The 72,089-nt window shown below is 40.7% G+C and overlaps 5 protein-coding genes across 7 annotated transcripts; all 5 read left to right on the top strand.

Moving 5' to 3' along the window:
- Window positions 1–799: 799 nt before the first annotated feature.
- On the top strand, window positions 800–14,215 carry LOC131226192 (probable protein phosphatase 2C 42). 3 transcript variants are annotated; one of them, XM_058221947.1, is made up of 5 exons: window positions 873–1,104; window positions 1,135–1,336; window positions 2,308–2,675; window positions 11,442–11,678; window positions 13,501–14,215. In XM_058221947.1, exons 1-5 carry the CDS (start codon window positions 1,039–1,041, stop codon window positions 13,711–13,713), a joined length of 1,086 nt encoding a protein of 361 aa, XP_058077930.1. In that variant the 5' UTR covers window positions 873–1,038; the 3' UTR covers window positions 13,714–14,215. The 3 variants fall into 3 exon arrangements, with proteins under 3 accessions (XP_058077932.1, XP_058077931.1, XP_058077930.1); XM_058221949.1 differs by having other exon boundaries at window positions 800–1,336; XM_058221948.1 differs by having other exon boundaries at window positions 870–1,336; window positions 13,991–14,215.
- A 2,567-nt stretch (window positions 14,216–16,782) lies between these two features.
- LOC131226190 (uncharacterized) lies at window positions 16,783–48,791 on the top strand. Its single transcript, XM_058221944.1, has 16 exons — window positions 16,783–17,132; window positions 28,906–29,100; window positions 32,839–32,913; window positions 33,044–33,211; window positions 33,501–33,664; window positions 34,322–34,546; window positions 35,149–35,275; window positions 36,619–36,807; window positions 37,620–37,706; window positions 37,871–38,028; window positions 43,334–43,453; window positions 45,207–45,432; window positions 46,068–46,127; window positions 46,380–46,553; window positions 47,653–47,762; window positions 48,470–48,791. The coding sequence occupies exons 1-16, from the start codon at window positions 16,947–16,949 to the stop codon at window positions 48,633–48,635; spliced, it is 2,430 nt and encodes an 809-aa protein (XP_058077927.1). The 5' UTR covers window positions 16,783–16,946; the 3' UTR covers window positions 48,636–48,791.
- Window positions 48,792–49,538: 747 nt separating this feature from the next.
- Window positions 49,539–52,691, top strand: LOC131226191 (pentatricopeptide repeat-containing protein At5g66520-like). Its single transcript, XM_058221945.1, has one exon. The coding sequence runs from the start codon at window positions 49,962–49,964 to the stop codon at window positions 51,966–51,968; it is 2,007 nt and encodes a 668-aa protein (XP_058077928.1). The 5' UTR covers window positions 49,539–49,961; the 3' UTR covers window positions 51,969–52,691.
- A 5,272-nt stretch (window positions 52,692–57,963) lies between these two features.
- On the top strand, window positions 57,964–58,643 carry LOC131225520 (calcium-binding protein CP1-like). The gene has a single exon (XM_058221054.1). The coding sequence runs from the start codon at window positions 58,014–58,016 to the stop codon at window positions 58,494–58,496; it is 483 nt and encodes a 160-aa protein (XP_058077037.1). The 5' UTR covers window positions 57,964–58,013; the 3' UTR covers window positions 58,497–58,643.
- A 5,871-nt stretch (window positions 58,644–64,514) lies between these two features.
- Window positions 64,515–65,197, top strand: LOC131225998 (calcium-binding protein CP1-like; the record flags this gene model as incomplete). The annotated part of the gene is made up of 1 exon (XM_058221629.1): window positions 64,515–65,197. A coding segment is annotated over one exon (489 nt), but the record flags the coding sequence as incomplete, so codon positions are not given.
- Between the last annotated feature and the right edge of the window lie 6,892 nt (window positions 65,198–72,089).

Below are 72,089 nucleotides of genomic sequence, written 5' to 3'. Positions count from 1 at the left end.
GTTGTACGAACAGTTCAAATGAGATCAAAGTTACGTGGGACCCTCAATGTTGTATTTATCATATCCACACCGTTTATTTATTTTTCTAGATCATTTTAGGGAATGAAATAAAAATAAATCATATCCAAATCTCATTTGGATCACACCACAAATAGATGTGGGGATAGTGATTTTTACCCTAAGCCCAACCGTAGCGTTTATTTTCCATCAAATCTGCTCATAAGGTTACAAAGACCTGAATGAAGAGGAAGAGCGAATATCATATTGGTCCAAAATTTCTGTGACCCCGAGAGGGTTTCAATGGTAGAAATTCAATCCCCTACTACCTTTTGCAGTATGGTCCACTTGATATGTAGATCTGTCTTATTTTTCTATTCAAGACTTAAGACGGGATCGTCGAATAGATGGGCGGTTTGGATATAACACATGCCCCGTAACGAGACTCACAAAACTTGCAGACGTCAGTACATCAGCTATATCGCTGGTGTGTGGTACACCAGCCAATTCGCTTCCGATCAGATGAGGCACGCATGTACATAGAATTTAAATCCTTTCTCAAACTTTCTTAACCGTTGATTTGTTTTATTTAGGAATGGCCCACTTTATGATCGAAAAAGATATAGCATCCACATCGTTGGGATCAGCTCAGTAGCTTATCTGGTATTTTTCACACGTGCCTCTTGTTTACATGTGTGAGCGTGGGTCCCGCGTATCGGAGTTTCCGTCATCCGGCGGACTACGAAACTAGTCCTCTTCCACGAAAATTCTGTCGTTTGGTAGACATCGAAAGCTCCACCCAACTCTCTCTCTCTCGAAAGAGAGAGAAAGAACGAAAGTCACACCACCACCCCCTTCTGTCCCTTCTCCACCCAACACCTTAGCCTGCGCGACCCGACCCTTCCCTGGCTTAACCTACGCACACCCCCCAAAAAACCCCTTTTCATTTCGGAGAGTACAAGGCATTTCGTCCCTCACCGAGGAATTCCTAGGGTTAGGGTTAGGGTTAGGATTAGGGTTAGGGTTCCTGAGAGATGTGGGATGCTCGGAGCTTTGATGAAATTCATCTCCCTCTGCTTGAAGCCCTTCTCTGGGAATGCTTCTGCCGCTGCTGCTGATGGAGGGAGAGAGAGAAAGGACGGTTTGCTTTGGTTCCGGGACATTGGCCGCTCTGCCTGCGGCGATTTCTCCATGGCCGTCATCCAGGCCAATCAGGTGCTTGAAGACCAAAGCCAGATCGAATCTGGACCGTTTGGGACGTTCATTGGCGTCTATGATGGGCATGGCGGGCCCGAGGCAGCTCGGTATGTCTGCGACCGCCTGTTCCGGAATTTCCATGGTGAGCGATTGGACTTCTAATTCTCTCTGTTGCTTGATCCTTGCGATTTTTAAGTTTCAGTGGAAATTAGATTGAATTTGATCTTGAAACGTGTAACCCTCAGAAATTGCTTTTCGTAATTGCTATTTCTGATTTTAGTGTTTTTAGCAGTAATAGAGGATTTTGAGCTTTGTTTTGTTAGTGAATAATTTCTGGTTTAGTTTAGTTTTTAACTGAATTCAAGCTGGGTATTGTAAATTCATTGGCAATTGCAAATTGCTTATTCAACACATGGTGCCATTGGCCATTTATGTGGTTGTCCCCATCTTTAATTGGCCATCATAGAAAATCTCACTGATTGGGCGATCTTAGACCTGGGTATTGGTTGTGTAAAAGAGCGATTGCAACAGCCAGTATCAATGAGAAAAATGTTTGGATGAGTAGGATTTTTTAATCTGTGGAGATTTTCAGACAGGCCCATGTATCTTAGGATACCCAATAAATGGTCTTGATATCAGGATTACTATCACATGTGTGTCCTGTGTAGTGCAACACTGGGGAATCAGGGTCTTACTGTCGTTCTATGCACAAGTTAGGGAGCTACTTTCACTAATTTTCCCGGTAAAATTCATATATGCCTCTGTGGTTTTTAACTCAGAAACTTTTTTTCTTCCTTCCTTTTTTCTTTTTCTTTTGTTTCACTTATTGGAATGGAACTTTAGTCACGAATGCCATTCTTCATAGAAGCCGAGAAATGGTTGATTCTAAGTCTCACATCCATGCTTAGTGTGGATATCGGGACCATTCAATTCTTTTATGCCAATTTTACCTTTTTTGCGTACCCATTATTTGGTTATGGTCATGTTTCTTCACTTGTCTTTTTCTTGTTTCCGACTGCTGTACCCTAGTGGCATTGTGTTTTGGGCTTGTTTCTTCGAGTCCAAGAAGAATTGCAATCTATTTTCAGAGTTCTCATACATTGCTTTCTCCAGAGATTTCATCTGAGGCACAGAATGTAACATCTGAAACCATTCGGAGAGCCTTTCAAGAAACTGAGGAAGGGTTTACTGCCCTCGTTTCTGAGCTGTGGACAACTCGACCACAAATGGCAACTGTTGGATCGTGCTGTCTTGTTGGGGTTGTCTGTCAGCAAACCCTATATGTTGCCAATGTGGGAGATTCTCGTGTCGTGTTGGGAAAAAAAGTTGGAAACACGGGAGGAGTTGCTGCCATACAACTATCTACTGAACACAACGCTAACTTGGAGGCCGTGAGGCATGAGCTTCAGGAATTACATCCAAACGACCCTCAAATTGTTGTTCTTAAACATGGTGTTTGGAGAGTAAAAGGCATCATTCAGGTTAACGTCAGGCCATTTTATATTTTCTTTTTCATTGATTCAACCATGCGTTTCCTGCTGCATTTCCTAGTATATGACCTACTTTAGCCCTGCTATTTCTGACTCAATTGCTTATATCAAATTCATATTGATTCTGTTGACAGTGCAAAAAACAATGCATCCATCTGCAACATAAGTGTAGCAATTGACTGCTAGAAGAGATGGTTAACGCAAAACTTCCTTTAGTGTACTTCTTTTCTGATGCCTTGTCATAACCTAATGAGAATGCACTTCATGCATTGGTAGGCTTGTTCAAGTGTATTTTTCACCTGATTTCAGCATGCACTTTATAAACAGTGTAACTGGGTGTGTTAACATATTCTTCTTGGCATGTTGTAATTGTATCCATTCTACTAGAGTTATTCAATCATAAGATACTCGTCCATTATGCAATAAGTTTATATCATTTCTCGTTTTGATAATTGAATGAAAATATTAATCGTTTCTCATTTGGATAATTGAATGAGATTTTGTACATTTTGGGTGGAATCTCGTTTGAAATGCAACATGGCGTTAGATGGAGCAATTGATACGCACGATTTGGTCATGCAATTGGTTGCTCAAATAAACCTCCCTCACTCCATTAGATCCATTTGGCTCTTCGTTTTCAGAATTGAAAAAAGTCATGGTAGAATGGCCTTGAAGTCAACATCAAGGGTTCTTGAACTGTATAGGCTGTCCAAAATCCACTCTCTTGAGGACCTACTTGTGATGGGCCACCCATTGCTGTTGGCATTTCTAGGGGCACATCTATGGCCTCCCGTATCATCAGCACACCAGCAAATCCATTGTTTTGGAGCCAGTAGTGCCCTATGACTGCTGAAGGACCAGGCAGCCATAGTTTGGTAGCAAACTGCAAACCACAAAATGCATTGTGGTAGGAACGCCTTCTTCAAAAGTGTCATGATTACACCTTTTGCAGTAGATGTTTGTGCCGCATTATTTTTTAATGTATTGCTTTTCCAAACTAATCCTAAATTCCTCCGTGATGACAATTTTTCTAGTCAAATATAAAGAGTAAGTGACACCTTTGTTAGATAACATATGAACATGTGACACAACACAACTAACCACTTGCTCTAAAAGCTCAGACAAGTAACAAATCAATCCCTTTATCTTCTCGAGATAGCTTAGGCCCCACTTCCCATGGGCTAGGTCCTTAGTCAAACATCATATGGGTCTTGCATCACACGAGTCACCCACCCCACTTGTCCTTGGCCAAACATCACATGGGTCTTTCCTCACACGAGTCACTCGCTCAGTGTGAAAATGCCTCTGCATTAATCAGCCCCGGTGAGGAGTCTCAAACACGAGACCTCCCGCTCTGATACCGCTTGATGCAGGACAACTAATCACTTCCTTTAAAAGCTTGAATTAATAGAGCATGACGAATCAATCCCTTTATCTCATAGCCCAAGCCCCACTTCAACCGAATGCCCCTTGTGTGCCCCACATCAGATGGGTCTCGCCTCACATGAGTCACCTGCCTCACATAGGCTGCCCACCCCGAGTATGATGCCACATCCCACATCCCACAGCCCACCCCACTCGAGCTTAGTGTGAAAATGCCCCTGCATTAACATGCCTAATAACAACTGAAAAAGGCTGCTTATCTTTAATGTTAATGATGATGTATGTTTCCGTGGGGCCAAACATCTTCCTAAAACTCAAGCATCTTCCACATTCGTCAGTCCACCTCCACTAAGCACTAGTGGAGGGCTGTCAACAAATTAGGAAAAAAGTCAACCCTCAACTCTAACCATTGTCAACTCCAAAGAGTGGCAATCATCTCAACCTAATGTCCAGAAAAATACTTCCTAATTGAGTCTTTGTCATCTCACACCATTCTACTAAGGACACCGGTGGGGCTTAAATTGCAGAGATAAGGGGGATTCCTAGTCATAGGGATGAGAGCCATATATGAGCCATTAAAAGTGTCAAATGTGCTACCATTCCATGGTATTGGCTATCGTTAGATCCGTAGAGAGCCAGTAGTGTTGCTGACTCCCTTGCTACAAAAGAGGTCCTTAGATCTTCTCTTTGAACAGGGGACTCTTGATCCAATTGCCTTGATGGTATCTTTGTTTCTTTCCACTCAGTGGGCTTTCTAATATACATTATATATATGTATATGTTATATTGTTACTGATAAAAAAAAAGCTTGCACAAGCCACACTTCTTTTTATTTTTCTTTATTCTTTTTTGGTTAAGCCCCATAAAATTGGTTTTTTCTGTTTTGTTTTGTTTTGTTTTGTTTTTGCATCTCTAAAAATCTGTTTAGAAGAAAGAAGAACCAGGAAACCCTGTGGTCTTATTTCAACGAAGAATAAAGAAAATGTGCCTCATTACCTCCTCAGAGAGGAGCGCTCCAAATGAGGATTCCGACTCCATGGTGAGGCAGGGAAAACCACCTATTGTTTTCAATCATGGCTGTTTCCCCACTGGGTTGTTCAAACTTTCTAAAGTAGCAGCAACCTGCTTGCATTTAAATCTGAACATTGCAAGTTCATCAATCGTCGGTTGCAGCCTTCATTTCCCAATCCTTACAGATTCTACTGGTCACCATATAAAAGAAGGTTGAGAAAGAACCATAGTCAGCAGCGTGAAGAGCCAGTCAAGAGCGATTGGGATGATTACATATTTTCAACTGGACAAGGGAAGTCTGATTCCTTTAGTTTTCTAAATGTTGAATCTATGATTTTTATATATATATATATATATATATATATATATATATATATATATATATATATATATATATGTTCACTTTGGATCATTTTACTTTTTAACTTTCCATTCTTCTCTTGCATATATCTTTGAACATTCTTTATATGTGGATTCTACTTTTATCTATAATTGTTGTATGCACCCATTCCCAACACAATTTCTTTGGAGTTAGTGATACCAATCTAGGGGAAGCCGGATATAGGATAGATTTCTAGACATGGTTATTAAATATCCGAATTCGAGTAAACCGTGGCAGTATTGGTGGAGGAAGACATTAGTCATACTGTGGATCACTCTCTGAAACCATACTAACTCTCTGAAACCATACTAGGTTGGAATGAGGAGGGGCAAGTTGTACTAGGTTAAGTCTCTGGTGTGTCACACTTCAAAATTGCTATTAAAATCATGTTCTGGAGAGCGTGCATTTTCTTTTTGTGCAAATTTAGAATTGAATGGCTTGTGAACATATGCAGATGTCATAGGTCTGATTGATGAGATGAGGGGCTAAACACAAAGCTAGAATTATGGTGGGGTGCTTTAGAATATATAGGTTTTAAAACCAGTTGCACTAAACAAAACATACTGAATGCAATTTAGTAATAATAGGAGTGGAAACGGGGAATTAGTTAAAATTGCTGACTAGGAAGTATAATTATTATTATTATTATTATTATTTTTGATATTTTAGATATCTTGGGTCGTTAATTCATGAAAGCAGAGAAATTGAGAAGGATGTTGTTTATAGAATTAGAGCTGGGTGGATGAGGTGGAGATATGTTAAATATGCCGTTGGAGTTTTATCTAATTGCCCATGGTTTTAAATATTGGCTATGATACGATCGTATCGGCTACCCCTGATGCACAATGCAAGGGCAAACCAGTCCCTTATGGAAAAAATGACTATATTGTCCAATACAAGTTGATATGCCCTTTATCGGTGCCGGTATAGGGCTGTTATGGCCAATATAGACTTGTATGGCTATGAACTATGAAGGCCCCATTTTGAAATTTTAATATTCAAAATTCTCTCATTTTTCCATTTCTCTATCCATTTCAACCATGAAGGAAGCTTAGAAACTAATTTTAGGCTAGACCTAGGCCCATGCTAAGAATCAAAACAACACATGATTTGAGTGGGATTTCATAAACCGAAGTGGAATGGACCATGCTGGGAAATTTCGGAAGGAGTAAACCATTAATTTTTTCCCGCTCGTTTTATCTTCTTTTTGTTGTATTCATATGTGATGGGCTGTGATACACCAAGTCATGCTTGATTTGTGTTCGATTAGGACCTATTTAGTTGTCTTTCAACAAGTCAAGCTAACAGGCAACATTCTTATCAAAGAATGTTGTAATACACCATTAAATATACATGCACACACACCAAAAAGAAAAGAAAAAGGATAGATTATGATGTTTTAAAATATCCCTATTCTTCCAATATTTTTCAAGATTTTTGTGGCCAGCTTTATCCAATATGGGCTTGATACTCCTTGTATTGTATCATTTTAGGCCCGGTTGCCTATACAATCTAATTGAAGGGGAAATTTTGTAGGATGGCTATAAGAGCATCCGTGCTTTATGTGACATAATGTTGGGCAGTCAAGGAACAATATGTTCATAGGATGAGCGCAGCTAAAACGGGGATGTTGAGATGGATGAACGGCAAGATGAGAAAGGGTACACTTATAATTGAATGCATTTGAACTTGGGAGTAGCACAAGAGGTTTGCTAGCCAAACTCGGCAAGGTATCAAAAAATTGCTACTCGGGAGCTATAGGCAACATGTGTCCGGGTGGGACTCGCAGGTCAAAGTAAATTCACATTGATCCACATGAACACAATTGGCCAATGTAACTGTATGAGTTAATGTTTGCCTGTAGAATTTGACACGTTGCAGACAAGAGGGGATAAATGAGGGGGGAGAATGAAGAGAGGTACTAGAAGAGAGAAGAAGAAGAGGAAAAGGACTGAGAGCAGGAGAAGAAGAAGAAAGACAGTATGCTATATGAGTTTTATTTATTTATTATAAATTCTGTACATCCGAGCCATGGAAAGAGTGGGCCCCACAATGAAATGTCCTGTGTAAAAAATTCAGGCCAGTCAACTCATCAGATGGGTCACACTACAAAAAACAATGACGACCAACAGTCTGCTTTGATGTGCATTTTTGGCTAGCTTAATGGTTGATTGTCCTGATTTTCAGTAAGATGACCTTCGTGATTGGGCTCAACTCTTGAATAACTCAGATGTACTACATGGGTCACACATGACATGAGTGGAAAAACACGCATGCATGATGGGTCCCCACTGACGAAACACTCCCTCTATTATTTTATTATTTTTCGCCTTGTAACTTCTGATTGTTCTTGTGTGGTATTTGCGGATGTCTGAGACATTCAAACAGTGGGCCCCACCTTGCAATTGACCTGTGTAAAAAATCAGGCCATTCCATTAATCAGGTAAGCCCCAATCCTCAAAGGAAGTGAATGCTGAGTGTCTGATTTGGCATACATTTTCGGCCAATCCAATGGTCTGATTGGTGTTGATTTTTCAGATAGGTGACCTTCATGGTGGGCCCAACTTTTGAATGGTTCAGATGTCCTACACTGGTCAAATGCTTTGTTTAGCGTTTAACTATTTCTCTTATCATGCAGTCTTTTTTTTTTTTCCCCTTCCTTTTTTATGTTGTATTTTATGGACATCCAAGGCATTTAAACGGTGGGCTTCACCATTATCAAGATTACCTGTGTAAAAAATCAGGTGGTCTAACTTGACGAGCATTTTGTCTGATATAATGGCTTCATCATGCTAATTTTCAGGTGGAAGGCCTATATGATTGGACCCAACCTTTGAACAGTTTAGATGCCGCACCAGGGCCACATAGGAGTTGGGAAATACGTGTGGCTGAACTAATGTTTAAACCACCTTTGCCAAGTCATAGTCCCAAAATCAGATTGGTTAAACTGTCCTAACCATTGATTCGTGAACAATTATTTGTTTAGGCAGGACCCTTCGAATTCGATACTTTTCATTTTAACCATCCAATGAATGTATTGTCCAGCAATCCTATATTCAGATAATCACATAATCTTAATGTTTGGGTAATGTTTCTAAGTAATTCATGAGTGTTTTTATCATTCATTACACTCTGCTAGGCTATCAGAGTTGAGCAATGCTCCAGTGCTCTCAGAGCATAGTGCTTCTAGTTGCATCAGTTTAGTTGGACATCCAGTCGATCGAATCCGAATTGTCCATTAAGTCCAAAACACATTTAACGGGGTACCGAGCAAAAATGCGCTCACAAATAGATGGATTAAATGGTTGATTGGACCCCTATTTTTGCATAATGGTCTCAAGTCTCTCGACCTTTCATATTAAAGGCCATTGGTCAAATGATCAATATTTGTCAGATTGACATGATATTTGAATGCCAGCCTATGAAATATTTGCTGGACCCAAAGAGCAGTCTAGTTCAATTTATTGGACTGTCCAATTGTCCCAATGCTACGAGGTGCACTATAGCTTACAGAGTTACGGTGCTCCAAGAGCACTGGAGCATTTCTCATCAAAGTTTTTTTTTTTCCTCTGGTACTCATCAACGTTTTTCTCATTGGAATAATGCGTAGAGCCTTTGTTTTAGTGGGATCCACCATGCATGTCTTTTCCTTCTCTTGTGTGGCCATTACAGGACATCTGAGCCATTCAAAACATTGGGCCCTATCATGTAGACCTTCTGCCTCAAAAATCAGCACGATGAAGCCATCACATTAGGCAAAATGTATGTCAAATCAAAACATCAGCCATCACTTCTTTCACAAAGGGTTGTTCATCTGATGAGTGGACTAGCCTGATTTTTTACGTAGGAAATCTTGATAATGGTGGGGCCCACTGTTTGAATGGCTTGGATGTCCAAAAAATACAACATCAAAAAAGAAAGAGAGAAAAAAACTGCAGGATAAGTGACTATTAAATACTAAACAGAGAGTTTGGCCGGTGGAGAGCCATCATGCACACGTGTATTCCCACCTGTGTTTGACCAGTATAGGACATCTGCACCATTCAAGAGTTGGGCCTACCATGAAGGTCATCTGTCTGAAAAATTAGCGCTGGACAGGCCATTAGATGGGCTGGAAATGTATACTAACCATCGTGCTGGTCAAAAATGCATGTTGAAGTAGATCGTTGGCCGTCACTATTTTTCATATTGTGACCCACCCGATGAGTGGGCTGGCCTGTTTTTTTTTTTTTTTTTACATGGGGCATTTTCATAGTGGGGCCTACTCTTTCCATGGCTTGGATGTACACATACACAAAAAAAGAAGAAAACTCATAGATTGTACTCTCTTTTTTCCTGCTCTCATTCATTTTCCCATCTTCGCTTTCCTTTCCCCTCTCATTCATTTTCCCATCTTCGCTTTCCTTTCCCCTCTCATTTCTCTTCTCTCATCTGCAACGGGTCAAATCCTGCAGCCGAATGTCAATTCAAACAGTGATGTTAGTGGGCTTTGTGCATGTATAACTCGATTTGAATTTGGTTGACCTGTAGGTCTCGCCCAGATACCAAGATACGTGTCGTCCATAGCATTTGAGTAGCAACCTTTTGCTACTACGCTATGGCTAGTAAACCTTGTAGTACCAATAGGTTATGAGGGAAAGTAGACTCACATGATCTGGCCATGTTCAATGGATACCAAGAACCGCACCGGTGAGGACTGAGTAAGATAGTTTAAGTTGAAAGCTTTAAAATGGCAAGGGGTAGGCCTAAAAGGACATGGATGGAGATAGTAGGAAATTTTTCAATGACATACGGTTTAACTGAGAATTTGGTCCTTGATAGAGTGGTGTGGTGGAAAATGATTCGTGTAGCCGATCCCAATTAGTTAGTATAACTGTATAAGGCTTACATTAGACGACGATGACGATAATTTTGTTCTGTTTTCAATTCAATTTTATCTACATGTTTATGCTATTTCATGTGTTCCTTCAACTTGTTAGAACTAAGCAGTCACAAAATGCCAATTAATTGACAAAGATTTGATTGAGAGTAATCTAATAGTGATTTGGCTGCATTTAACTTTTCAAATTTTTTCTTTGCTATGGACGCATGTGTTACTGTTGGAGAGAGGTGCAAGGCATCATGTCTTGGAATACCAACATCCTGACTACACTGTCGTTTTTACTGAATGAACAAGAATCCATAGATCGTCTAAAATATATTCTCAAATGATCAATATTTGTCAGATTGACATGATATTTGAATGCCAGCCTATGAAATATTTGCTGGACCCAAAGAGCAGTCTAGTTCAATTTATTGGACCATCCAATTGTCCCAATGCTACGAGGTGCACTATAACTTACAGAGTTACAGTGCTCCAAGAGCACTGGAGCATTTCTCATCAAAGTTTTTTTTTTTCCTCTGGTGCACATCAACCTTTTTCTCATTGGAATAATGCGTAGAGCCTTTGTTTTAGTGGGATCCACCATGCATGTCTTTTCCTTCTCTTGTGTGGCCATTACAGGACATCTGAGGCATTCAAAACATTGGGCCCTATCATGTAGGCCTTCTGCCTCAAAAATCAGCACGATGAAGCCATCACATTAGGCAAAATGTATGTCAAATCAAAACATCAGCCATCACTTCTTTCAGAAACTGTTGGTCACAAAAATTGTCCATTCATATAGAAAATAAGAATCCATAGATCGTCTAATGTGGTTCACAAAATGATGGAAAACTGATGGGAACTACATTTGTCATGATGTATTGCTGCCATTCTAAAGAGATATCTTGAAGGAATAATTTTTCTTGCGCATGCTAACTTGAAGCATGAGTTATCCTCAATATTGCAGCTTGACTATCATTTGGCATAGGATTTTATCAGCTATTCTATTGTGTAGTTAATTGAGTAACTTCAGTTCAAAGAACAAATTGAATTTGTGTCCCTGGCACTTCATTGACATTGAAGTTGTTTATCAGCTCTTTTACTGTATTCAATGCAGGTTTCTAGATCCATAGGTGATGTATATATGAAACACGCCCGGTTCAACAGGGAACCGATCAATGCGAAATTCAGACTTCCAGAACCAATGAACATGCCAATCTTGACTGCCAATCCATCTATTATCTCTCTCCCTCTTCAACCAAATGATTCTTTTCTCATATTTGCCTCCGATGGTCTATGGGAGCACTTAAGCAATGAAAAAGCAGTGGAGATTGTTCACAACCATCCACAAGCAGTAAGATCTTGTCATTTGTCGTTTTACTGCATGCTGCTTTTATTCTGTACACTTGTTTTTCATGTTTGGGAATTTGTGCTCATTTAGTCTTGAAACTGCTAACTCGCTCTTTTTCAAAGATATCATCATGCAATTGTTTTCGAATCATGGTAGTGGCCCTGCATTTTGATCAGACCATCATATGCTGACTTCATCAACCTGAAGTAGTGCTTTTTGCCATGTTAACTGTCAATCAGTATCTGGTTGCTGATAGAGCTGTATTCTCCATTTTTTTAGTACCGTTCACAGTTGACGTTCCTTATGCAATGATCATCTGGTTAAGTAGTTGAAGATTAATGAAACTTATTCCTAAAGCAGTTGTAGCCTTGTAACACCTGATCATGTTATTTTACAAGTGGCTGTCATGTTTCTTCCACTAAACCTTTTAATAGTATTGGGTATCATGTAGAGCTATATGAAAAGTGTAGACATACTAGTATTCATAGTTTCTGTGAAGTAGCAGAAGTAATGCTTCTGTTGCTGCATCCATGGGGCAAATATATTCTCATATGCTTAGACACTTAAGAGGACAAGCATGGATGCCATTTAACAACATATGGGAATGACAAAAACATCAACGGAAGATCTCCCAAATGCTTCCTTGACTGGAGAAGCTGAAAATGCAAAACCTTTATCAAGCTGTCTGAGCCACATTATTGCCCAACTGTTGGCCTCGTTATGATGTTGGGATTAAGCATATTTTGAAATAGAATTTCCATGATCTTGTGGAACTACGAAAGGTTACAGGAATTCTCCTTGCTACTACCTCCTGTAATGCTGTTTGCGGTTGATGACTAGGAGGTTTTGAAGAGGGTGGGAGTTGGAAGTAATGATCTCCTCCCAAATAACAGACTATCAATCCACATGTCTATAGAATTTTTGCTTTTGACCCACGAAGTGGAACCTTCTTGGCAGCCCCACCTGCCTGTTTGGAACAACACATTGAATTCACTGCCCCTGCCAGGTCAGGCAATCAGCGGGAAGGACGACGTTGGTACGTTGCCCTCGCTGATAACCTCCACAACAAAATGTTTAGGCAGAAGCATCACGTTTCCTAAAAGATCTTAGATGTGTATGCATGATTTACTATTATGAACTTGTTAACGTTTTTCAACTAGGAGAGAGCTTAACTTGTCCCTTCGAATTCTGATTGGTTGGTTCTCAATTGATTTCTTGAATTCATATCTAACAGATTCATCCACAGCTCTTATGCAATCAGAAATGGGATGCGAGTGATCTCATATGCTGATTTTTGCAGCTTGCTTGTTGCATTATGAATGCATTGATTGTATGAGCACATCATTTGTAATAATGATGTTGACCCAAGTCACCAATGTATCTGTCTTTAAGAGGTGTTCGGACATGCATTTCTTTCGAAAGGCAAGAGTTCTATATCAGCAACTTCCCTACTGCAGGTGGAGTTTGTACATGTGGAGCCCATGGTTAACTGGTCTGCCGTCCTGGTTAGCTATTTATCCAGTCCAACGAGATGTTTTCAACTGGGTTTTTGTTTTCGAAAATTAAAAAAATTCCCTTTAGGCACTCTTCAGAGGTTGAACCAATGATATCCTCTCAAGTTTATGCTACTGGCATCCTTTTGCACTATTAATCTCTTATTTTATTGCATTTTGTCTTTACACTTCATATCCACATCATGGGTTGGACTGTTATGGACTGACCCACCCACAGAAATGGGTCAGGCTCCTGTCCTGATTTTAAAACATTGGTCTTATGCCACCCCTTGGTATGCTTTGGGCTTACAATCTTGTATTGATTCGCTCAGGGAAGTGCCAAAAGGCTCATCAAGGCTGCTCTCCAAGAAGCAGCTAGGAAACGAGAAATGCGATACTCAGATCTCAAAAGGATCGACAAGAAGGTCCGACGGCACTTCCACGACGATATTACAGTCATTGTTTTATTCCTAAATCACGACCTTATCTCCAGAGGCTCGATGCAAGGCGCTCCCATATCCATTCGAAGTGCTTTGGAACACTGACGATACACGAAACTGCCTGTTTTATTTCCCCCTGATTACTGCCAACAGCAGAAGACTGTGGATCCAATCCCCTCGAGGGATATTGCGATGATCCTCGAGGATTATTAGAGAGCAGCTTCTCGCAAGCAGTTGCTGCACTGCCCAGAGATTGATCTGTACAATGGTTACAGCAAACTTGTCAGAAGACGGTTCAAGTACAGTGCTCCTTTAATGCCCTGATAAATACTCATTTGAAACTCGTGTTATTATCTTTGTTTCTGAATTGCAATATTACCAGATTCATTCTGCATTCTGGTGAGAGGGGGCGTGGACGAGGAAAGCAAAGACTCCAAAATCGGTAAAATAGGAAGGAAATGAAGAATCTGTTCTCATGATCAAGGAGTGAAAAACCGCAGCTTATGGATCAGGTGTTGCCATGTAATCCTAAACAATCACCAGGCTGTAGTCGATTTATTGAACTAAGTTATCTTTTTAGTGGAATTGAGCAAGTGGTTTGCTGTCATGCTATGCCGAGTCATTTCTGGTTCTTTTATGTTCTTGTTTTCATTTATTTTCAAACTGCTGTTTCCTCTCTCTCTCTCTCTCTCTCTCTCCTATCGAGTTTGGAGTTCGCAAGTTAACCAATAAACTGATCATAACGAGCTCATCTTTCAAGGAATTCAATGTTGTTTTTTATTTGCTCCACAACGCTGCTTCTGATGAGTATTTCCGGTCTGTTTGATCTCCTGGATGGACCTGCGTTGCTTGCTTCACATCCACTTGCGCCTAAGATTTACAACAGCAAGGTACTCTGTGCTCAGTGGCATTTTGGTGCTACTGCACTGGGGATAGATATATCTCATTTTTGCGGGGTCTGATATGCTGTGCTTGTTTGACATATTGAATTGAATTGCAATAACTAGTTCAACAAAGCAAATTGTAAATTTCCACCGGAGTATTCAGATCAGGTAAGTTGTCCTATAATTGCAGTGCTTAATGCTCAGTTCAAATACCAAGAACAATACTGGTGACCTTCATTTTGTGGGTGGGTTTTGGCTCTAGGCACCCTTTGCATGGTAGCTGCGACCATGAAATATGGCATTATCTTGTGATCGCAGTCTGGTGGGACGTCAAGAAATCTAGCCATGTGGCTAATGGATTTTTGGGGCCTTTTGGTTCAACTTTTCTCAGTTGATATTGCATGGGGATCATGGATGTGTTTCCAGCTAGCCAGAATGCACAAATAGACAATTATATAAAATCAGGGCTATCAATTGGCCTAGCAAACCCATTGGTCCCTCAGGCCAATCCTTCTTGGGCTGGGTCTAGTTTTAATTTAGGTCATGCTCTGCAATGATCACCCTATTTTCCGGGCCTGCTCATCGTTGAGCTGTACACTTGAAATATGCATGTGGACCATGTGATTTTTTTCTCTCCCTTTTTTAGACACCCAGGACCACTGGGCACTTAATACCATGACCTTAGTTGATACACAGACACCCAGGACCACTTGGCACTCAATCCCATGACCTTAGTTGATACACAGTTTCTCTACCATTAAGCCATGGAGCTGGACCCATGGTATCTATATGAATTGGTGTGTTTGGTAACCTGCAATTGGAATCCATTTTAATCCAAAATACCAAATTGTATTGGACAAATGTATTTGGAAGAGATTGAAAGATGACTTTGACTTGCGAATCATTGATAATCAGAATTCATGTGGAATGCAATTAGAAAAAAGGTGTTAGTGTATTTGATGTGAATTTGCTACACTCCTTCCAAACACATTCACTATCCCCTGTTCACATTGATTCACGCTGCCAAACAACCCCCTACACCCCCTCATGGCATGCTTGTTTTCTTCATTAAAAAAGAAAAAAAGAAAATGGCAGAGGAAATAGGCCTTCACATAGACGGTTGAGAAACTATAGCAGCTGTTCCCACTCAATTGAATAGAGGCCCAGCGTGGTGGTTGGCCCCACATTGTCAGAATTGAAACCCTAGTATAACGTCTACGCTCAGGTGCAGACTTGGATTTTTTATTTTTATTTCGTTTATAGAAGTGGGTCCTTTGGTTCTGCGATCCAGACCGTTGGTCTCTTGCGACACACCTTGGACGGACCAGGGCAAGAAATCTCCTCCACACCATAGTCCAGACCCTTGATTTTGTGACCTGCAGATAGACGATCGATATGAGAACTACGACAACGTTTCGCATTCATCTTAAAAAGGAACCAAAGGTAAGTGGCTAGGATCTTTCAATCTGGAACCGTCCACTCTTGGCCCATCAGTTCAATGGTACGGATCACCGATCACCTAAAAATGCGCCTTGCACTTGTCCGTAGTGAAGACCCAAGCGTACGCGACCCCGGATCCAGCCAGGTGGGGGCCCTGACCGTGGGGTCCACCTTGAGTAATGTGTTGTATATCCACGCCGTCAGTTCGTTTTGTTAGCTCATTTTAACGGATGGTTGGAAAATTGACGCAGATGAAATTCCCAGGTGAACCACACGACTGGAAAGAATGGTGATTGAGCGGCCACCATTAAAAACTTCCTAGGGTCAACCGTAATGTTTATTTGCCATCTAACCTATTAACGTATTGCTAAGGTCAGACGGACCAGAATGAAGGAAAACACAACTAGCAGCTTCATTTAAAAACTTCCGTGGCCCAAGAAATTTTTAATGGTGGGATTTGAATCCCTACTTTGTGGTCCACCTGAGATTCATAACTGCTTTATTTTTGGGAAAAATACCTTAAAATAATCTGGAAAACTGATGGAGGGCACGGATATACAACACCTACATCTAGGTAGGCCCCACGGTCAGTGCTGCACCCACCTGTCTGGATCCGTGGTCGCACCTAATCCGCATCTAGTATACCGTAGACGGTCGAGTACGCCACTTAGCTGGTCATTCACCGCTGTTCACTTTGGTGTGGGCCCACCTGAGATTTGCATTTGCTTCATTTTTCGCTGATGCCCTAAAATGAGTTGGCAAAACGGATGGACGGCGTAGATTTACAACGTATACATCGAGGTGGGCCCACATCGATGGATCCAGGGTCGCAGCCAAGACGCGTCCCAGGGTCGAGACTGTATGAGTCTGAACTGAAAGAGCGTCTCTCCTCTTCTCGGGTCTGCTATCAGGAGCTCCCAGCCTCTCTTCTCTATCTGTTTATGGCTTAGATCTCTCTCAAGCCTGCCGTAGCTCGCGTGACACGGATTTCCCCTCACTTCATTTCTCAGAGCAATGAAATCCTTCTCCCGCTTCTCTCTCTTCGCTCTCTCTCTCCTCCTTCTCTTCCCTCGTCCTGAATCGGCCCCACAACCTTTCCATCGGGATCCCGGTCACCCGCAGTGGCACCACAGCGCCTTCCAAGATGTCAAAGAGACCATCCGCACCGATGTCCGCCACATGCTTCATTCTCGCGCCGAGGTATGTTCGACTTTCTCCAATTCCATTATTGTCTCAAAATTCCAATTCCAGCTGCTTATATAGCTGCAAGTGACTTGGATTCCGATGATTAAGGGCATGTTTGGATGCTCAATTGAACTGAATTGCAGTTGCACTTGTTTCTAATCGTGGTTTCACATTGGTCATTTACTTTTTATTGGATTGAGTTGTTGCAATTCAAATTGCCTGAACACCCATGAACAACCAAACGCAGGCTAAAGGTGTGGTTGGATGGATGGTCGAATTGAAAATTGTGGTTTTTAGTTTCACAAAGTGGAAATAACCAAAAGGAATGTTTAGATACGAAAATTGTATTGATTATGCGCTGATTACTTCCGTCTTTACTGTAGAAAGTTGGAATCCAAATTTTGGAGTCCTTTTTGGATAGCAAGTGGAAATCCCAAATTCATTAGACAACGGTCATCTGGTTTCTTGCTTAGAGAATCTTGACTGTGGATAAGGCTAATCCGTCTATCCAAACAGTGACTGCTTATCAAGGGAATCCGGTTTCTCTTCCCTTTGGATTCCATGTATCCAAACATGCCTGAATTGTAATCTTGGAGTTGGGTCCAGATTGCAACTACGTTAGTTTCGAGTTGGAAATGAAAGAAATTCAATTGCAATTTGAGGGCAATAGGGGAAGCCATTCAAATGATTGAGGCTGGGTGATGCAGGACAATTAACCACTTGCTCTAAAAGCTCTAATTGTTAGAGCATGACAAATCAATCCCTTTATCTCATAGCCCAGGCCCCACATCTCATGGGTTAGGACCTCGGCCGAACCCCCCTCATGGGTCCTAAATCACATGGGTACCGCCTCACACGAGCCACCCGCCTCACACGGGCCGCCCATCTCAAGTGTGCCCTTGCATCTTACAAGCAACCCCACTCGAGCCAGGTGTGAAAATGCTAGGGGTCTTCAAAATCTGTCTTCGGGTTTTCAAAATTCTTATGTCTTTATCCAACGCAAATCTCCCAAGTCGCCAAAAGTTTGTGGGGAAATGCTGGGTCTTGGGGTCCCTGGGGATGCGTCAGGGGAGGCCATCTCGAGGGATATGAGGAAGGGAAGAGAGGTCAGGATTGTGTCCCAATGCAAGTCCTCAATTGGAATGATATGGATCTTGGGAATCAATTAAAGCGGCTCCAAGTCAGGGAGTTTTGTAGGAAGTCTAGAGTAGAGGTGATAGTTATCTATGATACCAAACTCTAGCATATTGATCAGGGTATGGTTGAGTCGATTTTTGGGTGTAAAGGGTTTTAAATGGGAGGCTTTGAATGCGGTTGGCTCTGTTGGCGATATTCTTCTCCTTTGGAATCCTACTATGAGGCTAGGGGGAATAGTTGGTGCGGGTAGGTGTGTACATGAACCGAGCTAGCTCAGTTAGCTCGCTCGACTCGACTCGAAAAAGCTCAATTCGACTTGGTTCGAAGCTGAGTTCGAGCCGAGTCGAGCTGATTTTTTGAGCTCGAAAATGAGTTCGAGCCGAGTTCGAGCAGGCCCCAGCTCAACTCGACTTAGCTCGAATCCAACTCGAATCGAACCAGTTCGGTGACTCGGTTACTTTGCCATTGATGTTGCTCACCAACTGTTTGATAAAATGACTCAACAAAATGTGGCTGGTGGCAAGGAAGGTATGTACATGAAACAAATACCCTTTTTCTCTTTGTTTTTCTTAGTTTTTATGTTGCTTAGAAGGTGTTTGATAAAATACCTGTAAAACCATTGCCTCTGTTTGTAAAACTGTGGGATTTTGAAGTTGCAGTTCAGGTGTTTGTGAAAATGCCTGAATGGCGAACTCGGCTCGAACTTCTCCCGAGCTGCTAACGGAACCGAGCCGAGCTGGCCAGTCAGGCTCGAGGACCGAGCGGAGCCGAGTTCGAGCTGGGGTCAGCCAGTGGCCGAGCCAAGTCGAGCCGAGGCCAGCTCGACTCAGTTCGACTCGATGTACACCCCTAGGTGCGGGCGGTTCTCGGTATCGATCATCTTCAAAGATATAGTGCCATCTTTCTGATGGATATGTTCAGTGGTCTATGGGCTGAATCAGCCATCGCTTCGGCCCCTGTTCTGGGAGGAATTGTCCATTGTCTGGGATAGGTGGTAGCTTTTGTGGTGCATGGGAAGGGATTTCAATGTCATCCATTTTACCCACGAAAAATACAAGGGGCCACATATCTCCAACAGTATGAGTGGCTTCTCGGATTAGGTTCAAAAGCATAATCTTGTTGATCTTCCAATGCGAGAGGTGAAGTTTACCTGGTCTAATGGATAAAAATTTCCAATGGTGGTCCAAAGGGGTTTTCCCAAGCCTATTTCTGATCAATGTCCTATTTTTCTTGAAGTGGATAGGGGGAATTGGGACCCAAAACCATTCCACTTTGAGCTAGCTTGGCCTGAGGCGGAAGTATCCATTGACCTGGTGTTGGAGTGGTGGAAGTCCCTTCAAGTGCAGGGCTTTGTTGGATTTCGCCTCTTTCAGAAGCTCAAAGCCCCGAAAGATAAATTGAAGGCTTGGGGAAAGGAAGTGTATGCTCATAGAGCGAGCGATTTGGACAACATCCTTAAGGCTATCCAAGTCCTTGACATTAAAGAAGAGGAAGGGGCCTTGTATGAGGTTGACATGGTTTAAAGAAGATAACTCAATTTCTCCTATAGCTGACTATTGAAGGAGGAAGAGGTCAAGTGGTGTCAATGGTCTAGGGTCTTATGGCTAATGGCTCAAAGAAGGGGACAAGAACACGAAATGCTTCCATGCAATTGCAAGTGCCCATGCTAGGTGCAACCGGATCTCCTTGCTCTCGATTGATGGCAGGCTGATCAAAGACAGAGATCGGATCTACTTGGTTGTCGTTAGCTTCTACTTTGGGCATCTGTCTAAGGAGGAGGATTGGAGTTGTCCAATTGTAGATAACTTCGTTTTTAATAGTATCTCTTCCTCTGAGTCAGAGGCTCTTGAGATTCTAGCGTTGGAGAAGGAGTTCAAAGTGGCTGTTTTTTCCCTCGGGAGGGATAACGCCTCGGGGCCAGATGGATTTCCAATTTCCTTCTTTTAGGTCTTTTTGGGATATTCTTAAGGATGATCTTGTAATGTGTCTGAATTCTTAAAGTTGGGTCAGTTGTCTAGAGAAATGGGGAGTTCTTTCTTAGCTCTTATTCGTAAGAAAGAGGGAGCTCTATGTTTCAAAGATTTCCATTCTATTAGTCTGATTAGTAGCTCTTATAAGATTCTCTTTAAAGTCTTGGCTCAGAGGTTCAATTTTGTTCTGGCTAAGGTAATTTCCCCCTCTCAAAATGTGTTCAGCTCTGATAGACAAATCATTAACAGTGCGTTGGTCACACCTGAGTGTATCAATTCATGTCATGGGTAGGGTAGGAAAGGGATTTTTTGTAAGTTGGACCTTGAAAGGGCCTATGACTACGTTGACTGGGGCTTTCTGGACTATATGTTGGGTAGATTGGGTTTGGAGAGAAATGGAGATCGTGGATCTAGTGCTGTCTCTTTTCCTCATTTTTTTTTTGTTCTTATTAATGGGCTCCCTTTTGGTTTTTTCAAAGTGTATGGGGGCCTTCGTGAAAGTGATCCCCTCTCCACCTTTCTTTTCCTGGTGGTGTTGAAGGCTTTGAGCAGAATGCTCAGTCGATTGGCCTCTTTGAAGATTTTAAGGTTGCTATTATTTTAATCTTATCTCTCACCTCCAGTTTGTGGAAGATACTCTTCTGCAACCAATGTTGCCAAACCGCATATGTGGTTTTGTGCGATTGCATATGCCTGTGCGCATATGTGATCGCACAATCGCATATGTGGTCACATATTTTGATTTTTTTTTTTTTGAAAAAAAAATAAAAAATTAAGGAGAAAAATTGAAAAAAGTTAGAAAAATATAAGAATTTAGGAGAAACTTCCCTAAGTTAACGTATATAAAATTAGTTTGTGACTTGTTAGAAAAATGGAGGAAGTACATCAAATTCAACATTCAACAATATAGTTAAGTAATAAAACAATTAAATAAAGCTATTTATTGTATAAATACACTTTTAAAGTTACATCTTAATGTTTATTATTTATACACTATAACACTAACACTACTTACAAGTTTTAAGTTACAACTTAGTTACAATAAGTTACAACTTAGTTACAATAACTTACAACTTAGTTACACTAACACTAAGTTACATTCAACAATATACTTACACAACTTATTTACAAGTTACACTACTTACTAAAGTTCGATTTTTTTTTTTTCTTTTTGCAAATAAAAAAAAAATAAAATAATAATGTGCCAACAATTGGTAGATATGCAATCACAACATCACATATGTGATAGCATATCCTCGCACATTTAGCATATGCGATCGCATATGCCATGATGGCATATGCAATAAACATATGGGAATTCGCATATGCGAATATGCGGTTGCATTTAACAACATTGTTTGCAACACTTCCCAATTTGATATGGATAATTTGTGCAAAATCATCAAATGCTTTGAGGTCGTCTCGAGCCTTAAAGTTAATCTTTGCAAAAGTGAAATTCTGGGGATCCATTTGGAGGTTTGGGGAAATCGACTTGTTGGCAAAGACTTTTGGTTGTCAAGCTTGCTCCTTCTTGTCTATGTATCTCGGGGTGCCGCTTTGTGTAGGCAAGCTAGCTAAGTTCCTTTGAGATGTGGTCATTGAAAGAAATGGAGAGGAAGTTGTCTTTGCCTTGCTAATCAAATCGGCCCTTTCAAACCTTCCTCTTTACCATGTCTTTGTTCCGTTGCCTAAATTGGTCATTCTCAGAATCAATAAATTGCATAGAGATTTTCTCTGGCAAGGTGGTGTGGTGAAAGAAAAATTCCATCTTTTAAATTGAAAGGTGTGTAGACCCTTCAAGGAGGGGAGGCGGGCATCAAAAGGCTAAAGGATGTTAACTCTGCCTTGCTAGGGAAATGGGTGTGGAGATATAGGGTTGAGGAGGGTAGTTTGTGGAGATGGTAATTGTCGGTAAAGATGGGGTTTCTGGCTCGGGGTGATGGATCAAGGAATCGTCGATCTACAAAACTTCTTCTTCCTGGAAAGTAATCACTCGTCTAGCTGATATAGTTTTCTCTGAGATTGGTTTCTCAGTCGGTAATGGCAAAAAGGTTCATTTTGGGGAAGACATCTGGGTAGGTGATTGCTCTCTCTAAGCTGCTTTTCCTAGTATCGTGAGCTTATGTTTGGCTTGGGACGTCTTAGTAGCTAGATGTTTCTTGGCTTAGGGTAATAGTGGTGTGTGGATCCCCCATGTAGGTGCAACCTATCAGATGTTGAAGTTGAGGAGTTGGTGAGACTCCTTGCTCTTCTAGGAGGCTTTTGTCCTAACATGTTAGAAAGATGTGCTGATTTGGAGGAGAGACAACTTCAGGAGGTTCGTAGTTTGTTCCTTCCTTGAGGTGGTTATAACCCCTATTGCCAATGTCAATTGCAACCCCCTAGGGTCAATCATATATGAATTATCACCTAGCTTCTTTAAAAAATGAATAGGACCCACCTTTTTGGAGTAGAGCTTTGTGTAAGAGCCCGTTGGAAATCTCTTAGACTTGAGCCGCACCATGACCCTATCTTCTTCTTGAAATTGTGCAAAATGTCGTCAAACATCTACATGCCCCTTGTAATTTTTATTACTAAAGATGATTTTTTGCTTGACTTCCTCATGTATATCCTTAATATGCTATACAAAAGCTTGGACATTCTGGCTTGTTGAGTCGCAACAGGAAGTAGGACTAAATTGATAGGTTGTTGAAGTTACACGTTTGTTGCAATTTCGAAAGGAGAGAATCATGTAGTGTGGTTCATAGAATGCAAACTCAGCTTGTGGTAATATGATGTCCTGTGAATTAATGTGATTACTAACTAGACATCAAAGTATATTCTCAAGATTGCGGGTGACGACTTCAGTCTGTTGATCTGTTTGCGGATGATAAGCACTTGAGAATTTTAATTTAGTTCTCATCTCAATCACAAGGTGTGCCATTATTAGCTCATAAACTTAACATTACGATCAAATACAATTGTTTTGGTAACACCATGTAGACAATTCACCTCTTTGAAGAAAACGTTGGCAATGTGTAGGGCATCTAATGTCTTCTTAGGCAATCCCATGACGAAATCCATGCTAATGTCTTCCCATGGAGCATCTAGCACCGGCATGAGAGTATAAAGACCAATATTCTGCTTGCTACATTTGTCTAGTTGTCACACTTGACATTGAAGAACAATGATTTCAACATTTTTTTTAAAACCCGGCCAATAAAAATGGTCATCAACCAGGGCTGTTGTTTTGTTGATACCAAAGTGACCATCGAGGCCATCTGAATAAAGCTCTTGCAAGGAACTTTTAGGGAAAAACCATCATAGAATTGCTTGTCATTGTGCAAGTTGTATCGTGATTACTCGATGCTTGAGCTAGCAGTGAATGTTGCAAATACCTTTCCAAAATTATCATCTATTGTATAACCTCTTTTAAGTTTCTCGAACCCAATAACAAAAACTGATAAGGTAGACAATAAATGTGATTTTCGGTTGAGGGTATCTGCTACCTCATTTTCTACGTCGACTGATGTTTTAGGTCGTGAACTCCTGAATATAAGCACTCCACTTAACATGCCTTGCACTCAACTTCATATGAGAATTCAAATAACTCAACGCCTTGCGATAAGAATAGAGCACAAACTCTTGAAGAATGAGATAATGGCGCCAATGTTTCAAAGCTTGTACAATAAGTGTAAAATTCCACGTTGTATTGTAGAATACTTCTTCCATGCCTCATTGAGTTTTTGGCTGAGGCCACCGAATGTCCTTCTTGGTTGAGGACACCTTTTATATATATGTGAGATGCATCATGGCAACTTTGAATATGCTTTCAAAATTAGGAAGCCCAAAAACTAAGGCTTTCGTTATTTTTTGCTTGATTTCTTGAAATACCTTTGTCGCTACTTTGGTTCGCTCAAATGGAATGGCCTTCATACATTCAGTAATGGATGCAATGATGGAACTAAAGTTTTGGATAAACCTTCAATAAAATGTTGCTAGCTCGTGAAAATTATGAACCTTGTAAATGTTCATGAGAGTAGGCTGGTCAACAGTGGCCCTTATCTTTTCAGAATAAGTCTCACGCTTTCTATTGAAATGATGAACTCTGTAAAGACCACATTGAAACTCATGAAAGCACACTTCTTTGAATTGACGTAGAGTTTCTCATGGTGTAATACTTTCATTACCTGGCATTGATAGACTAAATGATCTTTCGTGAAAGGCTATTGATGGGGATATCATCAAAGTTCATGATGACAAACTTGCTTATGAATGGTCACAAAATTTGCATCATCACCTGCATGAATGTACTAATTACGTTTGTTGGGCCGAAACGCATGACTAAGCTACTCATACAATCCATCATTTGTCTTAAAAGTGGTTTTGCATTCATCTTCAAGATAAATTCTTATCTAATGGCACTTGCTTCGTAAATCATTCTTAGAAAAGATAGTCGCATTTGCCATCATGTCCAGCATGTCATCTATGCATGGAATGGGCAACAATATTTGCCATTATCTTGTTGATGGCATGTATTTACCATTATCTTGTTAATGGCGTGGTTTTCAACACACATATGCAACTGACATCCTTCTTTGGTGTCAACAACACCGACAAGGCACAAGGTTTAGGCTACCACAAACGAAACCCTTGATAGCAAGTCCTCCACATGTTGACGAAGCTCTGCATATTCTGTCGGGTTTATTAAATATGCTAGAAGATTCAGTAATGGCGCTCCAGGTATCAAATCAATTGCATGTTGGATGTCACACATGGGTGGAAGCTCACGTGGTAGTTCATCAAGAACTAAATCTTGAAATTGGGACAAATGTCTTGAATCTAATGTTTTAAATATTGTTATCGCGTAATGTATCGCACCCTTGGGATACGGATACATATCGGTTATCGCATGGGTTATATCGGTTGTATCATGTAATGTATCGTTGTTGTTGGGAAACATGGGAACATTTGGAAAATGGTCAAATTTTTCAAGGAAACTTAAAGGATGCTTGTGAGTTTTCAGCTTCAACTTGGCCACGATGCTTTATGAGGCTATATTCATACTAACGCCTCCGCCAATAATGACCTTGACAGCCTTTCCACCACAGAATACTTGTGTATGAAAGATATTGGTTCTCAACTAGTCTTCTTGAGCCTCATCTTTGGGTGTCGTCATAATCCTCTTGACCACAAATGATAACTTATTTTTGTTAAGGCCATCTAGGCCTTTCTCAGGTTCGTGATCGTCATCTTTTGGATCGCTTTCATGTTCACCTTCTGCTTTGTTTGCAATAAAGTTTTCTTTGTACCATTTACCCTCTTTTCCCTCGCAAAACTGGAGATTACGAGGACATTTTGTCATAATGTCCACGATCACCGTACTTGAAGCAAGTGTTGGTCGACCTCCCTTGAGTTGTTGCAATAGGCATTCCCTTTGTATCACCACTCCGAGAAAGAGGATTAGGAGCAGAGTTCTGGCCAATTTTGTAATTCTGAGGAAAGTCACCGTGGGGTATGACCAGTCACAAACGCGTTATAGAGCCACTAACAATAGGACGGGTGGATGCATACTCCCCGATTTGAGGGCTACTATGTCTTCTCACCGACTTCTACTCCTGCACTTCTCTAACCATTTGATATGCTTCATCTACACTATTGAGCCAAACGGTTGCTAGTTTCTCTTTTAATCTCAAACTGTAGTCTATTGCAATAACATGCCACTTGTTGCCTTCCGATATTCATTATACGGCAGTGAATAACCCAGTCATAATAACGTTGTGTGTATTCCTCTACAGTCAAACTATTCTGTTGAAGCGCCGGAAGCTCCTAGCAGAAACCTCTATTTTAATCTCGCTTTCATTTCCTTCCAATTGGTTATGTGAGGAAAGCCACATTGCTGCAAGTCCTCTTCGATAGCATACCACCAGTCTTGAGCCGCGCCCATAAGTTTCAGAGTAGCAAAACATAGCTTGACAGTTTCTTTCATTTTGTTGCAGGTGAAAATATCGCTCCATTGACTTTAGGCAGTCATTGAACACCTTAGGATCCAAATTACGACAATCTTAACATGTTTAGTAAGATCCACAATGCGATATTCCTCCCTCGGGATAATTTGGATGTTCCCATTGGAGGTTGTTCATTCCTCTTGTTCCTGATTTCACACAACGGTGTTATTGGATCCCATAGCCAAGTTCATACTCTTCTTCATGGAAATCACGATTTCAGCCAAGATGCCTTAAGTCAACATTCCCGGATTCCAAGTCTCCCTCAAGGCCATTGATAGACGTTTCATGGTTTGGATTGATTCCCCTTCTCGCTTCTTTAAGAACAGTAACCCATCCTTCCAAAGTATATACTCTGGCTGTGAAAGGAGTCTCCATATCGTCCAAACATTTTGTGATCAAATCAATCACGTGTTGTAAGGTCGATACAGTCCCATCATGTGGTTCCGTAGCCATCCCATGATTTAAGTCGTCCATCCTCTGGTGCTTATATGACAGCAAGTCTATACACAGAATATGCAAGAAGGGTTTGGGATTTTTATTTTTTGATATAGGGAATGGAAAAAGGTTTTGGAATGTTGTGTGTATGATAGAGTGTGGGGTATTTACTAGTGGAATTTGGGATAGAGATAGGGTGATGGTTTAGGTGAGATGAAGATTATATATGATATGTGGTGGAAAGGCTAAATTAATAAGCTGGTTTAGGGAATTGAGGTTACGTTTGAGATGAACATTGGGACAAAATTTGTGGAAAGAAGACGAGGAGGAGGAGAAAAGTGAAAGAGAAAATTCCAAGCGCAAAACTTGCTCTGATACCGATTTAATGCCACTATATCAAGGAATAAAGTAATTGCAATAGGATTCAACGTACTAGATTAAGTTCGAATCACACTAGAGAAGATAATGCACTGACTGTGAGCAAGCTCATCAGTCCTCTAGTCTTCTACTAGAGATCACTCCCCCACAACAACTACCGTAGAGAAACAACATAATTTGCTCAGAGAATACCATTCAACTATATCTTATTCCAAAGGCCCAAGTCTTATTTATTATGAATGCTTACAATCTTCAACATAATTTATGGAATCTAAAAATAGATTCCTAGCTAGCCAAGATCTCCAAATTAGGAAAGATATTTAAATAAGAAAATCTAAAAATGCTTATATCCTAACATAGAATTTCTAAAATAAGAAAGCACTTAAGCAAGAAAAATCTAAAATCACTTATTTCCTAACATGGAGACATGAAAGAAAAGGAAATTAGAGAAAAGCTAAAAAAGGAAAGTGTGCCTTTTCTTGTGCACACGTGTGAAGCATGCACATGTGGCTGGTGGGGCAATTGCATCAAGTTCCTTTATTTTTCATTTCACTTTTTGAATCTTGACCTGAACTTAGTTGATTTTACTACCAAATGGCAGCTTAAAAAAAGGCAGATCGAAAACTATTTACAATCTTATACTATAGTAGCTTCACATTTAACGCATAATTCCAGGTTTCTTCGCATGTTGTTTGAGACGTTGTAACAATCTTTGCATATTCTGTGGGAAAACTGGGGGGAAGAATGTGAGTATATTTGAAGACAAGTCTTTTTCTACTGCATTCTTCTTCTTCTTCCTCCTCCTCCTCCCCCCCTTGTTCTTCTTTTTAAATCTTTTCTGTTGTCTCCTTGGGCTGGGCTCTTGTCCTCCCTGAATTCTCAGGGATATTATGTCAACTCTTTTATTAGGGATTGGTATACAGTTGTATTTGTGCAGGTCAGCCAGTAGATGAGCTGGCAGTTTTTGTGGTTTGCTGAGGAGTGATGATGAGGTCACCTTCTTCTGCTGCCTGTGTTGTATCTGTTTTGCTTTTGCATAATGAAATTGGTTATTCTCTAAAAAAGAAAATCTTTGCATATTCTCATTTGTTATTCAGCTTTGTTTTGCTATGACAATAACAGGCCATAAGAAATCCAAGTTTTGTGAGTTTTGGTTTTGAAGTATGTTTGTCTGTCAAGAATTGTGTGTTTTGGCGTAATTATAATGATCTTAGCAATCTGATTATGATGCACGCATCATGTAAGTTCAATGGAGTTCAGTCCCAAATATACATATGGATTTTCATGGTGATTGGGACCATTAACCTGGTGAGACACAAGTGGATTGTCCACAGTCCAAAAAGTAATTGGATTATCTAACCATCCAAGCACTGTGACTCTTCCTGTTGAATATGGATTGTTTAATTTTTTACTCTTTTTTTGTTTCATCTATCTATTTTTCAGGCCAGTGATTAGGTGGCTACCGTAGCCTGACCCCCTTATTTTGGGCAATGTCCCAAATCAATGGTCCTGATCTCCTTAAGGTGCATGTGTGTGGTGTTTTGGCCAGCACTTACCGCTTCATGAAATTCATTGAAGCACATGAATCATAGAATCTCCCTTCAATATACTTTATTGAGGCAATTTGCATTTTTTTTTCCCTTTTGTATCCTTTTTTTTCCTTGCTACTTTGCACAATTGAAATATGAGATTTCATAAGAGAACTGGTTTTTTATTTTATTTTATTGATTTATTTTGAGTTTGAATTTTGTTTTGAAGTATCATGTTATTGCCTCAGTAATTTGGTGTGAATTGGGCACTAAGAAATTCCCCAGTTTTGTTTTACAGATGAAATAGAAGGTTGCTTTTTAACTTTTGATGATGCCTGTGAGTGTTGTGCAGGTTCCGTTTCAGGTTCCACTTGAAGTTAACATAGTCCTTGTTGGTTTCAATCGTGATGGAGGATATAGGTTTGTGCTGGATACACACAAGCTGGAAGAGTTCTTGAGAAGCAGCTTCGCATCACATCGGCCCGCATGCCTAGAGACGGGCGAGCTGCTTGATATCGAGCATCATTTCATTTATAATGTTTTTCCTGTAAGCTCTCTGAAAATGTATCTCCATGTGGAAATAATTATTTATCTGTATTTTTAATCTTAGTGTCCTTTTGGAGGAGTTCAAATGTTTGGGGTTTATTTCTTATTATTTGTATGCTATTTAGTGGGTAATTTGCATCCTCTGTCTTCAGAACTAACATAAATCATGCAGTCCCTGTCTAAGATATTTGCACTTGTTATTATAACCATTTTGTACGGGTAACCTACTTCACTCGAAAGCTAAAAAGAAAGACATAATAGGCTCGGGAAGGTTTATAGTTGAAGGGGATTTGAGTAATGTTATTTCCTGGGTAGCCAAGTATCCTTCCACTTCATGGCAATGCAACCATCTGTGCTGAAATTCTCCCATAAAAAAAATCTGCGATGAAATTCTGGATTCAGCCTCTAGGATAAATATTTCATTGGGATTTTTACCTGAAAATTCCTCGCAATTGCTAGTTTTCCAGAAAAATACCTTTAGCTTTCATATTTACAAAAACATGCTTTTGAACCTACTAATGAGGGTAAAAAGACCTATTTGCCCTTATTTTGATTATGGAGAGGAAACCGGAAGACCCACGATAAAAAGAAATTAAGAGTTTTGCTAAGCGCACATGCGGGTACAATGAAGCTCTTGTACACTCCACACATGTGCCTGTGTGGCACATGCGTCTGAGATCTAATCCATCCATTAGGTTAGTCTGATCTTGTATATGTTTTCCCAGAAAGAAAATCTGGTTCTATCAGCATGCGGCCCCAATATTGGAAACATGTGGATGAGTTTGAAAAAAAACTTCATCCTAGTTTCTCAGAGCCGTACATATGTTTTACAAAGTGCTGCCCACCTGGCAGGTGGATTAACCTGATTCTTGAGCTAGGGCTTCAATATAGTGGTGCCTTTCTAATGGATGGATTGGACCTCGGGAGAACGAAATAGTCAGAACAGAGCTCCAGTATGAAAATCTTCATTGGTGCGTGAACCAATTGTATACCACCACTGAACTCACTGAAGAATACCGGAATAAGCAAATATTTAATTGACTAGACTGGGAGCACCTCCTTGGGTACTTCTATAGCTGGTTGACTGATGCGAGGTGTGTGCAGGCACTTGGAAATTGTAGCATATATTTACTCAAATAAAATTGACTAGATTGAACCATCTGTAGCCAAGTCACAAACCTGATAACAGATTGATTGAACAATCATATTCTCTGATTTGTGGATGCCTGTTTATAGAAATAGGACCACTAGATATTTATTTATTTTTTTCGTTTTAACCATCTAATAAATATCCACCAATCTGATATTCAGATAATGGAATAAGCTTAATTTTGGATTCATGATATATCTACACTGGGTGCCATAATTTGGATGGTTTAATTTGACTACTTGTGTGCCACATGTGCAAATTTGAAGTGCCTATGTATAATCTTTCACACTTTCCCAGTATCAAAGTTTTTCTTATTTAAAAACAGTGTGACGCTTTATTAAGTTAACTACACCACCACACACAATCGCACGTGCTAATTTGCTATATAAGGGATGATCCTATCCACACATCGGCAGGAATTCACTTTTTACAAGACTCAAGCCAAAAGATCAAGCTGGTTCACTCATCAAAGGGCAACACTAGAACATCAAACATGAACTGTTGTCACGTTTTGTAACTATCAAGGTTGTGCATGTGATGTACTGTGGACAAGTTGCATGGATTGGTTGTGCACTAAGACATTTACACTGAGCGGGCCATCTAATGCATGGTTTGGATGTCCAATACACACCCGTTGTTATAAAAGGTGACTTAATGTAGTAGACTCGCCTGAGGAGATGGAAGGGCTACTGAAGGCTTAGAAAATTTTCTGCTCACCTGTTGTGCTGTGTGCATGTGGAGCTAATGGATTGATGATCCAAACCCTTTATGTCATAGGCCTCACCGTGGATGGTGGAAATTATGACTCGTTAAAACTTGAACATCCTGACCATTTGATATTCCTAATTACATATGCACGTTTGATATATACAAACATAGCGATGCCCGAATTTCATGGGGTCTATGAGATGGATAGTCCGAAGCCCATTGACACCATTGTTTCCATCCATGAAAAGGCCTACTAGATGGACATTTCCCATCCATCCACCCTTTTGCATGTCTCTAGCGGATAGAGTGAAGTATTAGGTTCCTCATGAGCCCATATTTTGCTAGCAGGCAGGATTATTTGCGTTGTTGGGTGATCCATCACTAGGATCACTGATTTGTGAGGCCATTATCTGGATATCCAGACAGTAGATCTACTAGCACCACTGTGAATGAGTGATGCCCCAAAAATATTCTTGATTGAAAGAAAAATAACCCTTTGATATTTAAAGCATCAGCCTGTAAAAAAGGGGTCCACTCATGTACACGGCACACATTTGCCAGCATGCCATGATATGTTTGAGATCTAATCCAATCCATTAGAATGACACCACTATATTGATGCCCTAGCCCAAGAATCAGGTCGATCCACCTGTTGGGTGGTCTACAGTTTGTGAAATAAATGTACGGCTCTGAAAAACGTGGATGAAGTGTTTTTTTTTTTTTTTTTCCTGTTTATTCTTTCTTTGATGATTTTTTTTCCCAACCCATCCACCTGTTTCCAATATTGAGGCCTACATGCTGATTGAACCAGATCTTCTTTTTGGAAAAAAAAAACATGTATAAGGTCAGACTAACCTGATGGATGGATTAGATCTTGCACATATGTGTCATTCCCAGCACATGTGTGGTGTGTACACGAGCTTTATTGCACCTGTTTGTGCTTGGCGAAGCTCTTTATTTCTTTATCATGGGTCTTCCGGTTTCCATCTCCTTTCTCAAAATAAGGGTAAATAGGTCTTTTTTACCCTCATTGGTAGGTTTGGAAGCATGCTTTCGTAAATATGAAAGCTGAAAAGTATTTTTTGGAAAACTAGCAAATGTGAGGAATTTTTGGGTAAAAACCCCGATTTCATTTGCTCATATTTTTAGGGAAGGCTAGTCAAATGGCCGGCATTTTAGCTAAATGAGGTGACGGAAGGGAGTCTCTTTGCATTGGGAATGCTTTCTTGCTCCGGCCCCAGATGATTTCATCTATTTCTGAAATAAACCTTCGTTACTTACCAAAACAAACAAAAATTAAAGAGGCAAAGCATTCATTGTTTCTTAATTGTTCTAGCTAACCACTTTCTTAGTGATCTCTGGTTTAAAAGAACTATGCTTATGTTGGTCTAACATAATAAAAAATAAAAACCAACAAGACGAAAACTTAAGGCTAATTAACTCAAAATCCACAGTTTGCCATTGCGCAACGACTGACTAATTATCATCACGGTGGGGGTCCTTTGTAAAGTGTTCCAGTGGCTTAAGGAGTGGACTCCTTGAGTGTCTGTAGGATTGGTTTCAGAGTTCTGGGAGCTCTTTTGTATGGGCGTTCTTTGTTTTTGTCTTTCTTTTCTTTTTTCCTGCTGTAGGCTTGTTCCTGTTCTGGCTTTGCCTTTCTGTAAATATAATTTCATCGTTCGAAAAAGAGACCGACTGACTAATTATCATCATTATTATCTTTGAACTGTACCACCAAGTGACTTATTATCTTTCAACTACGTTAACTTAATAACTCTTGTTATAGATCTCTCTCTCTCTCTCTCTCTCTCTCTCTCTCTCTCTCTCTCTCTCTCATAGACCTGCTTTCTTATCAGTTGATTCATGCGTCTTATAATGTAGGCTGGACAACCAGAATTAATAGCTCTTGAGAAGTCATTGAAAGAAGCTATGGTTCCTACTGGAGTTGCTAGAGAGGTAACTGCTGTATCTAATCACTTGCTCTACATGATTTCTTCATGGTGCACATGGCACACTGCACTCTGTCTTGACCTTAGCAACATTGCTTACCTGCAAATTAATTGAATGGCTATCTTTCAATTTCTAGAGTGACTATGGAAGGGAGGTCCCCTTGTTCGAGGTGGATGCCGCAATCGTGGAGCCAATTTTTGAGAAACTATATTCCTTTCTATTTGATATGGACCATAGTGGATATTCTGCAACGGAGATGGACAGGCCTGTACCTAGTGTAATATTTGTTCTCAATTTTGATAAGGTACCATTTACAGAAACTTAAACACTCATTAATGGGTTATGGTGCTAGCAGCATCAGTTGAGGTCAAAATCATTCCATGTATTTTAATGTAGCAGTAGATTTATTTTATTACTGGATTAAAATATATACATTAGTTTTTCTTATAAATTATGTCTTCACATGGATTAAAAAAAAAAAAAAAAACAGTTTCATGATTATATGATAGGCCATTAAAAAAGAAAAGTACATATGAGGCCTTTTCTGATATATGTTGTGATTGCTTTCTGCTCTGTTGTTGCATCTCTTACAGGTGCGGATGGACCCCAGAAACAAGGAAATTGATCTTGAAAGTTTAATGTACAGCAGAATTAATCCACTTACACCTGAAGAATTGAAGGGACAAGAGGGAGATTACATCTATCGCTATCGTTACCAAGGAGGAGGAGCTTCTCAAGTTTGGCTGGGCTCTGGCAGGTATATTTATGATGAATACCGTCGTGGCAGAATTTATTGTTTTCTAACTAATAAAATGTTATGCCTAGAATCGGGGTTATTGGTTCAACTAGATAGAGGTCACATTGTAATGGCAGAGTATCAAACTGACTTCACTTTTGTAGAAGAGTATGTCATAAACCATTTGAGACATTGATCATTTGCCAAAACTACTTTAAGATAAAAAGAACAATCTATTGTGTGTGCATGGAAACTCTCTTCAGTTTTATTTTGTTTTGATAAATGACAAATTTATAAAGGAACACTCTTTTTTACATCATTTTTATTTATTTATTTATTTTTTTCAGTTTTGTTACATAATCTTTTCCAATTTAATGAACTCTCCCCGAATTGTTACTGCCATCTCCCAAATCCCCTTTCCGAGTCTGAAGCTTTTTCTAAATGTAACGGTATTTTAACAGCGATATGGTAACCTGAAAGATATATCCTTGATGTTATCATCATCATCATTCTATTTTCTGATTTAATCATCTGATCACTCATACGTGCATGCAGTGAAGAATACAGACTTATTCTGCTTGTAATGCCGGACAACACTACCTTTTTCCCTTCTTATTTTGGCGGAGTTTTTTTTTTCACTTCTTTGTTTGATGCTAATGCTTTGTCCACACTGAACAGATTTGCAGTCATTGACCTTTCAGCAGGCCCCTGCACCTACGGAAAGATCGAAACTGAGGAAGGAAGTGTCAGTTATAAAACACTCCCACGGTTATGGAATTTAATCTTTCCAAGAGGTTCAATCACTGCTAGTGTTAGTGCTAGTGCAGATCATGATATTTTCATGGGACAGCTTGGAGCTATAATTTCAACAACCATTGAGCATGTCATTGCTCCAGATATTAGGTATTTCTTCATCACAACTTCATACAGTGAGCTATGCATTTTTTGTGTTCCTTTTCTGATTGACCATCATGTCCCTTTGGGAGTACTTGAGAATAAAATAAAACCATGTATGATGTGTATCCACTCCTATTTGATCATGAAGCAGTTTTTAGATTTTCAGCATGCACTTGAAATCTGTTGAAATCAAGTCTGGGGGTCAATATTTTTGAGAAAAAGAAGGCCAGAATTGCCAGTTCAACTGCCAGCATGGATGCTTCACTACCTCTTCTTCTTCCCAAACTATAGCTGTGCGTGGAGGGATGGAGACTGAGGCAGATAATTGTCTTTGTAGCTAGGGTACTGTTTACAGTTTTCTGATTGATGGTTACTGGAATTGTATGCAAAGACATCGTTGGATGGTAACATTAATCAGTCACTTGAAAATTCAACTTCTTGATTAACTTCCTGGGTGTGATCACTGAAAACAGGAGAACCTGTTTACTGTATTAAGCAAGTGCATCTCAGCATCTGTCCCTTCAACTATGCTATAGAACTTCAAAACTGATTATGCTTCTTATGTATTAACCAAATGCATGATTTCATGTTCTTTTGTTTGGATTCAGGTTTGAAACTGTTGACTTGACAACAAGGTTGCTTATACCTATCATTGTCCTACAAAATCATAACCGGTACAATATCCTTGCAGCTGGCCATAATTACAGTGTAGATATACAAGCAATTGAGAAAGAGGTGTGACATTTCTTTCCAACTTCTTTCCAGAATCATTCGCAACTTGAAAATGTCATTTAGCTTTTCATTTTCTGATTCATAGTATTCCATCCATAGTTTATTTGTATGTTTTGAAATGATTCTCATGCCTAGTTTCTTTCATATTTATTATTTGGGTTTTGCTTGTGTCCTGTATGAGACCATTTTTGAGAGCCCATTGTTGAACTGGGATCAATGTTTTAGAAGCAGGATTGGAGCAACCTGGTTCGGCCAGAATCAGCAGATCATGTGGTCAAGTTTCATCTATTAAAACTTATCTGGATTTTTCGATGGCAAACTGTCCAAAGGTTCCAAACAGGCCAGTTTGCTGTAGTTTATTAACTTGATTTTAACTTGGATATGTTCCATTCTAAACTCGAGTGTGCAAACACCTCCAAGTATTCTACTGTTCTTCTCCTTCCAAATGCTTGAAACAACGTGTGCGGAAGGATCTTCAGTCATACACCCTGTATTGCCAGGGGGACCACTTGACTATCCTCTAATTACATCTGATACATTTTCTGGTAACAGCTTAAAAAGACTACCCACACCTATTGTGCCTTCATCCATTGGATGAAGAGGTCACCAACCCTCTCTCCAACCTTCCTAGACATAAATCATGCATGTGAGCCAGATCTTTCTATTCTATAGATTGATAGCATGTGATGTCACCCAAGAAATTTGTTATATTTCTCTTGCCATTCCTTGGAATAGTAGCTTAAGGCATCCTAGTCTGATATCTGGATCTTGTCAGTGATGAATACTTAACAATCGTCTCTAATCAGTCTGAATACTTGTAATCAAACAATGAGGAGGTGCTAGTGTGTACTGCTGGTGTTTTGTGATCCACTGACAAATATTTGGTAAGAAATAAAGTCCTGTAGTGGGGAAGTAGTTATTTGGGATGTTAATTTTGTGGCAAGGGTTCTGGTGCCTACTTGTTAGAATCATCCAATAGCCAAGGTTAGCATGGAAGGTGCTCGGTTTAGAATGCTACAGCTCATTACATTTCCAACTACCAAGTGTTTGTGTCATACATTGCATAGTTGCAATTTTATTGTGACATGAGACACAAAGGCTCTCCATGCCTACTTGTTAGAATCATCCAATAGCCAAGGTTAGCATGGAAGGTGCTTGGTTTAGGATGCTACGGCTCATTACATTTCCAACCACCAAGTCTTTGCGTCATACATTGTGTAGTTGCAATTTTATTGTGACATAAAAAAAGGCTGTCCATGCTTGTAACAATCTTCTAACACTTCAATGTGATGAAAACTTAAGAAGTGGATTTTTTATATGGTTTTGGTGTAACATGTCCTTTTCAGGTGAAGAAGATGGTTCATGCTGGGCAGGAAGTTGTAATTGTTGGAGGTTCACATGCACTACATCGTCATGAAAAGCTAGCAATTGCTGTTTCAAAAGCAACGCGGAGTCATTCTCTCCAAGAAACAAAGAGTGATGGGCGTTTCCATGTTCACACCAAGACATATTTGGATGGTGCAATTCTTAAAGAAGTGGGTTTATCCTTCCAACTTTTCTGTTTGTGCACGTCTACTTATTGAGTCATGTACATGATCATCTCTAACATTCTTCTGGAGTTACATTTTTGAAGCAAGTTTTTCAATGTATTTTGACCTACTCTTTCAATTACACAATGGAATATATCCATAATCCAATTTACAAATACTTCCTTGGAAGCTTACCTTGTTTTTGGAGATTATTGTATAAGCTGGTATTTTTTGTCAACGCTATGAACTTAGGGTTTGGATTGATCTTTTGAGACATCTTTCCATCATGGTTTGCTATTTCTTTGGGAAAATACTCCAATGGTCAGATCTCTTCACAGTACAGATCTGCCTGCACTTTGTCTTTGAAGTTTCTGTCCAAATTAAATTATAAATATTTATATATTATTCTTTATTGGTGATAAGGTTTGGAATCTGCCAAGAGTCAGGTGCCAATTGTGATAACTGAAGTTCCCAAATAAGATTTGGGAATAATCAAAACTAATTAATCACTTTATTGATGCCCATTCATGACTGTACAAGATTGACTCACAAAACATAGATGTAGGAGAGAATCTGTCAAAACATGAGGTTCAGTGAGCCAATCATTAATTTGGAAAAGTGGCCAACCACAAGTAGACGATCTGGTTCCTGTAGTTTGACTCAAACTGTCTATTATGATATTTCATGTAGGAGTTCTATTTTATTTTACAATGACTTACACATATAACAACTTCACCATTTCTTTTGAAATTCACTTACTGAAAGAGCAAGCCTATAACTAGTATCATTGATTCATTTGAGAAAATATTTTAATGCAGGAAATGGAACGTTCTGCTGACGTGCTTGCTGCTGGTTTACTTGAGGTTGCTGATCCTTCTCTCTCGAGTAAATTTTTCCTCCGCCAGGTTTGTATGAATTTTGCTACATGCATACCCATTATATCGTGTTTGGTTTCTGTTCTGTATTTCCATCTGTTCCATCTGGTCTGTGTTGTCCTTCTGATTTTTCTTCTAATGTTTATTGCTAGTCATGGATGTGGTCTTCCTAACTTCCATTTCACCTTCCTCAGCATTGGATGGATGAATCTGATGGTTCTGAGGATTCTATAATCAAGCATCGCCCTCTTTGGGCAACTTCCAGCCCTAAAAGTGAAAGGGACAAGAGAAGGAGCAGACAAAAGAAACTGGGAAATCTGTATCGAACCTATGGAACCAGAGTGATTCCTGTGTGAGCATATCATGCACTCATGCCAACAGTTACTCTTCAATCATATGTATTGCTGCACTGCTATTCTTTCTTCTCTTAATTGTCCTTGTGTTTTTCCTTGCAAATTACATCTGGCATTTTCACAATTCTTTTCTTAATTCACCAGCTAAACCATTAGGCCATAAGCTGCACCACTTAATCCTTGTATATGGTACTATTTATTATTATTGTTGTTGTTGTTATTATTATTTTTTATGACGACAGGGTGTCCCCACCCCTTGTTATTGTTATTATTATTATTATTGTTGTTGTTGTTGTTGTTGTTGTTGTTGTTGTTGTTGTTATTGTTGTTGTTGTTGTTGTTGTTGTTGTTGTTATTATTGTTTTGTTGTTTCTTTTTTGGAGAAGACCGTTGATCACCAGTAGAAGGACATGAGTTCTCCTCCGAGTGATAGCAACTCATTTAAATTGTTTAATCCATATCGACTTCAACAAACTCTTTAGTTGAATATATACTATAATGATACCGCTTTGCAAGTTAAAATGTCTACCAGTACTGTGTTTGACTTTAGTTTATGTTCCTAGTTTCTTGTTAAATTCTCATTTCACTTGATAAAAAGAAATTGTTAATGAAGAAACAATGAAAGAAATGGATCCTATCACAGCCGAAGCACTTGCTGTGTTGACATAGTTCCATCTTGTTTGATAGTGAAAGAAAGGAATTTGCATAAGTTTTTATGCAACATCTTCAGTTAGTCTATAGGAATTTGCACAAGTTTTTATGCAACATCTTCAGTTAGTCTATTATATATTGTTTTGAGAACAAACAACGAATTTCTTAATCGACTGTGAAAGAGAAACCAACAGCAGAAGAGCAAGCAATTTGGCTTGAATGCAATAGCAGGAGATTTCAGGATCATGTTCTTTGGGTGTGGTTTTCTTTTTCTTTTTCTTTTCTTTTTGAACATTGACAATATCATTAAGAAAAGGCCGCCAGCGAAAATTACAAATATACAACTCATTTACAGTGACTGCCATGAAACTGGGAATTGGCTCAAAAAGTTCGAAGCCAAAGCCCATTCCATAACATGGAATTTAGCTCTTCTAAAAACATCTATGGCTTCCCCTATTCAGTTTCTGAAACATCGATCGTTCCTCTCTCACCATAGACCCCACAACTTCCAAGCATATACTCAACCTCCAGATTGTTGACACCCTTTTCCCTATTCCCTCACCGTGCCATGATTAGGGAAAATAATCTATTGAACATGACAACACCCATACCACTCCAAAAGGACGGAAAAAAAAATAAAAATCATTCCAAACATATCTCACAAAAGAACAATGGATGAAAAGATGATCCACAGATTCTGTATTTTGATAGCAGAGCAGACAAACATTTGGAAGAAAGAAATTCCTTTTGCAAAGGTTGTTAACAGTTAGTACCTTATTCCTCCCCACTAGCCAAGCAAAAGCTGCCACCTTCAGCGGAGCACCATAGCCCCATACGAACTTTGTTTGACATAACCCATCACTTTCCATACCACCACTTACCATTGGATAGAAAGGCTTCACCGAGAATTTCTCCGATTTATCTTTTAACCATCTAAGAAAGTCCACGTTTGCTATTATCAAGGACTCCTTAGATAGCAACTCGAGAAGACGAACAAAATCCTCAATCTCATCATCTGTGAGATTCCTTCTGCATGGAAGAGCCCAACAAACTTCCTCCTCCCTCATGGAGAGGCAACAAGCCACTCTTAAACCTTCCTCCCTCGCTATCCCCGATAACCTTGATAACATATCACACAATTTGATCTCTCTCACCCATTTGTCCTCCCAAAATCTAATATTTTTTCCATCCCCCAAGTGAAGACTTATCCATTTGCACATGAGCCGCCACCAACTTTCATAGATAAGAAGCTTGAAATAGTGAAGAGGATTTGGTCCACCACCTTATTTCATCCACCCCATATTTCCTTCCTAACATCTCTCTCCACCTAGCTCTCACTTCTACACCAAACCTCCACACCCATGAATGCAAGATTCATTCCTAAAGCCTGCTCCTCGGTCAACAGGTTTACACACCTCTCATTTCAAGAGATGAAATTTATGCTTCTCTTCTGTATCTTTCCACAAAAAATCCCGCCTTAATTTCTCTAAACCGTTGAGCACTGATTTGGGACATTTAAAAAGAGACATAAAATAGACCAGAAGATTCAACATTGACACTTTGATCAGGGTAATTTTCCCATCCAGGGATAGAGATCTGGATTTCCATTTTGTCATCTTACTCTTGCATCGTTCAATCACTTTATCCCACATGTGCTTTGTTGGTCTTCCAATACTCAGTGGAAGCCCAAGATAAGTAGTCGGAAAAGAACCCTCCTTGCACCCAAAGATTGATGCATGATTTTGAATTTCTTTTTTTGATAAACCGACCTTAGAATCTCACTTTTCCTAATGTTCACCTTCAAGCTCGACACCACCTCGAAGCAAACTGAAATTGAATGGAGATTTTGCACTTTCACCTCATCTGCCTTGCAGAATAGCAACGTGTCATCTGCATACTGAAGGTGTGAAATCTGGAATTCCGAGTTCTCACCAAGCCAAGCTCCTGCCCCTCTCTCAATCATTTTACTAAAAGCCTCCACAACTGTCACAAATAAGTATGGAGATAGAGGATCACCTTGGCAAAGCCCCCTAGAAGCTGAAAAGAAACCATTTGGCCACCCATTCACTAGAATAGAGAATTTAGCCGAGCTCACGCGCTTTTGGATCCACAAGCACCATTTAACCCTGCAACCCAACTTGCCCAACATGTAGTATAGGAAGGCCTAATCCATGTGATCATATACCTTTTCGATATCTAGCTTGCAAACGATACCCTTTTCCCCTCTTCTATTGTAGGAGTCGATACATTCATTTGTCAATAAAGAGCTGTCAGCAATCTGCCTACGATCCACAAAAGCCCCTTAATAGACATATATTACTTCTCCGAAAACAACACAGAATTTGGATGCCAAAAGTTTTGCTAGGATCTTATAAGGGCCACCTAGCAAACTGATAGGATGGAAGTCTCTAAGGCATTCAACACCATCCTTTTTAGGGATAACTACTATGAATGTGGCCCCTAACTCTGCCACGATTGTACCTTTTTTGTAGAATTCCTTCATGAAGCCTATAATGTCCCATCTGACCACCTCCCAAAATTTATGATAAAATGCTATTGGAAAACCATCCGGCCTAGGGGCTTTGTCACTGCTTTATTCTGATACTGCTTTCTTGATTTCTACCTCAGAAAAATCCTATTCCAAAGATTCCACCGCTTCTGGGGATAAAGGGTCGAATTGCAAGTTCTCAAGCACCAAACTGTGCCAAAAGTCTTTCAGCAATAAGTTTTTATAAAAGTTGACTATAGATGCACATATCTTTGCCTTACCCTCTATCCTTTACCCCTCTACCAGTAGTGATTTAATCTTGTTTACATGCGCTCTAGCACTAGTAATGGCATGGAAAATTTTGGTGTTTTTGTCGCCCTCTTTCAACCAAGTTGCTCTCGACCTTTGTTGCCGTTCGATTTCTTCCTCCCTCAACCTTTCATTATAGTTAGCACGATATACCTCGCGCCAAGCTCTTTCCTCTTTTGACAATTCCTCCACCTCTTCTTTGGGTGTGGGAAAACAAAGGCTGAATGGATGATCATTTGGTGGGCCATAATGCATGTTAGTGCACACAGACTTGTGTACACTTGAGGTGTACACAACACCTGTGGTGTACATTGTATAGGAATAACATTGGTCGCATTAGTCTCCTAACTAGTCTTTGTTTCCTGATTAACTTTGTTTCTTATTCTTTCAGAGTTGCCTATTGTAATTAGACTTTTGACTAAGCTTCTATTAATAAAGGATTAAGGGGGAGAGGGTGGATGTGCATCAACCTTCTCATCTCCTCTTCTTTCTCTTTTCCTCTTATCCCTGTTTCCTATAGAGATGTTCTTGGATCTTGGGAGTTTTCTTCTTCCTTGTATTAATGGGATCATGCCTCAACACCCTTTCCTCCCTCCTAATAGAATTTTTGGTCACCTCTCAAGAAAAGATAGAAGAGCAAGAAAAGGCCCGACAAAGCAAAGTGCATGACCCTCTCTTCACTTCATCTCATAGAAGAAAGACCATTTCAATGCTCCGAGGATTACAACATGAAGGATTATACTCAAAATGATAGACAGGCTACTCGGATGAAAGGTTCACAGACCATTCCCCCCAAGTCTATGAAATAGTCTCCTCGATGATCACCATATTTCTCCAATCTCGTACAATCTCAGCTCTCAGGGCGCTGTGAAATTCTAGTTGCAACCAAGCCAAATCCACCATATATGGTGCAATTCTTCTTTTGATGATGATAATTTACCATTGGACATTCTCCCACTTCTTTCTTTCCATGCACACCGCATATAGCACAGGAAAGCATTTTCCAAAGAATTGTGCCTTTGGCTGATAAAGGCCTCTTGACCAACCCCTCTATAGGATCTATCACCATCTAGGGAAGCAAGCCCTTTGGGAGAAGAACTTGCATATTCTGGTTGTGTCCGACTGTTACTGTTTAGGAAGAAATCATTGATCTTTGAGGATTCTGTATGTATTTGGATGTGTTGGTCCTCTCCGACCTATTTTACATTTCTTATTTTATTTAAAAGTTCCTATTTACCAGTTAATAGCAGAAGAGGATTAAGATTGGACAGCCATGCTGATTTTATGGCCTAGGTTTGATGAGAATGTCAGAAAAATTTGTTGATGTCTTTCTAGTTCTTTTGATACCCAAAGTTTTGATGTCTTGGATTGGATATGATGAGGATGTATAATCCTATTTTGGGGTATTGGGATATCAATTCTAGAGGTACATGAAAGGTATTACGTAATGGTATAGGCTGGCATATTGTTCAACTTGCTGGCTGATGTGATAGGGGTGCTCTTGGTAAGCAGAAATAACTATTTCAACTGTCTAAAAATTATCTTCTTTCTTTTCTTTTCTTTTTCTGAAGGATAACTAAATTTATTTAAAGATATAGAAAAACAAGCTATACCTAGGAAACAGTAAAGAGGAGCTGATCAGAGTGTCCCTCTTGTCACTTCCTAGTTTGCAATGGAGTTGGCTACCTCCTTTGCAAGGGAAAAGAGGAGCAGATCACATGTCTTTACAACTATCTGGTCACCATCTGGACTTCTGTGAACTATCATTATGTGTTATATAAATCCTTGTTGTACAAATGATAATGCATGAAGTGTCCATAATATTTATGTTTACTTATATTTGTATCAATTGACAGCTTTGTCCTGTCACTGGCTGATGTTGATGCGAGCCTTCTGATGGAAGATGAAAGTCTTGTCTGGGCGAGTAAAGATGTTGTCATTGTTCTTCAGCATGAAGGTGAAAAGATACCTCTGAGGTAAACTACAGAATGTTTACTTGTTCTTCATTTCATGTGTATATTTGTTATAGAAGAACTTGATATTAACAATTCAGTCAACACCATGTAAAAAGTAGACCGAGTTTGCTTGTTAAAATGGCATTTTAGTGCATGGTATGTCTTTTTCTTTTTTTCTTTTTGGAAACTGGCAATCTGTTTTAGTTAGCTTTACGAGGATGTTTGGGACATTCGGGCTTTATAGATAATGTGTTCCTTACATGCTCCATAGGCATGCTCATGAGTTCATATGTCCCTAGAAGTAAATTAGATTTTTCAAGATGATAGACATTTAGCAAAGGATGCAAATAATGCAATGATCCTGATATGTTCCTTGTTTTAGAACATGTTACACTTAAAAAAAGAAAAGAAAAAGAATTTGTATGTCTCAGATCATCTGATGAAAGATGATGCCTGAATATTGTTGAACAAATAATTTAACAACAGTTATTGTATTTAAGTCATTTGTGCAGGGTTCTTGTCAGTGTTTATAGATTCTCATATCAATTAAAATGTTTTGTCCATCCACTATGTCCTCCTTCATAGAGGAGCTTGGCTTAGAATCTGCATTCTGCTCGGCATTGATTAGAGATCATCGGCACCTGGGAGTTGGATATGCTGGGTTGAAAAATGTCTTGTAAGATTAGGACATTTCTAGCTATATAAGCTTCAGCCAAATCCCACTGTATGAGGCCATGACAAGAGGACTAGGCCATGCAGTTGTGTAAAGTGACCGTGATTTCAATTAGATAACTTATCATGCATTTTATCAGTTTCAGCCTGCTGAATTTGCTTATTAGCTGAAATGTCTTTCTTGACAAATAATCTGATTATTTCATTTCAAATTATGCATCTCTACCTACAAGCAGTGTTGTCAAAATCCTATAATGTATAATTTGCGATTTGAGTTGAATCTTAAGCAAAGTGATTTGAATCCCTTTTTATATGAATCTTACGATTTTATAATTTGAATCCTACGATTTACGATTCAAATCCCAATTTCCGATTCAAATTATACTTGTTCTCTTCTATTTAAGCTTCACTTGACTTCCATTTTATGTTTTTGAATTGGTGGGGGCTTTAAGAATCATTTAGAAAAAAATAAAAAAAACCTTTAAAAAAAGAATTGTTTAGAAAAGCTAAATTATTTTATTTTATTCTTTATAAGAGATTAAATGATATATATTCTCTTCAACATTAAATTGTAGAGCTTATTTTATTTTATTTTTATTTTTATGATTTCTTACTTCTTGACTAGTCAAAATACCAAATTGGTGTGTGACTTACCTGGATTTTTTTTTTAATGGATGGTTACACTCACTTACATGTATTGTGGAATGATGCTTAGAAATCAATATATATATATATATATATTTGTCGGTCTACAAAATCAAATGCTACTTTTCCAATGTGATTCTACATTCAAGAAAGTTAACAAGAACATAAATTTAAAGGATCCGTGTATGTTTCAAGGAAAATTTCTTGAAAGATAAGTATCCTTTAACACTATCGTGACATGGTATTACTTGGTGCATATTGATGGCAAAAGGATGATTGCTGAGTTTTTTTTTTTTCCTGACTTATTTATATTTTTCATATTTTTAAGAAGATCATAAAAAAATCTTATGATTTACGATACGATTTGTGATATGATAACAATTTTGACAACATTGCCTACAAGCTTCAGTCCATCTACGTTTAAAAGGTAAAAGTATGTTGCATTTCCTTGTAACAGCTATGTTTCAGAAACAGAGAGAAGGTATGCTCTTCCGTCACAAGCACAACGCCACATTTTGGCTGGACTGGCTTCTGCAGTTGGGGGGCTTAGTGCTCCCTATGAGAAGGTTTCCCATGTACATGAAAGGCCAGTTCCTAATTGGCTTTGGGCAACAGGCTGTCATCCATTTGGACCATTCTCTAATGCTTCTCAAATTAGTCAAATGCTTCAGGACATTGCCTTGGTAAGGCCACTATCTTTTGTGTCCCATCCTCTGTGGAAAGTCCAAATAAACTCAAAATGGTTATGGCGGCATTTCATGATTGGGGCTGTCAATGAACTAGGCGCAGGCCGGAGTGAGTTCTGCCTGAGCATGGCCCATTTCCTTATAGGACATGAAATTTGGGCATGGCCCAGCTCACGGGCCTGAAAATTAGTCCTGCGCCCTGCACTTGACTGCTATAAATGGGCCTGGACTCGGGCTCGGTTTGGGCCACAATCGAAGATGTTGTCCAACTAGACCAAGGACTTGCCTATTTGTTTCTCAGTCCAAAAATCGTTACCCAAGCACTGTCCGCGGTGAGCATGTACTGTAAGCCTGATGGGCTAGCCAGACTCATTGACAGCCCTGGCCACATTGCAATTATAATTGAGTGTCTTGTCTATGTCAGATGTCTGATTTCGGACTGTAACTGGCTTAGCAGGGAATCATTAGGAATAATTTTTCATTAATTTTAACAAACTGCTCTGACAGTTCCAGTTCTTTGTCTTAGCCTGCTTAGGGCTGGAATTTTTTTATCATGTTAATGATATAAATTTTACTGTATCTGTTGATTTTTCACTTCGTAAAGCATATCTGATGGAACTTCATTTTTGCAGAGAAGTACAATATATGCGCGTGTTGATTCTGCACTTCGCAAAATTCGGGATACTTCAGAGGTAGCAGGAGTTAATCACGAATTGGATGCCTTTTTATTCTAAAACATAATTTATTTAGATGATTGATATTTCTGCTCCCCAAATTGTTAATTCTACCATCCCTCAAGGTTGATTTTGTCAGTTCAAAGCACCTGTAGAAACATCTCTTTAAGACCAATTACCCTGCATGGTTGGAAATGTCAAAATTTGTGGAAGTAAGCTTCCCCTTTGTTATTCCAAGTTCAAGGTCTAATTTTTTGTCATTTTCAACAGGCTGTCCAGGCTTTTGCTGGGGAATATCTTAAGACACCCCTCGGCGAGCCAGTGAAGGGCAAGAAAAAGAAGTCAAACACAGAGCTATGGCTGGAGAAGTTCTACAGGAAAACAACTAACTTACCGGAACCTTTCCCACATGAGTTAGTCGAGCGGTTAGAACAGTACTTGGATGTAAGTAGCTCCTGTTTGATGAAACTATGAATATTACCCATCTGAAATTATAATATCTGCCTGTGTAACTTTGTTCTTTTGCATTCAAGATCTTTGAAGATTCAAAGAAAAAGCAACATTTGATCAATGGAAAAGAATCATTTGGATCACTGCAAAATCATTTAGCCCTATATAACCACCACCACCACCACCACCATCATTATCATCATCATGGCCTTATCCCAACTACTTAGGGTCGGCTACATGAATCTTTTTCTGACATTCTACTCTATCAAGGGCCATAATTTCAGTTAGACCATAGATAAAGTATTTTCTTGCTATCTCCACCCACATCTTTTTGGGTCTTCCCCTTGCCCTTGTAGAGCCTTCAACTTGTACCAACTCACTCCTAACCAATGCAGTTCTTGCTCTCCATCACACATGATCAAAACAACTAAGTGTACTTTCCCTCATCTTATTTACCTATTGGTGCTACTCCTCAATAGCCTTGAATACATTCATTTCTGGTTCTTTCCTTCATTTTCTTGTCACTCATCCATCTCAACATACTCATTTCAGCTACACTCATCCTATGAATGTGTTGTTCCTTTATTGCCCAACATTCAAGCCCATAAAGCATGGCTGGTCTTGTGTTCATCTTGTAAAATTTCCCTTTCAGTTAGAGTGGTACATGACAATCACATAAAACTCCAGAGGCACATCTCCATTTCTTCCACCCCTATATAACTGTGTGTGAGAATTTGAAAAAGCTGGATTCGATCAGGTTTTCATCAGGATTCCAGAAAAACTCAATTTGTTCATGAGTTACTCAGTCAAGACTTAGTTGACTCAGCCAACTTGACTTAATGTAAGTCGAAAATTTAAGAGAAAAAAAAAAAAAGAAACAAAAGAAAGAAAGGAAAGAAAACGAGAAGAAAGAAAAACTTGTCTCAGCTCACAAAAACTAGTAAGTCTTGGGGTTCAAGACTTGATAAAAGCCTGACTGAGTTACTTGACAATTGACATCCAATTGGATTGAGTTCTTGAGTTGAAAAGGTTTGCTGTATAATGTTCACTGTCTTGTTATTCTGAGGTTTTTGCTTGATTTGCTTGGTAACAGAGTCTCGAAGAGCAGCTTGTCGATCTATCTTCTTTGTTATATGATCATCGTCTAGATGTCGCGCACTTAAACAGTTCAGAGATACTCCAAAGCACCATATTTACCCAGCAGTGAGTATCCTGTATTTGTCTTCTCCGGTTAATTTCAACACCACTTTGTTTTCTTTATATTCCCAAGGGTAAGATACTCCTGTTTGACATGAATGCTTCCTAGTGGTGCATCAAGATGCATAGCATCTTTGATGCTCCAATGGTGTACAAGATTGATCTAAGGATTGTTGATCCATGCCATTAATCCGATGTGCCCCATCGTCGATGGGGATTACCCTTAACGAGTATCCCAGACCTGAAGAGCCTAGCCCTTAGACTCGGTGGCCTAAAAATAATTTTTTACTTGAAAAACACCTCATCAGTATAGATAAAAAGGTCAAAGATTGGATGGTTAGGATCTCCACCCATCTCGGAGAGTTTTGGGGAATGCATCTATGGGTGTCATTTTGAATCAACGAAACATGAACCCCACTTGTATGGGTCTTCGCTCATCAGAACGGTTAAACATCTGGATGCATCAGGACCCTATAGTTCTCCCATTTCTAGTGACCTTTTTGACAATTTCCTGCTGTAAAATCATAGTACGCCATAGCGTTTATGATATGCCTTTTTTGACTGTTTTTTGCATACTTTGTCATTGGTTCTGCATATGCTTTCTGCAATAGCTCTATTGAAGTGTTTGTCAATCGGGTCAAGTGCAGACGCCATTTTGAGCCCTAGCATTACTGATTCTTTGACACAATCTCTCTCCTCCCCTTTTGTGACAGATACGTTGATCGTGTTTTAGTGACCGAGAAGGAGAAGATGCGGTGCTGCGACATTGAATACAAGGCTCCCGTGCAGTCCTCACAAGCTTTCATCTATGGAGGGATTCTTGTCGCAGGTTTCCTTGTATATTTCCTTGTTATTTTCTTCTCATCACCAGTCCGCTGATTGAAGTTCTCTACAGAAGAAAAAAACGAACAAAGAAAAAAAAAAAAAAGCAACTTAGGACAGTTTCTATTGGTGAGTTTTTAGCACAAGTTTTAAGAGCAGAAAAAAAAAGAAGAAGAGAAGTTCAATAGCATGCAAGCGGTCAGTAGAACGTTTTTTTGTTTTTTTGTTTTGTTTAATCCAAGATGGGTCCCATTCGGCTGGGACCAGCCTACATTGCATCAACAACATCCTAGCCCTTGATGGGCTTTAAAATCAACACCCATGCCTGTTATTTTTCAAACCGGGTCTAAGTTTGCCTATGACAACAGATGATCAACCTATAAATGTGCACCTTTTCTCCTAGAAAGGAAATTTTGGTGGTTGGTTTCCATGTAGCGGCACGCTCGTAAGCAACGGTGGTACCAGGCAGATGTCGGACCCACATGATGCATACATGACATCTATCAGATGCATCAGCTCTTTACCTCCGGGGCCCAAAAGTTAGGGTAATACATGAATCAGGTGGGACACACCACAGAAGAAGTTGAGAGGGGAAGCCCACCCTTGATTTATGTTGGGGCCCCACCAGATTGTTTATATAGAATCCAGGCCCATGAATGTGCGGACGAAAAATCAGGCTGGTTTTAAACTCAGGTGGGCCCAGTGAAAATCAAGTCGACTTTCCCTCCCAACTTGTTCACGGTTCTGTGGGCCACACCACAGGGAAGGCTAGGATGGAACCCGTCATCCTGGATGATCCTTCATCGTGCATCAGTCTTCTGTGGGAGGGTTAAGATTGTCCAATCAGGGGAGATCTTGAGCTGCCCAGGTCACTAATGAATGGTCCAGATCTTCTACAGGTGTGCCATGTGCACGGTTCTGCATGAACTGTCATGGTCTCCCATCTTTTCCTTTTGACCGTATGTCAAAATGACAGAGCTCTGTAGACAGTGAACTGTAGCCACACAAACGAGTCATTCAAGCGGCTAATGTGGCACTCGTGCGAATTTGGCACGCGTGTGAACTCGGATGCACACCATTTACAACTATCACTGAAAATTCCCTCACCCAAAAAGTTGGCCTGGCCCACGCTTCTTTATAAAAATGGATGTTTAATAATAATTCATGGTCTGGCTCACCTGATGAATGCTGTGGATCCTGCACAGGTGTGGCATATAGGCACGTGTCGAAACATTCATTCTCACGTGAGCTATCCTCACGTCACATAACTCCATAAAGCTTAAGCCATATATACTCATGAGTGCACGACCAAGCGCATTCGTTACTCTTCTTTTTTTTTTTCTTTCTTATCCTTACATCAAACATCTATAACTAGCACATGCCATGCCTTTCTCATTGCCAATGGCCACGATGAGTGCCACGTCATTGGACCCCATCCCTTGTACCCCACCACCCCAAAACCCAGCAATCTCTTTTAAAACCATCACTCGCATTTTAGACACCAACTGCTACAATTCCCCCCAACATTTGAAACAAACACACTCGCAAATCATCAAATCAGGCCTCTTCCAAGATAACTACATAGCTGGCTCCTTAATCAAATGCTACACAGCCTCCAATTCCAGCTCTTTGGACATTGCTCTCAGGATCTTCAACCAGGTCAAAGGTCCTCATGCCTTCCTTTGGAACTCCATCATAAGAGCTTTCTTGGACAAAAATGCCCCTGAGAATTCCATCTTGTTCTACTCCAAGATGGTGGCAGAACAGTCCAAGCCCAATAAGTACACATACCCTTCTCTTCTCAAGGCCTGCACTACTGCTGGAGCTGTTGAGGAAGGTGTGCAAGTGCATGCCCATGTCATAAAGCATGGGCTTGGTGGGGATGGATACATACAGAGTGCTGGAATTCAGATGTATGCGTCCTTCGGGCGGGTTTCAGATGCCCGCCGGCTGTTTGATGATAGTGGGGCGCCTGACGCTGTCTCTTGGAATGCGATGATTGATGGGTATTTCAGATTTGGTGATGCTGATGCTGCTGCAGTGCTTTTTGAGCAGATGCCGTGCCGGAATGTTAGTTCTTGGAATGCGATGGTTTCTGGGTATGCAAGGTGTGGGCGGGTTGAGGATTCTAGGCAGTTGTTTGATGAAATGTCTGAGAGAGATGAGATTTCTTGGAGTGCAATGATCGATGGTTATGTGCAGTGTGGGTGCTTCAAGGAGGCGTTGGGTGTCTTTCATGAGATGCAGAGGAGAGGAATTCGGTTAAGGAAGTTTCTGTTTTCGAGTGTGTTGGCAGCGTGCGCGAATGTGGGGGCGTTGGATCAAGGTAGATGGATCCATGCGTACATAGAGAGGAATTCGATGAAGTTGGATGCGGTTTTGGGGACAGCTCTGGTCGATATGTATGCCAAGTGCGGGCGTCTAGAAATGGCGTTGGAGGTCTTTAATCAAATGCAACGGAGAGAAGTCTTTGAATGGAATGCTATGATTGGTGGGCTTGCCATGCACGGGCATGCCAATGAAGCAATTGAGCTATTCTCACGGATGCAGGCAGATATGGTTAGACCAGACAAGATCACCTTTGTGGGTGTCTTGAGCGCATGCGCTCATGCAGGGCTGGTAGAAGAAGGCCAGCAATACTTCAATTCTATGAAACATGTGTTCGGTGTGGAACCCACGGTGGAGCATTATGGTTGTTTGGTCGATCTCTTAGGCCGGGCCGGGCTCTTAGATGAGGCTGAAAGTGTCATACAGAGAATGTGGATGAAACCCAATGCAGCCATTTGGGGGGCTCTATTGGGTGCTTGTAGAATTCATGGAAATGTTGAATTAGGCGAGAGAGTTGGCAAGATCTTGCTCGAATTGGAGCCACACAACAGCGGTAGGTACACATTGTTATCAAACATTTATGCTAAGGCAGGTAGATGGGATGATGTTGCGAATGTGAGAAAGCTGATGAAGGCAAGAGGGATCAAGACAACGCCAGGAAGCAGCTTAATTGACGTGGACGGCATCATACATGAATTTGTAATGGGAGATGGTTCACACCCACAGATGAATGAGATTCGATCGATGTTGGAAGAGATAGTTGAGAGGCTGAGGTTGGAAGGGTATGTTCTGAACACCGCCGAAGTCTTGTTCAATATCGACGAGGAGGAGAAGGAAAGCGCGCTCTGCCAACACAGTGAGAAGCTTGCTATTGCATTTGGGTTCCTTAACACGGCCCCTGGGACAACCATCCGCATTGTGAAAAACCTTCGTGTTTGTGAGGATTGCCACTCTGCGACCAAGCTCATTTCGCGTGTATATGGTCGCGAGATTGTTGTGAGGGATCGGGTGCGGTACCATCGATTTAAAGACGGGATGTGTTCATGCACGGATTTCTGGTGAATGTGTTTGATAGAACCAGCTTCGAAGTGCCCAGAATTCAATCTACGATTCTTTGATGTTATTAGAACTGCAAAGAAGGTTATTTGAAGAGGATGAAGAAAATCCACTAATTTGCCAATATGGCACATGTTTTGCAAGATCCAAGCCGTTCCGGAGGTGGGGCTAATCGTGGATATTCATGGGCCCAAGAAACAGGCCGGTCCACTACATGTGATGAGAAAATGGACTGTTAGAAATGTATACATGGGTGGCTACCTATGAAGTGTACTGGTGTGATTTTTGGGTTAGGACATGTTCATGGCAGGACCCACCTGATGAACGGCCTGGATATGGTGATCATGTTCTATGCTTGCACATGTGGATCCTCGAGCATGCAGAAATGAACACAAGGGAAGCACGTGGGAGAGAACAACGATGTCCTTATATTTTTCAGATTTACATGCCTTCGGCGGGAGCATTTTGAAATATAATTCTATTGCGTGAAACAGGGAAGTATACAACCGCTGTTTTAAACACCCAAGTTCAATGGGGTCCACCATGTTTTATATGAAAAATCCACCCCGTCCATTAGGTGAGAACTGTTATTTGGACCGTACATACAGAATGTTAGCCTGATTAAAGGTTTATATGGGCCACAGCAATGTGAATAATGTAGAATTGCTCCTAAAGCATAAGTTCACGCTGTGTGGCCCGCCTGAGTTTTGTAACAGGCTGATTTTTGTATATTCTCTTCATCCTGATGTGTTACACCTGGTTAACAGGTTTGATGAAAGATACGCACCATCGGGCGCCCACACACAAACCTATGGTTGGCATCTCATCCCCATTTTTCCATATGGTGTGGCCCATCTGAGTTATGGTTCCTAGTTGATTTTTGTCACTGGGGCCTAACATTGACGATAGAACCCGTTAGGAGGAGTGGATTTTACATATACAACTTGATGAGCCCCACAGACTAGGGTGTTTTATGCACGGCGTCTTTTAATCCACACATCTAGAAGATTTTGGAGTTGTCTATCTAGTCAACGGTTCGGATCCATGGCGCCATGCGTATGGAATCCTGCAAGTCAGCAAACTGTTCGTTCCTGATGAACAGGACCCTACAATTCCTCTTCTTTCTATTAGTTTTGATTGTTGGGTAGTGGACCCCACATGCAATTTTGGACCATCTGATGGGTTGTAGTGCATTTCGTGGTAGAGGTGGGCCCCCTCGCGGAGTGTCGGCGCCATAAGAAGTGCTAGGACGACTCATGTCACACATCACAACACGTCACATTTAAATGAGACGGATCCATTCGTAAGGTGAGCGGCAATATATTGGTGCGACAGCTCATGCGCACATATATTCGTGCATCGCAAACAAAAGGCCACGTTTGGTGGCCATTTCGTGATCACGAACTTGAACTCGGATCTTATTCGATTCGTTTTCTGAATTGGGTCCTTGTAAGAAGCTGAAAGGTTCAATATCTTACGCTTGACAGCTTCATGGGGCCCACTCACTCGTCTTCATGTACCTTGTCTATGCTTGATGCCGGTTATTCCATTTGGCAGATTCCATGGAATATAAGACGATTCGTGAGGATTTACTGGGGTTGTGTAGATAGATAGATAGATGGATGGATAGATGAGAATGAGCACACACAGCTAGTTGGACGGCTCAACTAATTGCCAATTTAAGTGCTAATTAATGCTGATAAATATTGGCTGGAAGAAAGTTGTCTCAAAGAGGAAGAGAGTTGTCAGCTTGGGCGGACTTATCGTAGTATTAATGGGAAATCCACTTCACCCATTAGGTAACCCCTATGTTATACTTGAGGACCAAAAATCAGCTCCGTCAATTGTTTAAGTAGACTATACAATTCGAAACCGTTCCTAGCTACACACATGCACACACGCACATGGGAGCTCAGCCTGACCCAGAGCTCGTGTGGGCTGAAATATCAGCATCGAGTGTCATTGCCACTATTATTTTTTATCATGTGACCCACGTGATCTCTAGATTAAGCTAGTATTTGGGCTCTAGTCCTAAAATAATATGGTAAAAAGAATGGGTAACATAGATTATATACATACATTAATGTGGACCTCACGAGTTTCGTCTACCCACGTGCAAAGAAGAGTCCCATACAGTTACTTTCTTGACATTAAATATAACCTAACTTCTTACTCGAAACATTGAAAAAGTAGAATCACTTCAGAAAATTTGACCATACATCAAGATCAGTTCCGCCAATTTCCCAAGCGGGGGTGGCTAATCTCTTCCCAAGGAAACCCCTAGCGGGTGTGGCTAACACAGAGTGTGTGTACTGACATGGGTGTGTACTAACAAGTTAACCCCAAAAAAATAAGTAAATAATAAAATAAATTTCCCAAGGAAAAAGGAAATTATTTTATTAGACGATTAGGAATAATCGTATTCAAGGCGACTTTTTCGCAGTTGGTAATCAATGGGAGGAGAGTGATGCATGGTCGCGGATTGCGTGCTACCCACGCTCGTCTCTAGCACGAACCGGCAGTTCTGCGGGCGGGCCCACCGTGATATATCTGTTTATCCGCGCCGTCCATTCCTACGCTAAGTGGAGCACACCAAATAATAAGCTTGGGTTGCAGTAAATGCACAAAGCATTAAATACAAGAGTCTTCGGTGGTGTTGTCTACTTAATCGTTGGATTCTCCTTATTTTTGAGGTCATACCTTAGAATGATCTTATAGAAGGGATGGACGGCGTGGATAAACAGATACATCACGGTGGGCCCGCCAACAGAACTGCCCGTTGGTGGCTAGAGAGGGGGTAGCACACAATCCGCATCCGTGATGCTTGGTCTTAATCAACATGCAGTTGGCCACGTGTACGTAGACAATGTCGGCGACGAAAACTGCCTCCCTCCAAATCCATTGGATCTCCCTTAGCCATCGATAGACCCATGTTATATCCATCATTTTAAAACGGTGGTGATCAACCTCCTCACGCGTGGCTAGGGTTATCAATGGGCCGGGCTCGGGCCGGAAAGTTAGAATTTTACAGGTCAGCCTGATGGTTGGGCCTGAAACAGTTCAAAATCCGGGCCGAGGCCTAGCCCAGGCCCGGCATGTTGACAGCCCTACGCGTGGGGTTTTGATATGGGAGCGAATTCGGTCGGGTCAGGTACCACCACGTTCGCTCGTTAATGTGGAGCCCATCTTGATGTATGTATTATATATCCACGCCGTCCATCCGTTTTTAAAGCTCATTTTACGATACCAGTCCAAAATCAAAGAAGATCTAAGACTTAGTTTAACCGCACCATAGGAACCAGTGGCGATTGACCATTAAAAACTTTTTGTGGACTACAAAAGTTTTAGATTAATCTGATATTAGTGTTTTCCAATCATCTGGGTTTATGTGATCTTATCAACGGGTTGGATGACAAATACACATTACACTGAGCCATCAGATCATCTTCTAACAGTAGGCGTTCAATAACCACGGATGCCTGTGGTGTTGCATACCTGGGACTTGATCTAATTATTTTTGGGTTCATGCCCTAAAATATAAAATATACATCAAGGTGGGCTATGGTCACGACCTAGCCAAAAGCGGTGCTACCCTGAGCTGATCGAATCCACTCCCTCACATATAGCTATCTATCCCATTGAAATTGTGGGACACACATGGATGGAGTGGATCTCTAAAATCAGGCTGATGAAACAATCCTAGCCATGCTATTGAGTGTATGGTAGAAAGTAAAATCTCGCTAGAGTGGATGGTTGGAAAGTAAAATCAGATGCTATTAAGATTTTACTTTCCTAGACTGATCGAATCCACATGTGCCCCACAATTTGGATGGTTGAAAGCAAAATCCTAGCCACCACACGGAGGAAACAATCCTAGCTATGCTATTGAATGAATGGTTGAAAGTAAAATCTTAATAGCATCTAATTTTACTTTCAACCATCCACTCAATAGCCATATGATTTTACTTTCAACCATCCACTCAATAGCATGGCTAGGATTATTTCATTAAGCGGGATTTTAGAGATCCGCTACATTTATGTGTGCCCCCACAATTTGGATGGGATAGAGAGCTATATTTGAGGGAGTGGATTCAATCAGTTTGGGGAAACAATCCTAGCCTGGCTAGCGGACGGTCCTAATTAAAGGAGGATTTAGATGCTATTAAGATTTTATTTTCCTAAACTGATCGAAACCATGTGTGCCCCACAATTTGGATGGTAGAAAGTAAAATCCTACCCATGCTATTGAGTGAATGGTTGAAAGTAAAATCTTAATAGCATCTGATTTTACTTTCAACCATCCACTCAATAGCATGGCCAGGATTATTTCATCAAGCGGGATTTTAGAGATCCGCTCTATTCTTGTGTGCCCCCATAATTTGGATGGGATAGATGCTATATTTGAGGGAGTGGATTTGATCAGTTTGGGGAAACAATCCTAGCTTGGCTAGTGGACGGTCCTAATTAAAGGAGAAATCAGATGCTATTAAGATTTTACTTTCCTAAATTGATCGAATCCACGTGTGCCCCCACAATTTGGATGGTTGAAAGTAAAATCCTAACCACCACGTTGATGAAACAATCCTAGCCATGCTATTGAGTGAATGGCTTAAAGTAAAATCTTAATACCATCTGATTTTACTTTCAACCATCCACTCAATAGCATGGCTAGGATTATTTCATTAAGCGGGATTTTAGAGATCTGCTCCATTCATGTGTGCCTCCACATTTTGCATGGGATAAATAGCTATATTTGAGGGAGTGGAATTGATCAGTTTGGAGAAAACAATCCTAGCTTGGCTAGTGGACGGTCCTAATTGAAGGAGAAATAAGATACTATTAAGATTTTACTTTCCTAAATTGATCGAATCCACGTGTGCCCCACAATTTGGATGGTTGAAAGTAAAATCGTAGCCACCATGCTGATGAAACAATCCTAACCATGTTATTAAGTGAATGGTTGAAAGTAAAATCTTAATAGCATCTGATTTTACTTTCAACCATCCACTCAATAACCATATAATTTTACTCTCAACCATCCACTCAATAGCATGGTTAGGATTATTTCATCCAGCGGGATTTTAGAGATCCGCTCCATTCATGTGTGCCCCCACAATTTGGATTGGATAGATAGCTATATTTGAGGGAGTGGATTAGATTAGTTTGGAGAAAAAATCCTAGCCGGCCAATGAGTGGACGGTCCTAATTAATGGAGAAATCAGATGGCTTGTACAGCCTCTTAGCCTAATTTTTCGGTTCCACAAATGGGTCAACAGTTTGGACGGTCTGGATTGCCCTGCAACGTTGCCGTGCGTGAGTCACGACCTTTTCTTAAATGATGGTAAACTAACAAAATAACATCCACTGACAACCTCACAATGAATGCGCGTTCGCCAAGGAAGCAATCGAACTCATCTAGAAATCTCCCAAAATTAGGAGACTTTTGGCTCCACGTCCTGCCGCTTTTGTTACTTGGTACAATGGAGGTCTATGAAAATCCGTACACCTGCAGACAGCCACCTTAATATACAGCGTACAAGAGCCTACATCTAACCCGTACAAATCATGGGCCCCACTTCAGATTCAAGATCAAAACTATTCCACTGAATAGTCGATTGGACTATGAAAATCCATACTCCTGCGAACAGCCGGCTAATACAAAGCATACAACAACCTACATCTAACCCGTCCAAATCATGGGCCCCATTTCAGATTCAAGACCAAAATTATTCCGCTGAATATTATATAATTTCTTGTAGAAAATAGCTTCACATGTTTCTTATTTTAAACATCCATTCTGTGGCCAAAAATTATTCATAATAATCTGTTCAGTACGAGTTCCATATGTGATCCGGTGGGATTTGTAATATGAACGGCTCGGATTCAAGGAGCACATGCCTCGCATGACGTCATCCCACACGTATAGGTCCTTGCGACCGACTAAAGAAAGCGGGTCCCACCGAGACGGGTCTAGTTTCTCTATATAAACCTCATTGCGTGAAATTCTCTTCAGACCCGTGTCGAGATCGAGAGAGAGAGAGAGAGAGAGAGATGTGTCCTTCCGGCAGATACCCGCGATCGGAATCTGACACGGGGTCAGATTTCCGGCCGGCATTCGACGTCCTCGACACTGACCGGGACGGCAAGATAAGCTCCGACGATCTCCGGGCTTTCTACACCGGGTTCGCCGGCGCCGGCGCCACCGAGGACGACATCGGGTCGATGATCTCGATCGCGGACTCCAACAAGGACGGATTCGTCGAATTCGATGAGTTCGAGCGCGTCCTCGACTGCGGGAAAACGTCGCCGGGAAATGGGGTGATGGAGGACGTTTTTAGGGTAATGGACAGAGACGGAGATGGGAAAGTGGGATTCGATGATCTGAAGAGCTACATGAATTGGGCGGGTTTCATTACAAGTGATGACGATATCAAGGCCATGATCCGGATGGGCGGTGGGAATGAAGAGGGGGTTTGTTACGAGGGCCTGATGAAGATCCTGACCGTTGATTTGGGGGCAGGGTCGTCGGCTTGATTTCCGTCGATTGTCAAATCGCCGCATGTGATTTTTTGGTTTTAGTTGTTGTTTTCTCGGTTGGCGGAATCGAAAACAAAAGGGCCGTTTTCCATATGCATGGTCCAACGCGTTTGTCGCATTTGTATTTATGTTACTTTGTTACAAGTCACTGTACGCATGGCAAATGGACGAGATCAGGACCGTTCATTTAGTTGGGTTTAATGGTTGTAGGGCATCTATTAAAAAAGAAAATAAAGGAAAAAAAGAAAGAAATATTTTATTTTTGGACGTTTCTGACCTTGGAATTCTCGGCATGCAATGTTCACCACAGCTCGAAAATGAGCGAAGTCTCACTATCAACGAGATGGCTTCATTAATTAATGGTCAGGATTGTCCCATCAAGCATTTGTCCTTTTTTTCCCTGCCTGACGACGCCTAGTCACGTCGGCGTAGGACGATTCACTGTGGTGGACGGAGGACTTCGTGTGGAGCAGATCCACACCGTCCATCAGTTTCGTCTGTGTTTTTATTTTTGGTTGGGGAGTGTTGGGACGCGTATTAGGTGAATCCGTGACTGTGGGGCCCACTGTGATGTTTATCTTTTATATCCACACCGTCTATCAATTTCGCCAGTTGATTTTAGGGCATGAGCACAAAAAAGAAGCATCTCCAGAGCTCAGGTCGACCACAGCAAAAATTGATTATTGAAAGCCCATCGTTAAAATTTTCTGGGAGCCACTAAAGTTTTGGATGTAGCTGATATTTGTGCATTAACGGGTTGGATGGCAAATAAACGTTATGATGGGCTCAGGAAGTTTTCAATGGAGGGTGTTCAATCACCACTATTCCTGTGGTCCACCTGTGATTTGGGTCTAGGTCATTTGAGGTGGCAAAATGGATGGACGGTGTGGATATAAAATACATACATCACAATGAGCCCCAGCTACCTCGTGATTCCCGGGATCCAGCGAATCCGCGTTCCGAAAACGATTCAAAACTCGTGGGCTACACCTCCAGGAATAGTTTATTCGTACAAACTTGGTGTGGGGTCCATAGTGGTGTGTATATGCTTTCAATCCACTCATCTGATACACCACACCAGGATGAATGGAATCGACGAAAATCAGGACGTTCCAAGATTCAAATGGGCCACAACACGTGAATTTAAAGTTTTAGGCATGAATTTACACCGTTTTCCATGATGTGGCTCACCTAAGTATTAGATTATATTAAAATTTCAGTTTCATTGTGAAAATCTGACGGTGTATCGTATGGACGGGGTGGATCTGATGAAAATTCTGCCCCACACCGTACTCGGTTAACGGTTGGCACGCCTTCCCTCCAATGACGTAGTCGACAATGGACCGTCAATGGCAAAGCACGGTTAAGATCCTTGCGGGAGGGACTCGATCCTGGTAGGGCTTTTGGGGCTCTCTGTTATTTATGTGTTTTATCCACACCGTCCATCCATTTTTCTAGATCATTCTAGCATATGAGCCCAAAAAATGCCAAATATATAAGGCTCAAGTGGACCACCCAGCGGGGATTGAACGCCCACCATTAAAAACCTCTTTAGGAGGCATCAAGCTGATATTTGTACTTTCCCCTCATCCAAGTATCTGTGACCTCATGATCACGTTTGAAGGTTTCGACGTGGTCATCATTCATTATCAATACTGCTTTCTGTGGGGTGGTCTACTTGCCTTCTGGCTCATGTCCTAAAATGTTCTGTAAAAATGAATGGACGGTGTGGATAAAACACATACATCACAGTGGACCCCACAGTCCCACAGCCTGTACGAGGACCCAGTCCGACCTGGAAGAGGCAGGACGCAATCCGCGTCCCATGTGCCTTGGTTTGATTGAACAAGTTGACCCGTGTTTATTACGATGAGCCATTCATATCATGGGCCCCACCCCACAATTGGTGGGCCACTAGCTAAAAAACTCCTGGATCGGTGCATCCTAAGCATCTAAAATAGGTGGAATGAGGTTTAGAGTCTCCAACGAGTAGCAGACAGAAATTCCAATAGAATAGCATCTATTGGGGAATCTAGTGAGGGCGATGGACGCGATTTTCCTGCTTTCCCAGGAAGTTCCTGTGCAAGATGCTGGGTGGGGGCCACTGAGATGTTTGTGAGAAATCTACCCCGTTCATCCACGTTGAGAGATATGCGAACAAAAATGATGTGTGTACAAAACTTAAGTGGGTCACACGAGAGAAAACAGTGAGGATTCAGTGTGAATCTTTGAAACATTCTTTGGGCCATAATTTTTTTCTTTTAGGAATTTTTTATTTTTAGTATTTTCACTTCATCCCAGTGGTAATGACCTTATAGACAGTTTGGATGGCATATAAACATCAAGATAGGAATTTCTTTCTGCAATTTTTCCTCTAGTGTAACCCGCTTGAGTTTTGGATCCACCTCATTGTTTGTCAAATTTCCTAAAATGAACACTCAAAACGGATGGACAGGGTGGATTTCTCACAAACATCTGTGTGCCCCACCCACCCAGCTTCCTTGCGCAAGAACTTCATACTTATTACTAGCCACGCCGTTCATCCATTTTTAAAGATGATTTTAGGGCTTTAACTGAATTATCATAGGGAGATAAATCTCAGGTGGACCACACCACAGGAAAACAATAGTGATTGGATATCCATCATTTAAATCATACTAAGGCCCACTGTACTGTTTATTTGACATCCAATCTGTTGATTAGGTCATAAAGACCCAGTTGAAGGGAAAAACCAAAGATTAGCTTGATCCAATACTTTTATGGGCACCAAATTTTTTTTAATGGTTGACGTACATTCAACACTGTTTCCTATAATGTGGTCCACTTGAGATTGGGATATACCTCATTTTTTTCGTAATACCATATAATGATCTAGAAAAATAATTGAACGGCATTGATGAAACAAATACATCATAGTGGGGCCCACAGGGCATCAACCGCCAGCCATTGGCTGGTGGCAGGGGAGTAGCGAATTCGTTTCACTTTCCAACGAGTCGTCTTGGTACGACACGTGCCAATAGCTAGCTGTACATAGTTGTGTGCGTACACCAGTAAGCACTTTCTTATTGTACACGGTAAGTATTGTTGGGACCCACCTTGAATACATGTGGTTTATCCACGCCGTCCATTCGTTTTTGGAAATCATTTTAGTTGTTGAACCCAAAATCGATGCATATTCAAAGCTTAAGTGGACCATACCATAGGAAAAAGTAGAAGTATTAATAAAAGCTACTCCGGATCGGATAGGTTTGGATCTGTCCGGATCCATTCGGATCGGGTTTTCAGGTCGGGTCGGGTTGGATCAGGGGCAATTCGAAGTTGACCCGAAAGATTTCGGATCTGAATGGAGCTACCCGATCAGCACTGATTCAGACCGTCGGTTCGGTTCTGATCGGGTCGGATCGGGTCTGATCGGGTCGGATCCACCGGATCGGGTCTCTTTTGCCCAGCTCTAGCCACGGTCACAACCTGACCGAAAAGCGGTGCTACCCTAAGCTGATCGAATCCACTCCCTCAAATATAGCTACGTATCCCAAATCCACTCCCACAAATATAGCTATCTATCCCATTCAAATTGTGGGGCACACATGGATGGAGCGGATCTCTAAAATCAGGCTGATGAAACAATCCTAGCCATGCTATTGAGTGGATGGTAGAAAGTAAAATCTCGCTAGAGTAGATGGTTGGAAAGTAAAATCAGATGCTATTAAGATTTTTCTTTCCTAAACTGATCGAATCCATGTGTGCCCTACAATTTGGATGGTTGAAAGTAAAATCCTAGCCATCACACTGATGAAATAATCCTAGCTATGCTATTGAGTGAATGGTTGAAAGTAAAATCTTAATAGCATCTAATTTTACTTTCAACCATCCACTCAATAGCCATATGATTTTACTTTCAACCATCCACTCAATAGCATGGCTAGGATTATTTCATCCAGTGTGATTTTAGAGATCCGCTCCATTCATGTGTGCCCCCACAATTTGGATAGGATAGCTATATTTGAGGGAGTGGATTCGACCAGTTTGGGAAAACAATCCTAGCCTAGCTATTGAGTGGATGGTCCTAATTAAAGGAGAAATTAGATGCTATTAAGATTTTACTTTCCTAAACTGATCGAATTCACGTGTGCCCCACAATTTAGATGGTCAAAAGTAAAATTCTAGCCACCACGCTGATGAAATAATCCTAACCATGCTATTGAGTGAATGGTTGAAAGTAAAATCTTAATAGCATCTAATTTTACTTTCAACCATCCACTCAATGGCCATATGATTTTACTTTCAACCATCTAGTCAATAGCATGGCTAGGATTATTTCATCCAGCGTGATTTTAGAGATCCGCTCCATTCATGTGTGCCCCCACAATTTGGATGGGATAGATAGCTATATTTGAGGGAGTGGATTCGATCAATTTGGGGAAACAATCCTAGCCTAGCTATTGAGTGGACGGTCCTAATTAATAGAGAAATCAGATGCTATTAAGATTTTACTTTCCTAAACTGATCGAATCCACGTGTGCCCTACAATTTGGATGGTTGAAAGTAAATCCTAACCACCATGCTGATGAAACAATCCTAGCCATGCCATCGAGTGAATGGTTGAAAGTAAAATCAGATGCTATTCCAATTTTACTTTCAACCATCCACTCAATAGCCATATGATTTTACTTTCAACCATCCACTCAATATCATGGCTAGGATTATTTTATCCAGCATGATTTTAGAGATCTGCTCCATTCATGTGTGCCCCCACAATTTGGATGGGATAGATAGCTATATTTGAGGGAGTGGATTCGATCAATTTGGAGAAATAATCCTAGTCTGGCTATTGAGTGGACGGTCCTAATTAGCAGAGAAATAGATGCTATTAAGATTTTACTTTCCTAAACTAACCGGATCCACGTGTGCCCCACAATTTGGATGGTTGAAAGTAAAATCCTAACCCCCAAGCTGATAAAACAATCCTAGCCATGTTAGCGAATGGTTGAAAGTAAAATCTTAATAGCATCTTATTTTACCTTCAACCATCCACTCCGTAGCCATATTATTTTACTTTCAGCCATCTACTCAATATCGGGGCTAGGATTATTTCATCCAGTGTGATTTTAGAGATCAGCTCCATTCACGTGCCCCCGCAATTTGGATGGGATAGATAGCTATATTTGACGGAGTGGATTGATCAGTTTGGGATAACAATCCTAGCCTAGCTATTGAGTGGACGGTCCTAATTAATGGAGAAATCAGATGGCTTGTACAGCCTGTTAGCCTAATTTTCGGTTCCACAAACGGGTCAACAGTTTGGACGGTCTGGATTGCCCTGCAACGTTGCCGTACGTGAGTCACCACCTTTTCTTAAATGGTGGTAAACTAACAAAATAACATCCAATGACAACCTCACAATGAACGCGCGTTCGCCAAGGAAGCAATCGTACTCACCTAGAAATCTCTCAAAATTAGGAAGACTTTTGACTCCACGTTCTGCCGCTTTTTATTACTTGTTACAATGGAGGTCTATGAAAATCCGTACACCTGCAGACAGCCACCTTAATATACAGCGTAAAAGAACCTACATCTAACCCGTACAAATCATGGGCCCCACTTCAGATTCAAGATCAAAACTATTCCACTGAACAGTCGATTGGACTATGAAAATCCATACTCCTGCAAACAGCCAGCTAATACAAAGCATACAACAACCTATATCTAACCCGTCCAAATCATGGGCCCATTTCAGATTCAAGACCAAAATTATTCCGCTGAATATTATATAATTTCTTGTAGAAAATAGCTTCACATGTTTCTTATTTTAACCATCCATTCTGTGGCCGAAAATTGTTCATAATAATCTGTTCAGTACGAGTTCCATATGTGATCCGGTGGGATTTGTAATATGAACGGCTCGGATTCAAGGAGCACATGCCTCGCATGACGTCATCCCACACGTATAGGTCCTTGCGACCGACTAAAGAAAGCGGGTCCCACCGAGACGGGTCTAGTTTCTCTATATAAACCTCATTGCGTGAAATTCTCTTCAGATACCCGCGATCGGAATCTGACACGGGGTCAGATTTCCGGCCGGCACTCGACGTCCTCGACACTGACCGGGACGGCAAGATAAGCTCCGACGATCTCCGGGCTTTCTACACCGGGTTCGCCAGCGCCGGCGCCACCGAGGACGACATCGGGTCGATGATCTCGATCGCGGACTCCAACAAAGACGGATTCGTCGAATTCGATGAGTTCGAGCGCGTCCTCGACTGCGGGAAAACGTCGCCGGGAAATGGGGTGATGGAGGACGTTTTTAGGGTAATGGACAGAGACGGAGATGGGAAAGTGGGATTCGATGATCTGAAGAGCTACATGAATTGGGCGGGTTTCATTACAAGTGATGACGATATCAAGGCCATGATCCGGATGGGCGGTGGGAATGAAGAGGGGGTTTGTTACCAGGGCCTGATGAAGATCCTGACCGTTGATTTGGGGGCAGGGTCGTCGGCTTGATTTCCGTCGATTGTCAAATCGCCGCACGTGATTTTTTGGTTTTAGTTGTTTTTTCTCGGTTGGCGGAATCGAAAACAAAAGGGCCGTTTTCCATATGCATGGTCCAACGCGTTTGTCGCATTTGTATTTATTTTACTTCGTTACAAGTCACTGTACGCATGGCAAATGGACGAGATCAGGACCGTTCATTTAGTTGGGTTCATTTACTCGGTTAACGGTTGGCACGCCTTCCCTCCAATGACGTAGTCGACAATGGACCGTCAATGGCAAAGCACGGTTAAGATGGACTCAATCCTGGTAGGGGCTTTTGGGGCACTCGGTGATTTATGTGTTTTATCCACACCGTCCATCCATTTTTCTAGATCATTCTAGCATATGAGCCCAAAAAAAATGAGAAATATATAAGGCTCAAGTGGACCACCCAGTGGGGATTGAACGCCCACCATTAAAACCTCGTAGGAGGCATCAAGCTAATATTTGTACTTTCCTCTCCACCAAGTATCTGTGACCTTATGATCACGTTGGAAGGTTTCAACGTGGTCATCATTCATTATCAATACTGCTTTCTGTGGGAGTGGTTTACTTGCCTTGGCTCATATCCTAAAATGATCTGGAAAAATGAATGGACGGTGTGGATAAAACACATACATCACAGTGGACCCCACAGTCCCACAGCCTGTACGAGGACCCAGTCCGACCTGGAAGAGGCAGGACGCAATCCGCGTCCCATGTGCCTTGGTTTGATTGCACTAGTTGACCCATGTTTATTACGATGAGCCATTCATATCATGGGCCCCACCCCACAATTGGTGGGCCACTGGCTAAGAAACTTCTGCATCGGAGCATCCTAAGCACCTAAAATAGGTGGAGTGAGGTTTAGAGTCTCTAACGAGTAGCAGACAGAAATTCCAATAGAATAGCATCTACTGAGGAATCTAGTGAAGGCGATGGACGCGGTTTTCCTGCTTTCCCAGGGAGTTCCTGTGCAAGATGCTGGGTGGGGGCTACTGAGATGTTTGTGAGAAATCTACCCCGTTCGACCACTTCGAGAGATATGCGAACAAAAATGATGTGGGTACAAAACTTAAGTGGGTCACACGAGAGAAAACAGTGGGGATTAAGTGTAAATCCTTGAAACATTCTTTGGGCCATAATTTTTTTCTTTTAGGAAATTTCTTTTTTTGGTATTTTCACTTCATCCCCATGGTAATGACCTTATAAAGGGTTTGGATGGCATATAAACATCAAGATAGGAATTTCTTTTCCCTCTCGTGTGATCCACTTGAGTTTTGGATCCACCTCATTGTTTGTCACATTTACTAAAATGAGCACTCAAAACAGATGGACAGAGTGGATTACGCACAAACATCTGTGTGCCCCACCCACCCAGCTTCCTTGCGCAGGAACTTCCTGCTAAAGGCTTTCGCAGGAAATCCGCGTCCGATGGGATGTATGAGAACGTGAACAAATGATAAAAAAATACATCAGATCGCTTATAATATTCTTACGAAAAATTAATAAATAAAAAAAATATCAGAACGTGAATTGTATTCTAGGGAGAAATTCTGATACTCTGGTAGTATAAAGGATGATGTGCGGGCACTTAAAAATTATTAAGGGTCCATTTAGCTAGGAGATCCCACATAATTGGAATTAAGTTAATTCCAATTTTAGTGGGCCACATTCCCTCCGCATCAGATTCACCCCACTTTCCTCCGAATGATAGTAATCGATGCCGATTACCTTTTTTTTAAAAAATTAAATCGTCCAAATTATGAGTCCTAACTTAGATGTATCCATGAATTGCCCCAATTAGTGGGAGTCAGTCATTTTGGGACTGACTGAGTCGAGTTCCACAATTTAGTCAGCTTAACTTGACTTGTTGTATGCTGCATGTACAATTTATTAGTGCCTGTTTATCAAGTGACATTAGCAGCAGAGTATCAAATAACATGTACAATTTATTAGTCCCTGTTTAGCAAGTGACATTAGCAGCAGAGTATCAAATAACTCTCGTAGCACCCATGCATCAGTGATCTACACCGTTGATATTTATGGAACCTAGTGTGGACAGGGCATTCATCAAAATATCGTGATTCAACGCTTTTGACCCTTCAATTATACGGAGTTGTAAATAGAAGGTAATAAGGAAAATACATCAAAGCTCAAAAAGACTCCGAAGGTTCCAAACCTTCCCATCTCAAAGAGTTTTGGGGTCATTCCACATCATCCCACAAGATAAACGGTTTAGATTAACGAGCCATGGACCAGGATTGTAGTAAATAGGTGAATCAATACACGATTGCCCAAAACTATTTTTTGGGCCGTGTCAAGAGTAGCCAACAATGCCCAATCAATGAACATGCAAGGCTAAAAGTTTCAATCCTATTCAACTGATCTGAGTTTTGAGCAGGTGGCCATTATAATGGACGGTTGGATTGACGAGCAAAATCAAAATTTTGAACATGGCTGGATCACGATTCAAAATCCTGGCCTGAGCCAACCAAAGGCCTACCAATTGCCATCACATGCACTAAGTCAACAAAACTCTGGCAGAAAAAGCCTAGACAAGAGTGGTGAGTAATTTGATACTCTGGCTTGATAGTTGATACTCAAATTGCATACGTGTCATTGGACTTGGGAACTTTCCGAGTCATATAAATGAAAAGCCAACAATTAAATTGTTTGAGCATGCTTAACCCCCCTGATTCATGATACTTGTTTGCTGAAATGGGAACTTTGGTTAGGGATTGTTTGGCCCCGTCAATTGAAGGGGTGTTTGGCGCATGGTATTGGGAAGGAATAGTTGAGATGGTACTGGGAAGGAAGCTCAACTCCGTGCTATGTTTGTAATACGGTGGTACATTGAATAGATATATCCACCATCATTTGAAACTATTGAGAATAACACGTGTTATATTCAAACCATTCATTTATTTTGTAATCTCATTTTATGGCATAGGCCTAAAATTGAGACAGATTCAAAACTTATGTGGCCCCAAAGAAGTTTTCAACGGTAGGTATTCAATCCCCGCTGCTTGCTATGGTGGGGTCCACTTGAGCTTTAGATCTATCTGATTTTTTGACCCATGCTCTAAAATAATATCAAAAAATGGGCAGATGGTGTGGATATAACCCACACATCTTGGTGGGACCTACACAACTTGCTAACATTGAGTGGAATTGGCACGGACCCACTACAATTCCATCTAACTTAATTCCAAGCTTTTCCATTCTTCTCAAACATTGAGTGGAATTGGCACCGGACCAAAGGCAATTCCATCCCACCTAGAGGTTTGCTTGGGCGGTGGGATTAGAAGGGATTAGGTGGGATAGGATTCATCTGGTCCCGTGCCAATTCCACTCCATGTTTGGGAAGAATGGAAAAGCTTGGAATTACGTTAAATAGAAATGCATTGGGTCCCATGCCAATTTCACTCAATGTTAGCAAGTTGTTGTAGGTCCCATCATGATGTGTGGGCTATATCCATACCGTCCGCCCATTTTTTGATATTATTTTAGAGCATGGGTCAAAAAATCAGATAGATCTAAAGCTCAGGTGGACTCCACCATAGCAAGCAGCAGGGATTGAATACCTACCATTGAAAACTTCTTTGGGGCCACATAAGTTTTGAATCTGCCTCATTTTTAGGCCTATGCCATAAAATGAGATTATAAAACAAATGAACAGTTTAAATATAACACGTGTTATTCTTGGTAATTTCAAATGATGGTGTATATATTCATTCATTGTACGACCATATTATCAACAAAGCATGGCATTAATCTTATCCCATGGCAATAGGGGACAATCCCTGCTATGGGTTTTTTTGAATCCCATCCCACCTAATGCCTTCTAATCACACCGCCCAAACAGACCCTAGGGGATTTCAAATCCCCTATTTGAGGGGGTTTTAAATCCACAATGAGAACTTGAATTATACCTAAGGGTGTGTTTGGGCTGTGGGATTAGAAGGGATTAGGTCGGATGGGATTCATCTGGGCCTTATGCCAATTCCACTCCATGTTTGTTAAGAATGGAAAAGCTTGGAATTAAATTTGTTGGAATTGCATTGGGTCCTGTGCCAATTTCACTCAATGTTAGCAAGTTGTGTAGGTCCCATCATGATGTGTGGGTTATATCCACACCGTCCACCCATTTTTCTAGATTAGTTTAGAGCATGGGCCAAAAAATCAAGTAAATCTAAAGCTCAAGTGGACCCCACCATAGAAAGCAACGGGGATTGAATACTTACCGTTGAAAACTTCTTTAGGGCCACATAAGTTTTGGATCTACATCATTTTTAGGCCCATGCCATAAAATGAGGTTACAAAACAAATGAATGGTTTAGATATACGTGTGTTATTCTCAATAATTTCAAATGATGGTAGGTATATTCATTTAATGTACCACGTTATTACCAACAAAGCATGACATTAATCTCATCCCATGGCAATAGGGGACAATCCCTGCCATGGGTAATAATTATGTTTTTTTAAATCCCATCCAACCTAACCCCTTCTAATCCCACTGCCCAAACATGCCCTAAAATCATTTCAACGGTTGCAGGTGTAACATGTGTGTTACTATAGTATCATTTTATTGGGCACATGGCCCACTAATGATGATCAGCACTGTTCAAACATTGTCCGTGTAAATCAACACCATCCAAACATTGTCCGTTGATTTTTAATGATTAAAAATCATTGGTTAGTCACTCAGACATGATCTTGTGCTCGTGGCCCATTCGAGACTTGGAGTTTCATCATTTTTTGCCAAAACATATATTTTAGCGGGCTTATCACAACCATTGTGTCAAAATTTACATATCTCACTAATTAGATATATTAAATTTGATTTAGTAATTAAATTCAAACCCCTGTAAATATATCATGCATAGCTACATTTGGATGAAAGTTGATTCAAACTCTATGAGGATTTTAAATCCAGGGGTTCCAAATCCACACTCCCAAACAAGCCCTTATTTTTCACTCTGTCTAAAATATACCTACCAATCCAATAGAATCTGATCAAACGTGTACGTTTTAATTTATGACTGGTTTAAGTTGGGATTGCAATGGGAATTCTTAAAAAACTTGCTTTTAGAGTTGAAGTGACTCTTCGGAGAAGAAATCCATTCTCCACCGCATACAGAAGATATCAAAATAAAAACAAAATAGATAAAAAGACAGCAAATCAGGACAAATTTTTTTTACACAGATACACAAGTTCACTCTGCTTAACAGGTAAAAAAATTGAAGAAATAACTCTCAATACAATACAAGGCCAGCTCTCTATCACAATGGAATATACATTACTCCAGGTATATTAAAATTTACATAAAAGCACCATGTGAAATTACAAAATTACCCTTCAAATTAGGGGTGCAGCTTGCAACCGACTGGCAAAAGTGCTGAGTAGATGAACAATACAACTATGATGATTAGGCTCGTAAGCATTGTAGAGCCCAAGTTTCTATAACATCCAACCCATTGAACAGGAATACCTGATCATGATTACCAAACTGACCACACAAGATTATTTAGCAGTGTAGATTGGTTTTCATGGTGTGGCCCACAGACTGATTAGATCAGCCTGATTTTTTGTTTAGCTGATCACCATGGTGGGTTGCAATTGTTTAAATGGTTCCATGTAATACACACCACTTGTCATCTTATTTCTTTAAAATTTTTTTTTTTTTTTTTCTTCCAGAAAGCACGTGGTGAATACCAACAATCAACTTAAGCAATATATTAATGATATTCAGCGGCATCAACTGCCTTTCTCTGTTCTAAGTTTCTAACATAACCCAGAGATATTTGCTATGATACATCCGAATGTGACCATTGGATCAGGAGCAATTTCAATGACCGAACCGTTTTTATGATGGACCTCACTGTGGATAGTAGGTAACCAGAAGAACTCTCAGATTTAAATGTTTTGCCCCTTCGATTATTAAAATGTCAAGGAGACCATTCATATCCAGAGGAAAATAGTCAAATGACCAAGGGTTAGAATGCAATCTAAGGGCTTTTATTTTATGGCTATCTCCCATCCAAGGTGAGGCCCATCATTTAAACGGTTTGGATCATTTAAACCATGCAATGTAGCAATTGGATGGGTTCCAGCAAAGCCAAAACTTACCGAAAGTAATGGCAGATACGAAGCAGATAGCTTGCCGCAGAAGTAAATTGCGTGCTGCCTACGCCTAGACAGCCTTGGACCCGGCAGGGACTGCAGTCCACCGTGATGCGTAGGTTTTATCTACGCCGTCCATTCATTTTAAGAGATCTTTTTAAGTCCTAAAAGTGAGGCAGATCAAAGGCTGAGTAGACCACAACACAGGAAGCCGTGGCAATGATGACACCCACCATTGAAACCTTCTTAAGCCCACCATGATATTTATTTGCCGTCCAGCCGGCCGGTTGATAAGGTCAAGTAGACTTAAGATGAAGGGAAACACAAATATCAGCTTAAAAAAAAAAAAAAAAAAAAAACTCGCACACAGACCCCACACTCACACCGTAGTGGGATTTCACCACCTATGGGTACTTGAACCCTTGACTGGGTGTTGAAACTCCTGAGTCTACCACCGGATCAAGAGTAATGACCCAAACACAAATATCAGCTTGATCAAACTTTTACCCAGTAAGTTTTTAATGGCGAGCGTTGAATCCCAACGTGGTCTACTTGAGCCTTGGATCTACCTTATTTCTGTGCTGGTATCCTAAAATGATCTGGCAAAATGAATGGACAGTGGATAGATCCATAATTCATGGTGGCCCTACAGAAGCCCTGTCTGGACTGAGTCCGTTCAGCATGGTGTGCCATAAAGATTGTTACCAGGCCATAGAGGCGATTACAGAAAAGATAATGGTGGCAACCATTACACGGTATAGTCATAAATACAGTAACGACTGTTATGAAAAGAATGACCTGTAAAGGCCTTTACATCCCTTGCAATGGCCCCAGTACAGGGCATTACAGCTCTGTAACAATCCATTACAAGGCCAATACAGATTTTTCCACCTTTTTTTTTCAATTAAAAAAAAAAAGACCGTAAGTCACGGTGGCTGTTATGGCCA

The sequence above is a fragment of the Magnolia sinica genome, chromosome 14 (assembly GCF_029962835.1).
Source record: "Magnolia sinica isolate HGM2019 chromosome 14, MsV1, whole genome shotgun sequence".
NCBI lineage: Eukaryota > Viridiplantae > Streptophyta > Magnoliopsida > Magnoliales > Magnoliaceae > Magnolia > Magnolia sinica.
This window is presented reverse-complemented; position numbering and strand designations above follow the sequence as displayed.

Coding starts and splice junctions, on each gene's coding strand:
- LOC131226192 (XM_058221949.1), top strand. CDS start 1,039: ATGCTCGGAGCTTTGATGAAATTCATCTCCCTCTGCTTGAAGCCCTTC. Junction 1,337..2,307: donor CCTGTTCCGGAATTTCCATG/GTGAGCGATTGG, acceptor TGCTTTCTCCAG/AGATTTCATCTGAGGCACAG. Junction 11,679..13,500: donor TTCACAACCATCCACAAGCA/GTAAGATCTTGT, acceptor TGATTCGCTCAG/GGAAGTGCCAAAAGGCTCAT.
- LOC131226190 (XM_058221944.1), top strand. CDS start 16,947: ATGAAATCCTTCTCCCGCTTCTCTCTCTTCGCTCTCTCTCTCCTCCTT. Junction 33,665..34,321: donor GTTTGGCTGGGCTCTGGCAG/GTATATTTATGA, acceptor CACACTGAACAG/ATTTGCAGTCATTGACCTTT. Junction 46,128..46,379: donor AAATTCGGGATACTTCAGAG/GTAGCAGGAGTT, acceptor CATTTTCAACAG/GCTGTCCAGGCTTTTGCTGG.
- LOC131226191 (XM_058221945.1), top strand. CDS start 49,962: ATGCCTTTCTCATTGCCAATGGCCACGATGAGTGCCACGTCATTGGAC.
- LOC131225520 (XM_058221054.1), top strand. CDS start 58,014: ATGTGTCCTTCCGGCAGATACCCGCGATCGGAATCTGACACGGGGTCA.